The sequence below is a fragment of the Primulina tabacum genome, chromosome 7 (genome assembly GCF_025594145.1).
Source record: "Primulina tabacum isolate GXHZ01 chromosome 7, ASM2559414v2, whole genome shotgun sequence".
NCBI classification, from domain to species: Eukaryota; Viridiplantae; Streptophyta; class Magnoliopsida; order Lamiales; family Gesneriaceae; genus Primulina; species Primulina tabacum.
In genome coordinates this window covers 25346138-25418226 of record NC_134556.1, presented here as the reverse complement: position 1 = coordinate 25418226, position 72089 = coordinate 25346138, and the positions used below count along the sequence as shown (strand labels likewise).

General features: G+C 36.4%; 1 protein-coding gene across 2 annotated transcripts; it reads right to left on the bottom strand.

Moving 5' to 3' along the window:
- Positions 1–16225: 16225 nt before the first annotated feature.
- On the bottom strand, positions 16226–58699 carry LOC142551193 (putative acyl-activating enzyme 16, chloroplastic). 2 transcript variants are annotated; one of them, XM_075660282.1, is made up of 18 exons: positions 58497–58699; positions 56691–56882; positions 36741–36855; positions 35325–35412; positions 22458–22669; positions 21857–21975; positions 20396–20545; positions 20177–20244; positions 19251–19356; positions 18859–19017; positions 18588–18641; positions 18426–18506; positions 17896–18033; positions 17410–17569; positions 17100–17179; positions 16848–16990; positions 16543–16600; positions 16226–16456 (listed from the first exon to the last, which is right to left on the bottom strand). In XM_075660282.1, the coding sequence occupies exons 1-18, from the start codon at positions 58659–58661 to the stop codon at positions 16364–16366; spliced, it is 2181 nt and encodes a 726-aa protein (XP_075516397.1). In that variant the 5' UTR covers positions 58662–58699; the 3' UTR covers positions 16226–16363. The 2 variants fall into 2 exon arrangements, with proteins under 2 accessions (XP_075516397.1, XP_075516398.1); XM_075660283.1 differs by lacking the exon at positions 58497–58699 and having other exon boundaries at positions 35377–35412; positions 56691–57124.
- Positions 58700–72089: the final 13390 nt, after the last annotated feature.

The window sequence follows — 72089 nt, the reverse complement described above, 5'->3', positions numbered from 1 at the left end:
CAGCTCAGCTACTTGCTGAAAGTCAAAGGGTTGGTGGGTGATGATTCTGAAAGATCATCCAAGCTAAAAATATTCAATTCAAAGAATGTTAAGCCGCCTAAGCCCAAACTAGACATGTCTCCTGAGCAATTTTTTAAGATGAAGAAGGAAATCGGGACGCAGGATGCCCCCAAATCTACTCAGAAAGCCAAGAAGAAAGTTCAGAAGAGGACAATCAAGCGAAAACTGATTGTCAGCGAGTCTGATTCTGAGAAGACTCCTTCACCCAAAATCACCAAGAAACCTCGCACTTTGAAGACTAAGCCAGCAGTTGCTGTCAGCACCATTCCTACTGAACGGCTGACACCATCAGGAGCCCAAAAACATATTCAGGCTGTACCTCTGCAAGCCATTCCAACTGAATCTTCAGCTGAAGTTCAGTTACCTCAATCTGCTGCTCAACTAAAGGAGAAGATCACCAAATCTATCGATGAGAAGAAATCAGATCGAATCAAGGCTCCATTGATCATCATTACTGGCCACGCTTCTCTACCGATTTCAAGACCAAAAGGAGTAATGATCGTGGAGAGAATTGATGCAACAACTTTAGGGCTAGGCATCCATCATGCCCTAATTGATTCAAAAGGCAAAGGTAAAATTCAAGAAGATCCTAGGCCAACAAATCCAATCCAAACTCACATTGATCTGATATGGAAAGAGATCAATGAGTTTTCATTGACAAAGTTGAAAGCCTACGATGAATGGCTTAAATTCAGAACTCAAGTTTTTGCTACGCAGCTTCTAAAGAAATCAGTTCTGGAGAGATTCATAAAACTAGAGAAGGTTGTGCTCAAAATGGTCAAAGCTTCTTCAATTGTTCAAGCTTTGGAGCGGAAGAAATATTTCTTTGACCAGGTGCGTGAGAAGAAGTTACAGAAAATTCTCGCTCAGTTGCGACTCAATTTTGATCCTACCAGTCCAACCGCATTCAATGATAAAGATGTCTATGACCAACCGGACTCGGATATTCTCTCGCTCCAATTGGAAATCAAACAATGGGAAATGGATCGAGAGCTGACTCTACTAGCAGATTCCCAAAATCTCTCAACTCAAGAGCCAGATGAACAATCAACACAACATCAGGAGCAGTCCAAAGAACCAGTTGCTGAGTCTTCCAAGCAAGCAATTGCTTCTACTTCCAAGCATGTACAACCATCTTCCTCCGCTACTCCATCCTCAAATGCTGAACTACAACTCTATTCAGATGTTGAATTATCACTAGCAAATGTTGATGAAGTGATAAAATCAGTTGCCATTGACATTCAACTACAATCAACAAGAGCAGTTGAGGAGATTTTTGGAGCAGAAGAACCAGCCGAACAGACTGAAGAACCAACTGTACAGACTTTCTCTCAATCTGAAGAGCCAGTTCAGTCAGTTGCCTGACTGAACAAGCAGTTTTTGAAGAAACTGAAAAGGCTCAGCTGGACTCGGCACAAACTGAAGAAGTGCCAGCTGAAGAGCCAGTTAATATTTCAGTTGTTCAACCAACTGAAGAACAAGCTTCTCAACTAACTGATTCTCAAACAAGAGAGCCAACTGTTACATCTGTTGATCCAAATCTTTCCTCTCCTCAACAGCTTCAATAGGAAGCCTTACCAGAACATGATTCAGAAATGGTGACACTTGAAACAGATACAACTGACGGGGCACTTATCATCTTTGATCAACAAAACAAAGAACATGAACCAAAAACTTTTGAAGCCATGTCTCCTGGCATCTCGTTAGCAACTGAATCCTTGTTCGAAGAAATTCAGGCGATCCAGACCAATCTCGTCGGTATAGTGTCTTCCATTTCAGATATCAAGTCAACTCAATTCTTGCACACTATGAGGTTTGATTTTATAAAGGACAATACCATGGGAAAATTGCAACAAATTCAAAAGGAAGTCACTTCTTTATTCCTTAAAATGGATGAACCTCGGAAAAACAGAGTGTCGGCTGAAGCTCATTTCCAGACTCAAGCATTGGTTACAAGACGCCTTGACTTTCTGGAAAGCACTATGTCCAAAAGAATGGATTTACTGCAAGATATTCTAGTAAATGCAATGTCTAATCTCAACTCAGATGGGCGGACTTTATCGAAAAAGGTTGATGAGTTTGAAAAAAAAGGGGAAGAACAAGAACAAGGAGGAAATGATCAGCCAGAAAAATCTTCAAAGATCATCAAGAAGAAATAGAAGATTATTTTATTATTTATTGAAGATTATTTTTTTTTTCATTCTTTGTACGAATCTGTACATTGAAAGGATTATTTTATCTACAAAGAATTCGAAGATTATTTTTGTGAGTTCAGTTGATTAGTTCATGTATTCCAACTTTTGTCAAACACCAAAAAGGGGTAAATTGTTGGAAACTAAATTTCGGTTGTTTGACAAACCAAATGCTTAAATCGATTAGATTAACTGATCAAGAAGTTTGAAAGTAACTGAACAAATAATAAAACTGACAGTTGCCTATAACTGAAGATTAATGCGCAGATTTTTAAAGGCAACTGAACCACCTGAACTGAACTTACGCAGACAACTGACTGATCAGTTGAAAACTGATTAGTTGCTACATTCAGTTGTGAGCTTATCAGCTGATCCTTCAGCTGTACACGTCATCAGTTAATGAAAAGGACATTCAACCGACAACAGTACAAAGCAGACTGCAAAAAATAGTGGGAACGTTGCAAAGCTGCAGTGTACGAATGTCAGAAAGATATTTACGTGGCAAACAACAGATATAAAGATTCAAATTACATTTATTGTTACCGTTGAAGAAAAGCCTATAAATAGCAGAGCAGGGCAATTGAAAAACATCCTAACAATCAACGATTCACTATTCTATCAATCTTTCTGTTACTCTGCTAAAATTCTCGCTCATATTCAAAAGAATTAGAAGTTCACACTTATCAGATATACTTGTAACATTCTAGGCTACTTTTTGAGCTCACTAGTACAAATTATCTTGTTGTAAATTCGATCTTAAAAGAGATCAGTTGTACTAAGTCCAGTTGATTACTGTGAAACATATTGTAAACTAAGAGTTTCAGTTTCGGCATTGTTAAATCCAAACTGAAGTGGGTCTTTACAAGTGTTTGCATCGATCAAAGTCTTTTAGTGGATATCATATCCTTGTGATAGAAGGGGTGACGTAGGAGTGATTGAAATCTCCGAACATCCATAAAATCTCGTGTATTCTCATTTCAGTTTTTATTCTATCTATCAGTCAGTTTATTTCCGCACTTTATTGTTAACTGATTGATATCGACTGACAAGATTCCGAGTTTCAGTTTGTCACTAAACTGACTCAACTTTCGAAAAGATTGTGAAAATCGTGATTGTTTATTCAACCCCCCCTTCCAAATAATATTTCAACAGTTAATCAATCCTATCATGCCGCCCAGAAGTTGAGTCATTTCATGGATGGCTTCAGACCCATCTTGCGCCGGATGTTTTGCTGATGAGACCGATGAGCTATGATGAGGCCACCGCTTGTGATTTTCAGCAGGCCCTGAGGGAAATTGATATGGAGATGCAGCGGAAGAGGCATCAGGCCCAGCAGAGCTCGCAGCCACAGAAGAAGCAGTTCACAGGGCCACCGAGGCATCAGGGATAGCAGAAGCCTCGGGTTCAGTTCAAGAAGCTCGGATAGCAACGGCCACCACAGACACCAGAGGCTCCTAACACTAGCCTATAGAGTGGCGTTACCACCAATTCTAGCCGGAGTACACAATTTGTTCCATATCTCGATGCTGGGAAATTACATGTCAAACCCATCTCATGTACTAAATTACTAACCACGTAAATTGACTCCAAACATGTGATACGAGGAAAGACCTATAAAAATTGTGGATAGGAAAGAAAGAAGACTCTGAAACAAAGTTATTCAAATGGTCTAAGTCAAGTGGCTAAACCACTCGGAGGAGGAAGCTTGTAATATCCAAGCTTGGTGAACGGTATGGTTAAAGATTTCTTATGTTTATGGACTATTTGGTCAAGTTTAAGTATAGTTTTTATGTTAAGATTTCGATTTATGATTTATAGTATTGTTGATTTTAGATGATGTGTAGTTATATTGTAGCGGCGTTACGATTAAATTCATGATAATTTGTATGTTGAGCCAATTGGTATGAGGCCAATCGGAGTGGTTAGATAAGACATAGAGGTGCAACTTTCATGTTGAGAGTGTTGCCAAAATATGAGGAGAAGCGACGTTGCGATTCGATTCTAGTTGCAAAAGATATTGTTGGCTTCAGGGGACACTGCACCCGCGCCATGAAAGCTACCGCACCAGCGGTGATTGGACAGAAGGGCTATCGCACCCGCGGTCGAACACTCAGCGCACCCGCGGTCGTTTCTTTCGGATTTTTGGATGTGGTTCAACCTACGTAGTGCACCCGCGGTAAAGAGACTAGCGCACCTGCGGTGCGTGAACAGTGAAGTCGTGTTTTGTAGTTTTAAGTCATTAAATACAAGTGTTTCCTCATTTTTCCCTCATTCTACTCCACTCTTCTCGGTTCTTCAGCTCAAGGAAGAGCTAGGGTTCTCATTTCTTTCTTTTATTCCTTTGATTCAAGCTTCTAGTTAGGTTATTGAAGTGAGAGCAAGATTATTTTGGAGTTAAGGAGCTAAGGTAATCTCGTGGTTTTAGTTATTTTTGGGATTATGGTGTTGGGGAAAATTATGGAATTTATGATTGTGTTGGTTTTATGGGTTTTATGGTATGGTTATTTGATTATTAAGTTGTTGATGGTTCAAAACATGGTTTATTGTTGTAGGATTTGTACCAAGAGATTAGAATCAAGCTTTCCATTGGTTGTAAGTGGAATTCATTTCTTGTGCTCACATGAAGTATATGTATTGTTTCTCAATTGTTTTAACATGCTATTCCCTTCCACTTGATTCATGTTATGTATGGATACACTTTGTTGTATATAGAGGCTTTTATATGTCTCAATTATATAAAAGGAAATGCAAATGAATAGAGTATTCAAAGTGTTTGTTTTAATGTCCAAAAGAGAGTTCAAATGATTTATTGGATTGATAAATAGATAGTCAGAGATTGCATGCAATTAGTTGATCAACGACCATAAGCTTATATCCAAACAGAGTAATCGATTTATATCGATGGGATATAGGTACAGAGACAGATATACTATTTAGATATCAATCCACCAGAGAAAAGAGAAATACCATCGTTATGGTCATGTTATACTATGCTATTCATGTTTTAAGAGTTAGATGGTATTTAATGATCTCAAAGTCATGTTTTACAGAGTATGATATGTATAGATTGTTATGTAAGAGTTCCACTTGCTGAGTTTTATACTCATTCCAGTTATTTCATGTGATGCAGATAATAGTGACGAGCCGGGACGTTGATTGGAGCCGAGGTCATATGTACAAAAAGATGGAAGGAAGAAAGATATTTTGTTAGCATTTTGACATGATATAAAATTATATTTTGTATTTTGATACAACACTTTGCTGATCCCGTATATACTTTTGATTGTATATATATTGAAAATGTATTCATGTCAAGGAATTTTTAAATCCTTCTTTCCTCTAGGTAAATTTTTAAAATTCCGTTATTATTTTATGAAATCAGTCAAGGACATTACAAAGCTACTTGGGAAACCGAGAGGGACATGAGGAGTCGCTACCCGAAGTTATGCGGTAAGTTTTAATTTCGAGTACGAAATTTCTTAAGGGAGGGAGGAATTTTAAGGTCCAAAATACGACAACGTAATCCAACTTCATGCAAATCTAGGGAAAATGGAAAATGACTAATTAAATGGTTTTAATGGCATTAATTTATTATGATGCGCCTGATCACATGTTCAAAATTATGATTTTCTGTCAGTATGGATAAAACTTTGTTTTAAAGGTTATTAGAGACGCGATAGAGGAACGGAGACCGGAGACCATATAAGGGAAAATATTTTAATTAAATAATTATTTTTGATTTTTTAATGTATTTTAAATGGAATTTTCGAAAATGAGGTGTTTTATACGACGAGTCGTATTTTAAATCGGTATTCAATTTTCCATGAAAATAGGGACTTTTTGATAACTCGGCTAATATTTTCACAAACTTTCCTTAACAAAATATTTTAAAAATTTAATAACGGTCTTAATGGGCCTATTATACTAGGTTAATGAGCTCAAGCTTGGACCTTGTGTTATATATCAAATATTATGCCCTAAAACCCTAAACCTAAAATACATACCACATGTCCCAACCCCTCTAAACACAAGGAATCTCCATCAGTCACACAACACGGCACACACCACATGTTTTCAAGGGAAAATTACGTTAAGTTGAAGGAAATTCAGCAAGGTCCTCCCTATGTCAACGTTCTTCGCATCTGAACTAGTTTTTCGTGAGTAATATACGCAAAAGCACGCCTTAATCTCCATTCAAACATCTTTCACACTATATTATGTAAATTTGATTATCGTTGCATGAAGAATATGATGCACTCCTTATATTTTCGTTTTTATGGTTATACATGCATAAAACTAGTGTTTTCATCTTGTAAAACTCTTGGGTATGATGCACAAAGGGGCTACCATGGTAGGGATATGTGAAAGAATGAATTTTAATGTGTTTAAGGGTCCGTAGATGCATATGTAAGGGATGGACAAGGTGGAGAAGCATGCCGAATGAAATTTGGAGTTTTTTCAGGGTTAGGGTTTCGGAAAAGGCTTCCTAGAGGGGCACTGCACTCCGCTATTGCAGGGCCATGTTCAAGGGTCCTAAGAGAGGCTAACCAAAGTCCTAGGTTGATCACAAGAGGGCTAGAATGAAGGCTAGGCACGAGCCGCGCCATGGGAGTCGTGCATGGTTTCTTAGGGCACGGGTGAAGGGCTGGTCAGCTGGGGGTGTTAGATTTGGTCCAGTAGCTTGTTGTGGGTTCGGTTAAGGTCCTAGGGTCAATGTTTATGGGCTTTACAGGATGGTTAGGCTTAGGCGTGAAGAGGCTCAAGGTTGGTTAACTAGGGTTTTTCGAACATGCACCAAAGAAATTTAGTAGGTGTCCTAGGCTGGTCCAAGGATTTAATTGGCTTGGGTTGGGACGTAAAAGGGTTAATATGGTGTTAATAATCTTTGTTTCAAGTTTGGTAATGTTTGGTGAAGTTTCAAGTCAATACGAGTCAAAACCGGATTGTACGTCTAAGTTTAAAAACAAATTAGGAAATTATTCGAGAAGCTTAAGTTTACGTCTAAGAATTATTTATGGGTGTTTTTTAAGATCATATGTTAAGTTTGGATGGATTTGGGTTGTCGTTTCAAGATCTAAAGATAAATTGAGAAAGTTAGAGTTTTAGGGGCAAAATGGTCATTTTACACCTGAAAAATGTTAGACGCCCTAGCAGTGCCATGAATGCTGTAATATATGTTAAAATGTGTATTTTAAATGTTTATGAAATTTTATGATGAAACATTAATGCTTAAAGAATGTTGCATGCTTTGTTTAAAAGAAAAATGATTTATACGTGCATGGATCTTTATAAGTGATGGAAATATGAAAAGTTGAAGGAGGTGAATTCATTGCGACTTATATGATGATACGATGATATGTAAAGCCAAGGAGGTGAGAGTGTCGCTGATTCCCCGTCGTCCGGTACCGTGGTAATACGTAGATGGATCCATCGACCTACAGCTAATACGAAAGTCACAATTGATGATCTAAATTAAATAAAAAAGGAAACATATACGTATATGATGAAAGGAAATATTATATGATATGGTGAAAGGAAAACGTTAAAGTGTATGTTCGTGAAAAGCTATTTTAAATAAAAGTATTTTCACTGTTGCTTGTGAATATATATGTATTATTTGTTATCATGATTAAGGTTTGCTGAGCCAATAGACTCAGTAGGTGTGATCGTTGCAGGTGAGCATGAAATTGATGTTAATGGAGGTCTTGATGGTTGATCTTGCTGGACTGAAGGTGCACACAACCCAAGGACCGTCGCTAATTTTCCGCAAATAAAACAAGTTTATGATTTATGATCACTTAAAAATTTGTATGACTCATGATGCTTTTGAGAGATTTTTTAGAGGATGTTAGAGTTAAATTTATTTTTGAAATAATGTTAGTTTAGGTTGGTTGACGTCTACAAGTTTAAGTGTGTCCAGAGACGTTTGCTGAATTTTGAGATGGCCTTACAGGAGAAATCCAATGTTCAAAATTGAATGGCTATAAATTTGTACTATTATCGGGATTAAAATTGAACAAGATTTTATGTGTCATTCGTTGTTATCCAAAATTAGTAAGTAACAATTAATGCTTGTGACATGGAGTGTAAAATGGTTAGAATTATTTTTCTCAATTGATATTGAAAAGACCCTTACTTTTACTTTGAAATTCTACTAATTTTTTTTATACCCATTAATTTGAAATCCACAACTAAAATAACTTAACATTTTCTTAAATCAAAATCATTTAAAAATTTAAACCTCAAGTGTATAAAATCCTTAAAATCGTCAATTAGCAAAATTTGACTTCTACCTTTAACATAATTAAAATTAAATTCAAAATAAAGCATAAAATCTCTAATAAAATCATTAACAAAATCTTTTAAACTTTGCCTATCAATCTAGTGCGAAAATAAATGTCCCTCGGGAGTGTACTGTCGTACTCGATCCACTCAAGCGTCAGCGCCTCCCTCAATATCATCATCGCCTGCAGCATTCAAACCTAGTGAGTCCAATGACTCAGCACGTTCTAAACATGAGTAGCAAATAATATATATACAAATGCATGCAATGAAATCATACTTTTATTCAAAATAACTTTTAAGCATAAATAAATCATATATCATAAAATCATAAAATCGTAAAGTTTTGCATCATTTATCATTTTGGGTGAAGTTTGATCCTTGAAAGTGACTAGCCTTTTATCTTCTGTTCGACTGATCAGTCTTAGCTCCCATTGCGCAAGGGGACGGGCATTAGGCACCGCCATGGAAATACGACCATCAAGCTCCCTCTGGGGCCTTGACCTGTAAACGGGCTCCCTCTAGTGTTTTTTCCCTCACGACATTCCCATAAAATTGTAAGTTCACCGTTATTTCTTAAAACGGATCCCCCACATATCTCTATCCGTTTGTCACAGTCAATTCATATCCCTCAAAACATTTTTCCTTTTTAAAGCGTAGAATATCATGACTTTCCAAAAATAACATTTTAACAGTAAAAATTGCACAACTTTACCACAAATCATAAAATATCAAATGTTCATCAAAATCATCATTTTATATCGTTTATCATGCGTTATGATCCTTTGGGATGCTGCCAGCCCTTTTCGTACTACCAGGTGTAAAATGATCGTTTTTCCCCTGTACGTAAAATTTCTCTTTTTTTATTTTTTCTTACTTTTATTGACTCTAGGCGATCCCAGATAATTATTTGAGCTTAGATTTAATTTTTAATATTTTTATTTGACTTTAATTCAAGGATTTCTATTTAATTCTTTAATTTCCAATTCGTGAAGCGTTTAATTTTCAAATTAATTCAAACTTTAGTATTTTCTTCTCATATTTTAAACATAGACTTTTTATTACCTAAGCTACCCTCGTGAGCCATGAACCACCCCCATGGGCCCACGATTCAAGCCCTTTTCTATTAAACTCAATTTTCAAACCCATGCTCAAATACGCCGAGCCATCACTCAAATTTCTCGAACTACGCCCAAGCCACCTCAAAGCCAAACCCTGACCAGCCCCCTTATGGACCCTACTGACCAGCCTAGACCCAAGGAATCAGCCCCTACACGTCGCACAAACTCTGAACACATGACCTGAGTTGCACGTGAGCTTCCTTCATTTACAGGATTCCTAATCGGTTTAGGACTCTTGTTACTTCTTAGCCATCGACTCTACACCCTCCTAACAGTGCTTGGACCAGCCTAAGAGTCTCCCTAGCCCAGACCGCACTCTCTAATCACGTTGCGAACCCCCGTATCAGCAACAAGAGCCACGCGTGTCTCCTTATGCGCATAGGATTCTCCTTCTCGCATGGGACTATTTACCCGAGCCACTACCAAGCTCAAGCCTTCTTGACCCTAATTGGGCCTCCCTGAGACACAACGCCTAGACCACATAGCCAAGCCCTTAGCCCCTCTGTTGCAGCAGCCCTCGGTCGTGCCTTAAACACGCATGGGAAGAGTCCATGCGATCATGGACTCTTCCCTATCACGAGCCACGGATAGGACCCTACCAGAACCTAGAACACAACCCTGCTCGAGCCCCAACCAGCCCTGGCCGAGCCCCAAAGCACCACGCACACCAGCCGCTCCCATGAAGTTGCATGCGATCAAGTACCTCCTAAAAACCCTAGGTGCTTTGTTCCCTTGCCATGCTTGATTTAGACCTCGACTCTACCTTAAATCATTCGTATTCTACCCATAAATCAACCCAAGTTGGTAGCCTTGCCCTTAAAATTCATAACGTTAAATAAACAAGCGTAAAATCATCAAAACTTTGAAAATAATCGTTCTATCGTAAAGATAATCGAACACACGTATTTTCCATGCAAAAGCAATAAAAACAAGCATATTATGGTTCGAATGATGCGTCAAAAAGGTTTAGTAGCATGCATGTGGTTTTAAAATGCTCGAACATTCAATTGTTGGCGAGGGGCGCGAAGAAGAACAAACGGCGACGAAGAATCATAATTCTTTCCTCTGCTCCAATTTTCAAAATTTTGTGTGAAATGTGTGTAAAAATCGGCTAATATGATGTTTAGATGCATAGGTTTCTATTTTATAGTTTTAAATTTGCATGATAATAGGCTTTGGTTTTGGACCTTTAAGTTTAGGAGTAATTGGGCATACTTAATATATTTAAATTGGGCCAATAACATTTAATGAATTGAAAAATAAAAGTTTATAAAAATTTGTAATGCCCGAGATTTTGATTATTGTAATCTGAAATGATTTGTTGATAAATTGATGTGATTATAGACGGAACGAATCAGACCGGAAAAGACGAATGAAGAATTGAAGTATGTGCGAGGAATGAGCCTCGCGCATATGCGCGACCAAGCCGGGCGCATATGCACGGAGTAGGCAGAGAACCTCGCGCATATGTGCGACCAGGACCCGCGCATATGCGCGAATATGGCAAAGAACCTCGCGCATATGCGTCGCGAGAGGGCGCACATATGCGCGAGATGCCGTGAAGATACGCGCCGTGACATAGTGTCTCGCGCATATGCGCCGGCGGAAGTCGCGCATATGCGCGAGACGTGCTGCACAAACATGAAGCCACTTGCCCTTAACATGCATTGATATATATAGAAGCTTAAAATCCTTCAGAAAAAGATAGGAAAAGAGAAATCGAGGAGCTCTGGAAGAATTATTCCTGGAATCAGAGATTTGTGATTTACGCAAAATCCGGTCGTCTGATTTTTAATCCGACTTCAGTACCGTGTTCCTATCGATAAGAGTTTCAACTGGACGTAAGTTTTCTTATGTTCTGATATGATTTGAAATTATGATATTGAAGGAATTTTATATGATTCATATATGGTGTTCTTGACATAGTATACATCGTATAATCGAAACTGAATTGAGGAACAGATACCATATTATATTGTTATGATTTTCAGAATATTGATTGAGATTTGATATCAGATTTGTATTGTTATCGATTATGAGTTGTGGGAATTGATATCTGTGGATTTGTATTGCTGGGTATATTGAGATTGTGCAGTTATGCCGCCGAAACAGAAGTAGATTGAGTTATGATTATATCCAGTATTGATTTGAGATTATATATTGATATTATGCCTATTGGGAATGTCATTTCAGATTGATATTGACAGCTTCAGAAGCGATAGCAGATAGATCAGAGTTGCCAAGCTTTTGGTACTACGAAAAGAAAGGTATAAATCAATGTTGATCCGGGATTGCACAACTCGAGTTAGATTTAACTTGAGTTTTCCAAAATCACATACTTGATTGTCATTGCGTTGATATGTTGCAATGTCTGAGATTGATTTGCTTATTCTATTGATTTATAGTTAAGCATATGTTATGTGAAGAGTCATGGGCGGATGTGCCTAGTCATTGGCGGAAGTGCCAAGGCGGATGTGCCTAGTATTTGGCGGAGATGCCAATTTGGCGGAGATGCCAATTTGGCGGAGATGCCAAGTCTTCGGCTGAGTCGCCAAGACACCGGACATTTGGTGATATCGATGTTGCGTAGAAGTAGATTGCCTTCTATTGCGGAGATTCGATTGACAGGACCAAAGTCCGGGAATGGGAACGTACCGCCACCTCGATCGGGAGAGTAGGTGGGAGATTTGTTACGTTCTTATTCAGATCGGGATCCCTAGATTAAAGATGAGTCGAGTATGAGATGACGAGTCCAGAGTTTATTTACAGCTTTATATCGAGTCATGTCTTTCAGATTTTGATACATGTTATTGATATATGTTTCATGCTTTTATATTTGTTATATGATTGCATGTACACGTTGTTTATACTGAGAATGTATTTCTCACCGGAGTTATCCGGCTGTTGTTGTGTTTGTATGTGTGCATGACAACAGGTGAGACAGGATCAGGGTCAAGAAGAGGATGAGAGATTACAGTTAGCGTGGAGATTCGGACCCAGAAGTAGAATATGCTTCAACACTTGACATATAGTAGTTGAACCCTAGTTTGATTTTAATGTAATGGTATCAGACTTGTACTTTTATTTCGATGCTTATTTTAGATGGATTATCATGTGTTGCTCATTTAATTAATACATGTTCCGCATTTTAAAAGAAAAATTTTAGACCAAGTTTAATTAGATTGATCCAATTATTCTCAAGAACGATTAAGAAATGAATTAGCGTCCGGGTCCCCACAAAATTAGTTTTCAAAAATAATGCATTTGATATTTAAAAGTCCATCGTTTGCCCAAAACTGGCTTCCCAAATAAAATCGAGTTCGTCTAGTAAAATAATTTGAATTTTATCATTTTTAGAAAAAAATAATCATTTTTATTCATTTAAGAAGCCTTGAAAATATTTATTTATTTTGTCTCGTTCGCGCCGGTCTCCTTTCCCCAGCCTATTATCGAATATTCGAGTAAAATCCTTCAATTTCATGAAGGCATGCCATATAATCCTTTAATCATGCAATCATACCTTTAATCATATAACATGTATCAAGTAAGTATTTAAAATCAATTAAATAAAACAATCATGCAATTTAATTTTTTTGCATACATGTGGTTTACTTAGGTTGGTTTTTTCGGGCGTTACAGATATATTGAACATTATCTGAATGTTTGATTTGTTGAATCCATTCTTCTTTTATTAAGGAATTAAGTCTAAGCTCATAAATGATTGTTGACAAAATCAGTAAAGTGTAATCAATCAGTTAGGGGTTGTCCATTCGATTCGGTAGACCTCAGATAGCCTTGGATACTTAAACTAGAAGTCTTCTTAATTGAGTGGCTGTTGAATTTGCTTGGAATACTTATTTTCAGTGATTATGATGTTAATCACGTACTTAGAGCACATCATTTTTTAGTGTTTTTGATGTTAATCACGTACTTAGAGTGCACCACCACGTACTTAGAGTACACCACCAAAACTTTTAATTTCTTAACATAATATATATGAATACCAAAGTTCAAGAGAAATCCTCTTTCATACCACTTATTGTGATCGAAATAGAGTTTAAAGGGGATAAATAAAATATTTTAAAATATTTTTCAAAACTTTAGGGACTTTAGCAGTAAATAGTTGTTAAATTTCTTTCTTGAATAGCTAGATTTAATTGGGTCACTAATAATATAGTTTAAGTGCAGAAACACTGAGGTTAGACTAGTGATGTGTATAAAATATGTTAAATGCAAGCAATCAATCAACACATGAGATTAGATAAATGAATAATGAAGTAAATGCACAATTTAAATGGACAAGATATCATGGATGTTAGGAGAAAACAATTCTTATATCATTTTCCTTCAATTTAAGAAGGAATTCACTAAAAAAATTTTATTTATACAATCCTTGTATATATCAACTTTGACTAGGACTTATCGCACTTCCTAAGACGAAACTCTTAGTAATATCTCATCACAAGAAGTTCTAGATTGTTTAAGAATCATCGGTTCACCAGAAACAACAATTGTTTCGATTATCTTTGAACGGCCGGAGTTGGTTGGCTAACACAAGTTGATTCTTGGTGATCTGATATTAACACATAGACGTGTGTTAGGTGAAAAACTTGATATTTTAGAAATAAAAAATGTGCTTGAGATCTTGTATAATCCAGATTATGAAAGCTTGAAACTTGTTGATTTGTTCGTAGTTGTGAAGTTCTGAATCTACATATTTATACCTAAAGTCTTCCAAAGATTGAAATTTTTTTCAACGATAATTTGTATTATCTACGACGGATTGATATTGTCAACCTCTCTTTGTCTTACATTGCATTAAATTGTATAATCCAGATTATGAAAGCTTGAAACTTGTTGATTTGTTCGTAGTTGTGAAGTTCTGAATCTACATAATTATACATGACGTCTTCCAAAGATTGAAATTTTTTTCAACGATAATTTGTATTATCTACGACGGATTGATATTGTCAACCTCTCTTTGTCGTACATTGCATTAAATACTAATTTAATGTTTGCTTGATTTTTATGGCTTCGGCTCTTTTAGATCCTAAAAATATGATTGACTCTTCAAATTTTAGGAAACAATAATGTTAACCGGGAGTTAGTAGGATATTGTGCTTGATACTTTATTTGATAGTCATTGAACAACTAGATTTGTATCCATCTTATTCTATTAATTTCTGACCGGTTAGAGTTGAACTATCAGATTCTGAGCATTTGTTCAATAAAGCGAACATATACAATTGACGATCATCTGATGATGTTTGCACTTTGAGATTTTGATAGAATATGAACGGCTTGACTTGTCCATCGATTAGAATCCTATAATTACATGAGAATAACAGTTGCATCTAAAACAGGTCGATATTGTTTTTGTTATTGCCAAAACTCAGGGTATTTTAAATTTAACAATTGACTTGAGTGTCGGATTAACTTCGTTTACAGGCGGATTCATCTCATCCTTTTTCTTAGATACACGGTCACATTTTGGAGTCGATTGGTTCAGATTTTTTAAGAGAATTGTTTCGTCGATTACCGATTCAAGGTATTTTAATGGGTGCGATATTTTTTATCGCATCAAATTATTAAACATTTTAATATCTATATCAATTAAATACAAAATTTAACAATATAGAATCAATTTGTGGTCAAAATAATTTTCAAAAGATTAGAAAATTTTGAAAACAATCTATTGACCTCACATCTAGACCACATTTATTTTTTAATCGATTTTAACAACAGGAGTATCACATTTACAACAACCAACATTTATTCAAGCTTACATCATCCACTGGAACAAAATCGTCTGCTCTTTCTAAATCGTGCTACTCTTTACTTTAACAAGTTTTCGTTCGTACGAATTATTGAAAATTAAATGCACTAAACCCCATGTTTAGATGAAATATAAAAAATAAAAAAACAAAAAATTTAATTAATATGTTTTTTGAAAAATAAAATCAAAAATTAATTTTATCTCAAGCACGATAAATAAGTAAAACATTTATTGTTCTTTTTTTCCTAAAAGAGATTAATCAATTATTGTTAATAATTTTTTGTGTTTATCTATTACATAGAGTTTAGTGCATTACATTTTCAATAATTTGTGCAAACAGAGTTGTTTAAACAAAATGTAGTACGATTTAGAGCACAAAATGGATCTATGAACAAAGAAATAAAGTATTCGTTATATTCCGAAGTGGTTAAACTTAACAGTATAGTTATTACTAGATCTAATGTCTTACGTTGTTTTGTCTGTGAGGTCCATAAAAAATTGTGGCTTATTTAGCATAAACTGATTATTTTATTCATATTAGAACGATTTTGCCATCTTTTAGTGTGGCTTGTATTTGCTATAATACTTCAATAACTCCATTATTTAAGTGCTCAAAGAACAAACACCAGGTAAGTACTGATTAGATTATGAACAGCTAACACAATGAGACCAAGGATTCAGCACGTTACTATAATTAAATTTATTTTTAGCCAAATCTGATATTTGATTATGGTACATTACTAAAATTAAATTTTTTCAAAATAATTTAAAAATAATGGTATTACGAAATATGCATCACAAATATTAGCAAATATACTAGACCATACAAGAATGTTCTTGTTTGCAATCTTTCACAAAGCCAGTTGTAAAATTTTCTGACATAGCAAAGTATTCCAAAGCATTTTACAATAAAATACAAGAATGCAGTCAAGTCACTTGTACAAATCATTTATTTGCTTTTTGTACAGAGACACAACCTTGTCTCGTCTAATTTTCATGGTTGGAGACATTAAACCATTATCGATCTGCAAGTGGATCGAAAATGAACGCCGATACTTTTACATAAAACGTAGTCGATAAAGCGTTGATGACAATGTTGGAGTAACCTTACCGTGAAAGGCTCGTCAATCACCAGTATTGGTCCGATTTTGAATGAACAGTCTGCAGTCCTGCAATGTTACCAATTTGAAAGAAACAAGAATCGTGGGGGATGAGCTGAAATTACTTCATTACAAAATATTACAGAAGATTTAAACCTCGGAGGCAATTTTGCTCAAAGGAACATCCATATGATCATTAGCCTTGAATGATATATAATCTCAAGAAAATGAACATTGTTCTCTCATTGTAGAAGCCATTATTTCTAGCTGGTTAAAGTATTCTTAAAGATGATTTATTTTCTCAAGGTGCTCTTACCATTTTTTCAATTCCCTGTGCATAAGGTTGGTTACTTGTCCCCTGCTAAGTTCTGAGGTATCAGAATCCACCGACAAACTTTTAGCTTCTAATGGAATCTCGTCTTTGTTTGGGACAATCAGAGCTCCAAGGCGTCGTTCATCCTATGCATCTCAGTCATATGTTATATCATAGAAGATAAATAACACTGTCGCATTCTTTCGGTAAGTTATATTGACAGGGACGAAAAGTTCAGGTTACAGAAGATTTTACCTGGCCAAAGACTACAATCTGTTGAATAAGGGTACTTCTCAAGGCAGCTTCTTCGATCTCCGATGGCTCGACATTTTCACCTATTTTAGCAATTTGGTATGAGCCACGACGTCAAGAAACTTACTGATTTTGTTTTCCTTGAAATGGAAATTTCCAAGAAAGGTTTTGAGAATATTTATATACTTTATGCTAAAGCGAACTGAATGGTGATGTTTTTAGACAAATTTTTATTAAACCATTAATTTAATCTTGAAAACAAACGTGTCCTCTTGGAAATCACACATACTAAGTCAGAAATATTTCAATATACCTGATGAAAGTACTATTGTATCTTTCGCACGTCCTGTTAGAACAATCGCACCTGCAGCTTTCCGACTTCTTCCCCTAGAATGAGGAGGACATATCCAACCAATATCACCTGTATCAAGCCATCCATTCTCATCTATAGCTTGTTTTGTTGCCAATGGGTTCTGAAATAGCAAGTCCAATTCAAAAAGAACACCCAATTAGAATTTTGTCTAGCAGACGTATCATTTCCGAGTTCATCACCATTCTGTTTCTTGAAGAATATTTTTCACAATTACATAATTTTTGCAGGCCATTTAACCCATCAAACAAATCTATTTAGAGTTATATACTCCAGGAACATCAAATATTGAAGTATTAAACAATGGAAACATAAGACTGTGAGGTCGGTATATGTGTATTTTGGTTTTATGTTTCTATACCAAATGCTATATCTATCATGGTAGAGCAAAATTTGCTATTTATAGGAAGAGGAGATTTGAAAACGAACCTTGTAGTAACCTTTCATCACTTGCGGACCCCTAACTTTAACAATGCCTTTCGAACCACAAGGAAGGATAGCATCTGTTTCAGTATCTACAACTTTTACTTCCGTATTCGGAATAGGATGTCCAACTGAACCAAGAACCTTCATGAATTCCGTTTGTGAAATTGTTAAGATGCATAACATAAGCCAACAAACAATGCATCATATGACATCATCCTTTAACAGCTAAAGAACCAAGAAAGAAAATAATGTAGTCATTTTAAAACCGCTTCACAAGATGATTTTAATTTTTTGTATGTTTGAAATAATTTCATGGTTGTTGTCTAAGAAAAAAGTGGTGAATGGGTGGAATTCCCCAGGAATGACCAATTTAGATGGTAGTGTTGGTCGTCCTGCAGCATTGTGTTTTCACTAAGTACCCATTGTACATCATTAAAAAATCTCAGAAATTTCCTTGTTTCAGAATCTGCTACTAATTTCAAACTACATAAAATTGCATTAATACAAGTGTTTGTGTCGAATATTTTTCTTACATTACAATTGTGCCTTCGACCCGTAATGACAGGGGATGATTCTGTTAGGCCATATCCATTTTGAACTGTTATGCCAATTGCCTGCGTTATTAGGATAGAGTAAGACAAACAATACATCTCAATCCCCTAAATTTCCAATTACAAGATCAAAATATTTTTAACCTCAAAGAACATGTCTATTTGTGCAGGCAAGCTGCCACCTCCACTAATACCAGCCTGCAAAATGTCAAAGGTAAAATTCGCCTTTATTTTTCTCACAGGATGATTTTCTGCTACGTAATTGGCAAGAATATTAGTTTTCTATCATTTATTTTGCATCTTTCCCACACAAATGCAATGGGGCACAGATAAAAGTAACAATTGTTATGACCCGTGTAATGTTGTCCTATCACAGATGCAGTGGAGTAAAATCACAACAGACAATATGGTTAACCTTTAAAATGCCAATCGAACTATGAATTTTACTGTAGACAATTTGTTTTGCCATCATATGCAATGGCAACAATATTGCAGCGACTATCCTTGCCGACAACCAGTCAAAAATAGAAACAAGGTAAGAAGGTTGCTCCATATTTGTGGTCAGGCATTTCCCCTATGACAAGAAAAACAAGGAAGAGAATGATAAACCGTAAAAATTAATATGGTAATAAACTTTTAAATACCGATCAACTATGCTATTATGGGAATATGTCACCAGAGTATATAATATAAATCTTCAAAAACACATGCGCCGCATCGCTTAAGGAAGAATGTTGTTAAGATAAAAAAACACATGTGTCGCATCCAAAGCCAACCCCAACATAAAGGAAAATGATTAAGTTCAACCTCATATATTCGTTTGGCCTCCATGTACGCAAAACTGATCCTTAAGAATAGCAGAACAACATATTTACGAATGGCAGAACTTGAACTGATTTGCTTTTGAATCCCCCTGCAATCCATGAAACCAGACAACAATCATGAAATATGATAGGCTTAAAAGGCCAAATATGCTGTAAATCTATGCACATGAAACAAGTATTTATGCATACATAAAATTATTAATGGCTACAAAAAGTGGTACCCGCTGTTGATGAAGAAATGAGTAGAAGTAAATCCATTACCTTTAGACAAGAACTGAAGGGAGAACATAGTTGAAGTTCAGACAATAAGTAGTGTAAACAATCTACTAATTTAGAAGTAGAAACTGCATGTACTTGAATCTATCCTAAGATAAATAAATAACTGTAATACTACATCCCTCATTTGATTTTGAGAGGTGTGTGAATATAGATTTTAATGACAACACAATATACTCTTCCACTGATCTATGAATCAGGTTCTTAAAGCATGCTTGGATATAAATTAGATAGAACCGTCATGTGCCGTCGCTTATGCGGACCCTATAACAACAAATCTGAAACAACATTAAAGATAAAAGTATAGCTTAATGAACCCGAAAGTGTAATGATATGAAATTTAATCTTCAGAAATAAAATTTGACAATGTTACACAGACAAAACTAACTGCACATTTTATTGTAAACAAGGCAATATGCTAGGGAAAAATTAGGATACAAGCTTATTACACTATTCGTTATCTTATTATTTATTCTATTCCTATCCCAGAGTTATGATAAATTGTTTAAAGAACTAATGCATAATTGACATTGCATAACATTTCTCGATATTCATTGGCTAATGATCCATTAGTTTGATCATGCAACCTTGATTAGCGTATATAATATATGAATTTGAAGCAAGAGGATTTACCTGTATAATGTCTCGTATACTAACGGAACAGATACAATATAATGAGGTCGATAACAACGCAAGTCATCCTGCAATCAAAGCAAAAGGCTGATGCTACTTTTACAATAGAAATCTATGAAAATAATCCAGACAAAAGCTAAAATCTTCTAACCCAAAAATTGAGGAATTAGGTAAAGCTGATAAAAGCAACTCTAGTCCAGTCAGGAAGAAAACATGTACCTTTAAATTTTTCACCGTTGTGTATGCATTCTCGATTCCACAGGTATGTGTGCAATACTCGCTCGCTCGCTCATAAGCATGCCAAGGTGGAAGCATGCTGAGAAACCTGTCCCCAGGAACAACAGGCAGAAATTCCCCTAAATTTGCAATCTTGGCCAAGAAAAAAGATAATATTGTCAGATAATCTTCAATGATTGTTCTTGTGCCAGAAAATGATCCACTACTTCATTAAAAAATGAGAATATAAATTAGAAACTTCAATAATATCTTCTCACACGTACGTATGCTCCTAATTCAAATGCACTCACTTCAAACTCATGTAATACCAAACTCTACCATTCTTATAACTATTAAATCCCAGCCTCACTTTTTCCTCATCCGATTTCAGCCACCAATCTAACTACATTAGCAAAAGTGAATAAAAGGGACAACCAATTTCAAACGTCTATATGTTGTGTATGACCTCTATCATTATTCCATATTTTTCCATAAATCCCAGCCTCACTTTCGCCATGAATCTTGACTATATACACTCTGTGCAGGCATAGTCTGGGATCAACATTTATAACAATTGTACTGAAATGAAGTGTTGGGAAAAGTTTTTACTGTCTAAGACTTATCAACCTATTGTGCATATTTTAATTTTAAATAAACTGATATAATATGTTACCTGCAAATGATTAGGAATATTTGGGAACTTGGAAAGTGAGGTGAGGAAACTAAGAAGTCAGGAGTTCGACGAGCCAATAAAATAAACTAACAAGAATTCAAGAGTCGTTATTCGGAAGTTGACCAAGACTTAGAAAAATCATTAGTTGAAGTAGGTTTGTATTTATTTACAAGACGTAATAAAACTCAGAAACTTGAGAGTTTTTTTTCCCTCTGTTCCAGACATGTTATCTGATTCGACTCCTCGACCTGAGGGTACTCAGTACTTAGTAATGACTATTTTATTTTTTCATTTTAGCATTTTGTTCTTAAAGATAAGAACAACACTGTAACAATATATTATGGATTACTAGAAATGAGAAGATCCCAATATAAACTTCCTCTTGGGTACTAGATTTAAGTAAGATAAGAGCCTGGTGATCTAAACCGGCCACGACAAACGACCCAATCCCTCAGTTTTGGGATTTTGGTGGACTGGGGCATCACATATACGAAATCGCACAACGAAATTTGGCATATAGATAATTTTGCAAGTATATATGAATATCGTTTGGATAGATAGGCCATATGGTGTGGTATTGAACAGAAGTTACATGATATATCTAATCAATCTATCTAATATTTGTTTAAGTCATCACTTTTATAAATGGTGACTTCTACAAAAATAAACAAGAAAGTGTTCGGCGATACTTTCACAGCCATCCGTGTTGACTGTGGACTCGTATCCGAATCCTAGTGACTAAAATAATACAGATAGATTAGTTTACCAGACAATACAAAGACACTACCAACCTGGTGCAGTAAATTCTTGTGCGTAAGCATAACTCCTTTAGGATTCCCTGTTGTACCACTTGTATACATAAGTGTTGCAACATCATCAGAGCTGATTGATTTATAAGTATATTGTTTTCCTGAAATTAGTATCATTAATCAGTAATATCATCTTGTATGAAGTTCGTTAGTTATACCTTGAAGTATACATAGATGCTAAGTATTCTGATGTAAAAGTGAACGCATCCCAACAACTTAGAATGGGATATTGAATTTCTTTATAGTTTCAAAATATTGTAACTGGCACATATCCAGTTCAAGAGCTGCTACTCTTAGAATTTAGTCTCAATCAACACCTTCAGCTCCATATAGCATCACATGTGTATAGAAGACATGCAACATCATAGTATGACGTTTAAGAACGAAAGCCGACTTTAGAAAGTTCAAACAAATAAAGGGTACTATTTTTCTCTTGAAATCGAAGGGAGGCTACGTCAAATGTTAATTATAAGTACAATGTCCATTCAAATTAATTTTCTTATATTAGGAATTAGGAAATGACACTGGGAAATCAGTAACCTACTAACCTACACAATTGACTAGAAACAGAAGAAAGACTTACGATCGTCTTCAGAACGAGGCAAGGCCTTACGACTCTCAAGACCCAAATCTATTATCTCCTTGTAACAATAAATAGGCATTTCTAATGCTTTTGCATTTTTTATGCTTGATTTGTCTCCCCATAGCACAATCACAAACCTTATGGTGACTTGAGAAGGAAAGATTCCGGAAACCTTGTTTAGCATAGCAGGATCATCCACAACAAGTGCAATGCTTCAATAATAACAACAAAATATATATTTATTTCAAGAAACGATTCAAGCAAAAATAACAAAAAAAAGTCACTTATTATTTCAAAGAATTTCTACTATGTACTACTAGAGTAATGTCCAGCAAACCAATTTATGGCTTGAATTTTATTTATTAATGTAAAACAATCTTTATTTTAATAATATTTTACGATTTTATTCAATTATGATATTATGCTTTATCTGTATACTCATGCAAGCTACATAGATAAAGTCCTTGAATATACACAGTAGGCATCATGAGGTTAGTCTCTCAACGTAAGATCATGAAACTCATTAGAAAGTATATCTTATATTCTAAACATGTTTCTAATTGAATCAGCGGCCTAAGAAAAGGATAAAAGTCGCTTGATGTTGAGACTAGCATATATGATGTACCGCGATTATAGTTGTAAATCATTAGTCCTTTGACCCAGGCTATATGTACTAGCATGTATTTTAATTCATTTACCGACCCATTGAGGGTCATCAAGTGGTGACGTTCGGTGTAGTTTCGAAATACGTAAGAACAAATCCATTGTAGTCAGGGATTCACCATTTGCCTATAGTTGAAGATATCTTATGTGATTTAATGAGTTAATAGTGCAAGAACTCTTTGGCCAAAGCAAGAAACTGTGCTTTAGGAAAAGGTGTTTTTTAGTTGCACAAACCATGCCACTTTTAGTACTCAAAGATAAATCACATCGTTATCAAATTCATATGTAACTCTCGATATATCAATGGTTGCAGATTCAATCGGGATATATGTGTTGAAGGGACCATACTGTACACTAACTATAACTTAAGGTTCTTGCAGGCACAATCAGCGATACCTAGGGATCATGGGGCGATGCTATTAGACGCTCTTAGTATGATCTAATGGATTCAATCAAAAATTCAACAAAATCCTTTCCAATCTTCCAAAAAATTTCGGCCATCACCATATTTTGGCGAAGAAATTTTGGCCAAGCCCTGTCTTTCACGGCCACGCCATGCGCTGCTACACCCCAATTGAATGATGTGTCAAAACAACGTAATTGAATATTGATGGTTATGGTTTGATCTATGATAGGATTCGTTGAATTGCCGCCATCTCTTTGCGAATTTGCACTTGAAACTGTGGCAATGTTGTTGAACAAAGTCTATACAAAGACAATGGATTAAACTACATATGATATTCGAATGAGAAAGGCCACCCAAATATTCTGTTAGAATCAGAATTTCGGAGTTTGACAATTAAAACCTTTTAAAACTTTGCAGAACTGATCGGTTCAACTGAATTAATTCGAACTGAAACACTCAAAGTGAAGTTGCCCAAACTGATAATTAATGAGTTAAATAATCGGAGGCAATCGCACTGATCAAAGCAAACTGAATCCGTAAAGATAACTGAACCATGAGTTGGAACTGATCAGGTCATACAGTCTGTTCAACTGATCGATTATATAGTCAACTAAAAATCAGTTTGACACGTCATCAGTTAAAGCGCAGCTACCAACCGACAAATCATATGCAGCAGACTGAAACTATCAGAAGAGCGCAGCTTAGCAGAATGCCATAGTGTACTATTTTCAGAAGAATGTTGACATAATCAAAAAGGAAAAAATCAACGGATAAGTATTAATTAATGCATTCAATGTTACCAGTTGGCAAGCAAAGCCTGTAAATAGCCAAGGAGTTCAGCTGAGACAATAACTTTTCGCACAATTATTCTGCGTGATTTTGAATTCAAACATATAAGTTCAGTTACGATATTCATATAGAAAAGCTCACACTTAACAGAGATATTTCATAGCTTTCAGGCGATCATCCGAGCTAAAGTATTAACACATTACATTGTTGTATTCGATCTTCTAAGATCAGTTGTGCTAAGAAAAGAAAATCAGTTGTATAATGATAAATTGTTAAGGGAACTAAGAGTTTCAGTTTGGCAGTGTCTAAGTCCAAACTGAAGTGGCTTATTACAGCTTTTGTAATTAATCAAAGTCTTTTAGTGGAAAACATATCCTTGTGATAGAAGAGATGACATAGGAGCATTTGAAGCCTCCGAACATCCATAAAATCTTTGTGTTCTTTATTTCAGTTATTCGTTAAGTATTCAATCTATCAGTTGGTTTATTTCCGCATTTATATTAGTTAACTGACTGATAGCGACAACAAGTTCATTAAAATTAGCAAACTGATTCACCATTATAAAAAAAGTCAAAAATATTAAAGTGTTTATTCAACTCCCATTCTAAACACTTTGACCCTTTAAACTGATTCTAACAAGTGATATCAGAGTGGTTTTCAATCTTGTTCCTAAATACTCTCTATTCATACACCTGATTACCATGTCTTCTTTCAATAAAATTCATATGTTCTCAAAAGAAGAATTCGATGATTGGAAAATCAAAATGCACGCTCATTTAGCTGCACAACATGACGATATGTGGTACGTTATAACTGATGGACCAATGAAGATAATGAAAGCAAATACAACCCATAACTAATGGAGCACCTCATCGTATTGAAAAACCACTGAGAATAATGGACTGCTGAAGACAAGAGAAAAGCAAATCTAGACAATCTAGCAAAGGATATTCTATACAAAAAATTGGATAAGATCACATTTAGCAAAATCAAGATGTGCAAAACAGCCAAAGAGATTTGAGAAAAGTTGATTCAGTTTTGTGAAGGCAACGAGCAAACAAAGGGAAAAAACTCTCAGTTGTTCTACAAATGTTTGACATTATCAAAATGAAGACTGTAGAGTCAATAACGAGTTCGATGAACGAGTTGTAGAGTAGATGTCCTGTAAGCTAACTTTTGGCTAGGGAATTTATTGACTCAGTTGTAATAAGCAATCTTTATTTTAATATAATTCATTATTTCATGATTTGTTATTTCTTTATCTGTATACACATGTGATCAATATAGATAAAGATATTGATTATACTTTAAATGAATCGTAATTCGATGTTGAAACTCATCTGTAAACATTGTATAATATAAATTTGTTCCTAGTTGATTCAGCAGCCTAAAACATGGATAAATGTCCCTTGAGCTCGAGACTAGCATCTGTGATGTTGTGTACCGCGTTTCTTGGTAAGGACATAGAGATGTCCAAACATGCATATGGGTAGTCATATGATGATTATACCGAACTACCCTCCCTAGGATTTTTCAAGTGGTTATCATTCATCGAGAGGATAAGTCCGTGGTTATGATTGTACACTATTATTCCTTACAACCTGGGACAACACTAAGGCTCTAAATGTTAGGGCTATGCTTTGACTCGTTTATCGACTCCAGGAGAGTCATGAGGTGGCGAGATTGGGTATAGTTGCAACACATGTATGAGCCAGTGCATTGTAGTCGAGAATTCACCGCTCACCTACGGGTGTGGATATCCTGTGTGATCTGATGAAATAATAGTGCATGAAATCTCTGGCCAGAGTATGAGATGTACATTAGGGAAGGAGTTCTCCAATTTGTACGTGAAATACCATTATTTATTCTCAAATATGTGTCACACAGTTATCGAATTCATATGCAACCATCGATGAACCAATGGTTGATTCGATCGGGATATATGAGATGAAGAGACCGTACTGTACGTTAATCATAACTGACTTGTTGTTGCAGGCATTATTAGTCATACATAAGGAATCATGGGGCGATGCTACTACACGCTCTTACCATGATTCAATGGGTTTAATAAGAAATATGATTTCTGACATTCTCATGATCAATTGTTGATACATAGAATGAGGCAAATTATGGTAAGCCCGAATAAAGGATTATGTCTTGAATCACAAAGAGTTGTGAACCCACGGCTAGATGTAACCCTGAACCATCGAGGGTCATACAAGCATTGGATCATTTGTTCCCGTTGAGAGAATAAATTCAAGAAGTTGAATTTATATAAAATTATGATATAATAAATTCAATGAGTTGAATTTATGATAATTAAATTTTGAGAAAAATAATTTAAGGAGTTGAATTTATAGATAGTAAATTGAAGAAGTTGAATTTATAAATTTATAAAATTTGAAGATAATAAATTCAATGAGTTGAATTTATAAAATTTGAGAATTTAAATTATTAAACTCAACACTTGAGTTTATTAAATATTAAATTAAATATAGAGAGAAGTATGTATAATGAGCTTGTAGGAATACAAGTCCAACATACTAAATATTTAAAATTCTTAATGGACTTTGATTAATTAATTAAACTAGTTATAATAGTCCAATTAATTAATCAAGCCCATTAATGTTAATTATGGAAATTAGGTCATGACTTGCACTATAAAAGATAGTAGAGAGGCCACAAACCCTAGCCTTCACCACTTGAAAATTTCGAAAATCCTCCTCCAAAAGGTCCTCTCAATTTCGGCCACCTTAAATAATTTTCTAGGTCTTCAGCCGTCTCCTAATTTCTTCTCCAACATTAAAATATCTTTAAATTTTCTAGTGCAAGTTAGAAGAGGAACAAGTAATCCAGTCGTGGACCTGATTCAAAGATTGAAAAAAGGAGATTTGAAAAACGTATGTGGGATTTACAACAAGAGCTACGTTCGCTTATACCGGCATAGTTGGAGCCAAGTGAAAATTCACTATAGATAAACATTCAAACATCATATATATGTTTATTCAATCCAAACCATACGAGTGTCCAAATATTTTGACTGCCAAAATAAAATAAAAAATTTAAAACTTTCGCTGCGTTTGGGCATGAGAGAACATGAATCACAACACGAGTTATCAGAATCATCAATGAAACTAAACACACTTGGAAGAGTGTATTCAAATAAAGAAATTGCATTGAAGGTTATTCGTGGTCTTCCCAAAGAATAGGATGTTAAGACAATGGCCATGAGAGAAGCCAAAGATCTAAACAAGGTGGAACTGCAAGATTTATTTGCAGATTTCAAAGCCTACGATTTTAAACTACAGACTAGAGAGGGAGAACCATCAACTCCACCAGTCACAAATGCCCTCAGCGCAATGAAAATTGAACAAACTGGTTTAGCTGAAAAGTCTGTAGAACAGCTGAGAAATGATACCATGTCATTGTTCGTCAAGAAGTTTGGGAGATTCATGAGAAGGAATCAAGGTTCATTTCAGAGACATTATCAAAAGAACATCTCTAAGGAAGGTTCACATAAATCGAAACATCCTTCAAACACCAGAACCTGAAATAGGGGATCAAACAGTTTAGTAGGAAGATGTTCCTAACAATCAGTTGGTGGAACAACGCGATGATATTCAAATACCAACTGAAACTGCTGCAACTGAAATTGAAAGAAATGTTCAGTTACAAACTGAACAGTTGCTGAAATTGATCCAACTAGTTCCAACTACAGATGGAATAAATCATATCCACAAGATTTGGTGATAAGTAATCCATCTGATCCGGTAAGAACTAGAAATCAAATGTTCAATTTATTTGTACACTTAGCATTTGTTTCTCAATTTGAACCAAAGAAAACTGATGAAACTCTAACTGATCCTAGCTGAATAATGTTATGCAAGAGGAGCTGAATCAGTTTACCCATAACAATGCCTGGACTTTTAGTTTCAAACCAACTGCTTCTGGAGTCATTCCAGCTGATAGACCGATGCCTACTGGGGCTGAGGCACCCATAAATGCTATACCAATTCAGTCAGTTGATCTAGTTGCACCATCAGCTGAAGAAACTCAACTGAAGAAGCAAGATGATCATTCAATGAAGCTTGTCACCGAATCTTGTGAAAAGTTAAAGATTGTTGGATTCCGCGCACTTCCTATCTCTGTCACTAGACCAACTATACCACCAATTACTCGACCGAAAGGTGTGGTGATTAGAGAAAAGGTAAATTCAATCACTACAAGGCTAACCATTTCTCACACCTTAACTGACACAAAAGGAAAGGGCAAGATGATTGAAGAGCCCAGTCCTACCAACCCAGTTCAGACTCACATCGATCTCATTTGGAGTGAGATAAATGAGTTTGCTGATTCTGAGTTGGAAGAATTTGATGAATGAGTCAAGTTTTGAACTGTAGTGTATGCTAGACGACTAAAGAAGAAATCAGTTTTAGGGAAATTCATTGCCCTCGAAACAACGGTTTTGAAGACAGTCCAGGCCGTCACTATTGCTCAAGCAATGGAAAAGGATGACTTATTTCTTTGATCGTATGTGCTTGAAGAAGCTGACTAAAGTAACAGATCAGTTGAAACTGAACTACAATCCAATTAGTCCGACTGCTTATAATGACAGAGCTGTCTTTCAGAAGCTAGACTCAGATATAATATCTTTGCAAATGAGGATCAAAGTTTGGGAAATGGATCAACAATTATACATATCAATTGATTCCCAAAGTCCAACATAAGAAGAGCAAGCTTAGCCAACTGATGTTCAGTCAAAGCCATCCAAAGAGACAGTTACTAAATAAGTTTCTAAACAAGCAACTGAATCTGGTCCTAAGTTGATTCAACCATCTTCACTCTCTGAAGCCTCATCATCTCCACCATCTAGACAACCTCTATGCTACGGATGTTGAGTTATCATTGGCTAACGTTGACGAAGTCATCCAATCAGTTGCCACTGACATCCAGCTGAACTTCGAGCCAGCTGAAAAATATGTATGTCAAAGCTTAACAGAACAACTAGCCTTGGAGGCTATGGTGAAAGAAGTTGAAGATATGGTTCAGTCAATTGCTATGAATGAACATCAACAACAAACTGATGTGGCTCAGTTACACTCTGAACAAATAGCTGATTTGAAAGTGCCATCTAGCTCAACTGCTGCTCAGCCTACTACTTCAGTTCCAGACACTCAGAAGGAGCAGTTGAAGAAGTTGTTACAGAATTAGAACAACAAACTTATACTGAATCACAATGTCTAGCCATGGTAATTTTCAGTGAGAAGGACAAGGGTAAAGCACCTGCCGCATCTTAAATCTTGTCTCCTGAAATACCTATATCTTCTGATATCATGATTGAAGAAATTCAGTCCAGTTTGCACAACTTAATCTCAATTGTCTCTGACATGAGGTCAACTCAGCTGATTCACACGTTTAAATTTGATTCTATGAAGGAGAATAGCATGAAGAACCTGAAGCAGGTTACCAAGGATATCACCTCATTATTTCTCCTTGTAGATCAGCTGAAGAAGGACCGAGTGACAGTTCCAGCTCTCTTCCAGACTCAAGACATGCTTATCAACCGAATTGACTTCGTGCACACAAGTATGTCAAAGCGGATGGATTTGATGCAGGAACAGATGTTGAATGCTATATCTCAAGTCAGCTCAAAAGTCTGCCTTCTTTCTAACCTTACTAGTGTTGACAAAAGGGGGAAGAAGAGCAATCAGATAAAGCAAAGAAAAGACCTAGTCAATCAACTGTTCTAGGACCTGCTGGCAAAAGAGTTAAGAAATGAAGAGCATTCAGTTCAGTTTGGTTTTATTGTATTTGTACGAATCTGTACATTTGAAAATTATTTTATCTACAATGAGGTTTATCAGTTCTTGAATTCTATGTTTTGTCAAACACCAAAAAGGGGGAATTGTTAGAATCAGAATTTCGGAGTTTGATAATTAAAATTTTGAAGTTAGCAGAACTGATTGGTTCAACTAAATTAATCCGAACTGAAACTATTCAAACTGAAGTTGCCTGAACTAATAATTAATGAGTTAAATAATTGGAGGCAATCAAACTGATCGAAGCTAACTGAATCTGTAAAGATAACTGAACCATCAGTTGGAAGTGATCGGTCATACAATCATTTCAAATGATTGGCTATATAGTCAACTGACAATCAGTTTGACACGTAATCAGTTAAAGCGACATCATCGTATGCAGCAGACTGCAACTATCAGAAGGTGTGCCACTTAGAAGAATGCTACAAGTGTACTATGTCAGAAGAATGTTGACATATTCAGAAAGGACAAATTAAAGGATAAGTATTAATTAATGCATTCAATGTTACCGTTGGAAGAAAAACCTATAAATAGCCGAGGTGTTCAGCTGAGACAAGAACTTTTTGCACAATTATTTTGAGTGATTTTGAATTCAAACATACAAGTTCAGTTACAATATTCATACAGAAAAGCTCACACTTAACAGAGATATTTCATAGTTTTCAGGCTATCATCTGCGCTAAAGCACTAGTACATTACATTGATGTATTCGATCTTCTAAGATCAGCTGTGTTAAGAAAAGAAAATCGGTTATATCTTGATAAATTGTAATGGGAACTAAGAGTTTCAGTTTGACAGTGTCTAAGTCCAAACTGAAGTGGGTTATTATAGCTTTTATAATTAATCAAAGTCTTTTAGTGGAAAACATATCCTTGTGATAGAAAGGGTGGCGTATGAGCATTTGAAGCCTACGAACATTCATAAAATCTTTTTGTTCTTTGTTTCAATTATTCGTCAAGTATTTAATCTATCAGTTGATTTATTTCTGCACTTATATTAGTTAACTGACTGATATCGACATAAGAACATTGAAATCAATTTGTCACCATTATAAAAAAAATTTAAAAATCTTAACGTATTTATTCAACCTCCCTTCTAAATACTTTGATTCTTTAAACCAATCCTAACATATTCTTTCCTAAGAATATGTGGATTTCTTGCTTATGTGAAGTAGGCAGTGGGAGACAAATTGGATAATATGACCAATTTGTGATACTTTGTAGGATATATAAAGAATTGTGCTGGATACTATTTCTATGATCCCAATGAAACAAAAGTGTTCATTTCAAGGAATGTCAGCTTCTTGAAAAATGAGTTTTTATTATATAGAAAAGACGGAATGATGGAACTCAAAGAGATTCAGGAACCATCCACTTCCGAATAGAAGAACCACACCCCAAAAGCCAGTCAAAGAAACACAAACTCCTAGGATATCCGAAAGGGTCTCAAGGCCATCTAAGAGGATGAGTCTTGTTCTTGATGAATGCCAAGATGAACTCATTTTTTAAGTGATCCAAGAAATTTTAAAGAAGCATTGTCTGATTCAGATTCATCCAAATGACTTGAAGTTATGTAATCCAAGATGGACTCCATGTATTTGAACCAAGTATGGCCTTTAATAAATCTACCTGAAAAAATTGTTCGCATGGGAACAAATGGATTTATTAAAAGAAACTTAAGGCGGATGAAAAGGTAATGACCTACAAAACAAGATTGGTAACAAAAAGATATACTCAAAGGCAAGGTATTGATTATGTGGAAACCTTTTCTCCAGTCGCAATGTTCAATTCCATTAGGATATTGCTAGCTATAACAGCAGGGTATGATTATGAAATATGACAAATATATATAAAGACAATGTTCCTTAATGGTGACATAAAGGAAGAGATTTACATGTTTCAACTTGAACGATGCACATCAGTAATAAGTGAGAATAAAGTACGAAAACTCCAAAGATCAATCTATGGATTCAAACAGGCATCAAGGATCTGAAACCTAATATTTGGCAACACTTTGAAAGAGTTTGATTTTGTTAAAAACCTTGAAGAACCATGTGTATACCCGAAGGTTATTGGGAGTGCATTGACATTTCTCATACTTTATGTTGATGACAAACTGTTTGAGAATGACGTAGTGATGTTGCAGTCAAATAAAATATGGTTAGCTAATTAATTCTCCATGAAGGATATGAGTGAAACATCCTGTATATTAGGAAAACAGATCTATAGAAATAGATCAAAGAAGATGTTAGGGCTCACCCAGTCAACTTATATTGATACCGTACTGAGGAGATTCTCTATGGAGGAGTCTAAGGGAGGATATCTCCCAATGTTTCATGGTTTGACTTTATTTAAATCTATGTGCCCCAAGAATGACAATGAGATAGAAACCATGAGCCGCATCACATATGTGTAAGCTATAGGCAATATAATATATGGTCTGATATCTACTCGACCTGATATTTCATTTGCAGTGAGTGATGCAAGCATATATAAGTCGAATCTCGGTCTAATGCATTGGAAGGCCGTGCAAGATTCATAGATAAAGTCCTTGAATATACTATAAGTACCATGTGGTCTGTCTCACAATGTAAGATCATGAAACTCATTCGGAAGTATACCGTATATTTTTAACATGTTCTTAGTCGAATCAGCCACCTAAAATAAGGATAAAGACTGCTTGAGCTTGATACTAGATTCAGTTATGTAAACGTCATGTTTCATTAGCAAGGGAGTGTTGATGTCCATCCATATAGATGAGTGACTATATGATGATGCACTGAATAACCTCCAGACTATCCAAGTGTTTATCACTTATCGCGTGCAATATTCTGCAGTTGTAATTGCACACCATTAGTCATTTGATCAGGGACTACGTATAATCTCTACGTACTAGCATGCTCTTTGATCTGTTTACGGACTCCATTGAAGATCATCAGGTGGCGAGATTGGGTGTAGTTTCGAAATACATATGAGCCAATATATTGTAGTCAATGATTCACCATTTCCCTAAGGGTAAAGATATCCTATGTGATATGATTATTTAATAATGCAAGGATTCTTTGGTCAGAGCAAGACATGTGTTTTACGAATATGTCCTTTCCTATTTTACCATATCATGTCATTGTTATTACTCATAGATACGTCACAATGTTATTGAATTCATTTGCAACTATCGATATACCTATAATTGCATATTCGATAGGGATATATGAGTTGAAGGGGCCGTACTATACGCTAAAAATAACTTAAGGTTCTTGTCAGAACTCTCAGTGGTACTAGAGGATCATGGAGCGATGCTACTAGACGTTCTTAGCATTGATCTAATGGGTGCAATCAGACTTGAGTTCTAACACTCTTGATTAAGGGGTTGATGGAAAGAATGAGGCTAATTAGAGTAAGTCTGAACAAGAATAAATGTTATTTTGAATCAAATGATGTTATGAACCCACAACTAACTGTATCTTTGAACAATTGAAGGCCACACAAGTGTTGGATTATGTGTTCACATTGAGATAGTCAAATTTAAAGAGTTTAATTTTGCGAATATAGTTTGATGGAGATCAAACAAAATGCTTATAAAAGAGTTTTGTATGTTGGTTCCATGTGATGAAAATTGTGGAAGTTTTCTTAATGATAATTAAGTGAAAAGAATGAAACTGCATGTTTTAGTGAAAGAGTTCACAAAATTGATAGTTGCAAAAAATTGGATCAGCAGAAAATTTTGTCTTTTAAAATATTTAATTTTCATTATGTGAACGAGATTTTTACCCTTGATATATTGGTGATGTCTGATTATCGACCGAGATTATCATAAATTCTTAATTATTTATTTAGTAAATTTAGAATATACTAATTAAATATCAAATTAGTAGTGGCTACTAAATGAAAATTCTCATGGAACATTATAGAAGATTCTAGAATAGATTAAGAAATCAATAATTAATTGAGAAATTAAATAAAATTCATTTAATTTAAAGCATAAATAAATATATATGTGCATATATGCGTGTATATATTTTGTATCATCAAAAAGTTGATAATAATTTAATTATGAATGGTATTTTCAAGAGTGTTCAATACATATATGAGAGTTTTTGAATAATGAAAATAAAGTATTCTTATTCAGAAAGAGTCCTCATTAGATCAGAAATTAAAATTTATAAATATTTCATTAATGATTATATGAAATAACATAATTTTTACTTACAATTTTTTGTTCACAATTTTTGAATTTTTACTCACAATTTTTGTCCACCAAAAATTTGACAACACAAAAATCTCTTTCACTCTCCACTCAAAAATCGGCCACTATCTTCGTGGAAGCGCACAGCTGCGACACCACAACGCCGTCGCTTCCACAATTTCACTGGATTTTTGAAATTTCAGCTATCCAATATCGACGCAAATTTCGTGTGGATTTCTAGCACAATCCACACAAGGAAAAAGTTTCTGATTGTGAACATGATTAGGAGACCGAAAAATGTTCGTTGGGATTTACAAAAAAAGCCATTAGCGTCTAAACATCGGGAACCAACGTTAAATATGCAAAGATAAATCAGATCTAAACACTATATGAATAATTTAAATCATACAATGCCCAAAGGAGTTGATTGTCAAAACACAAAAATGTTAAACTTATGTTGCTCCTTAGGTCAAGAAAACGGTACACCAACAGTCTAAAGGTGCTTCTAGTGAAGCTGGAAAAATCAAGACAATGTGGGGAAATGATAAATGGATGTCTTAGATTTTGTTGATGATAAAAAGATCAGTGGAGGAGATTGAAGAACGCAATCAATAACTGGTCATGAATATAGTTGTTAATGGCATGCATCTAACAAATACAAGAGTCAAGTACTAGAAAAATCGGTGTGTATTACCTTCTTGTTGGAATTAAGTTCTGATTTTTCCATCCAATATTATGATCATCTTGGGTTGATTCTTTCCTCCTAAATTACATTTGTTCTTTTTCATTTGATTTGAATTCATTCAGCGATTTCTGGATTTTGACAGCTCTAGTAGCATGTCTAGTGGATATTGCCTTCTTAACCAAGCCATACTAATCCTATCATATTCCTATCATTTTAAATTCCACATAAACATTTTTTAATTCCACTCACGTTAAAGAAAACTAATATACCTCGGATTCAAATAAGAAAAACAAAAACTAAACTGGAAAATCTCATCTAACCTATCAGAGTGCTTATAAATCTGAAACAGCTCTTCGGTAGATGACCTTGTACCTCTCACAACGTCGATTGCTCCAGTGGCCATAATTCCTGAGGACAAGTTACCAAATTACTGTGAGATCATGCAGTCACTTGTAAGAACCAAAAAATAGTTATTCAATAAGCTTAATTGTGTTGCACAAAAACGATTATGCTTTGCAATAGCAGACATGTAAAAGATCATCGAAATATCAAGAAAGTTAATTAATGTTCCACTATAAAGTACTAATCGTAGTCAACTAATATCTTAAGAAATGAAATGGAACAGATGATGAACCTTTTAGAAGAATGATTCCAGAACCCTTCACTACGTCCGAAGTTTGACAAAATTTGTCATTGAGTTAGATGTCTTACGTCAGTTCATTCTTTCAAGTTGGAATCAAAGTTAAATTTTCTATAGTTCCAGCTACCACCCGCAATCAGATGCGCAAACGGAGGACGTCAACAAAGTTCTTGAAATTTACTTGTGATGTTTTACTGAAGAGAACCCTAAGAAGTGTCTTGAGCACTTATTCTGGGCGAAATATTGCTACAACACAAGTTTCCACTCTTTGTCACCCATTCTCATTTAAAATTATCTATAGGTGTTCCTGTTAGTGTCTAGCGAGACAAATTGTAACTTGAGCTTTGTTGACTCTTATGTAAAATCAATCTTTATTTTGATAATAATTTATGGTTTTGTCCAATTATGATATTTAGTTTATCTACGTATAAATGCAAACTGCATAGATAAAGCTTTTGAATATACTTGAGCTAAATATACTTGTATGCTAATGGGTCTGCCACCGTTTTTGTGTTGTTAGACTGGTGCATAATGTTTAACACACTACTAGGATGTTCGAACAAAGATTCAATCGCTGAGTCGCACTCTCAGAGCAATGCATGCTGACCCAGCGCACAAGCTGTTTTTCACATTGCTCATGCCGAGCTAGAGATTGGTTGATTTCTCCTAGGTATAACCATGTAATTGTACCAAACTATATTTACCCTTTAATGGAATTTTTTCATTAAAAATATACATTTATGACACATATATTATTAAATCTCTCTAATAAAAAGTAAGAGAACTGTTGGCAATTGAGGAAAATATTTTGACAATAAAATATTGAGAGACAATACAAAGAATAAAGAACTTTGTCAATTCACTTCACTTATTATAATGTCAAGTACAACCACATATTTAAGTAGTACTAGAATAGCAATAAATGCTATAAACAAGGGCCATACACCATGACTAGATACTGTAACAGAAACTATTTGACCATAAACTTATTGACTTGTTCTATATGAGAACTCTAGACTAACAAACAAAAATAAACAAGCTCCTGAAAATCAGCAATCATTATTTGAATCATTCAATCAACAAGAACTACCAGTACCTTGGTCCGCAATAAGCCACCTGCATGAATTATCAGCAAACAGGGCAATCTTTTCATCTGGCTTTAATCCTATAACTCTTGCACCTTCACAGAAATTCAAAATTTCTTGCTCTACCTGAAATTTTGGAGGTAAAAATTTTCTGATTAAAGTGGTTAAGATCATAAAGAGAGAAGAGAGGAAAAACAATTCTACGGAAAAAATTACTTTTCTAAAACTTCCATCCTAATGAAGCATGATTTTTTCATAAATTTATGTAAAGGTTCCATGTTCCACCATGAATTTTATGAAAATATAAAAAAAACAATAAAAAAATATAATAATGATATAATAAACAATAAAGCAAATATATTTGGTCGGATTGTCCATGTCCCACCATGACTTTTTGTTTCGTCTGTTGCGGAATTTCGATGCTACATTTTCTTAAAACCGTCAATTTTTTTATCGATGGGTGCATCTGTTACTTCAATTTGTAGACCATGTCTATTAGGTTTAGGAGCATGGATCACCATGTCACATGAAAAGTATTAAAGATAAGCTTCACTGATTCTTTTCCAAATTGATGGCTCATACTCTTATGCTTTGGAATAATTTGTTAGTTCCTATTTTTTCTTTTTCTTTTTATAACGTGAAAACATTAGCAGCTATTATTCGGTGCACATCAGGTAAACCTCAAGATTAACACAATAGTCTGCAAATCATGTTAGCCAAATAAACAACAGTGGCTAAATCATGTCTGCAAGCTAGCCCAATAAGATGTTGGTAGGAGGAATCATGCATCGTGTGATGTTTACTGTGATCAAATATATGATATACAATATGCTAATGATGCAACGAATGCCATGTTACCACCTACGTGCTAACTAATTGCCACCAGTGGATGCATCTATAACAAAAATTGTGGCATATTAATTAACATGAGATCTTAAAATCATCACCTATCAGTAATATATATCCAACCCCTTCGGTTCCATATCACATAAATATGGTATTGATTATTGATTGATCGTCAGCATGGATGCTTGACGCACCTAGGGTGGTAATAAACAAAACCCGGGTACCAAACATCGCCTAGAACGTGGGGGCCTTCATCACATCTGAGGATGAGGGGCATTGCCATAATAACATTGTCCTCTATAAGCATGTTATATGAATTAGAAGCCCAGCCAGAGATCATTTTACTTAGTCAACACACTATGTGGCATGCAGGTGATTTACTTCATTTTAACCCAATTGATGATGATGTTGCACATTGTTATGTTCTCCATTTATCCAAATAGAAACACTTGTCTTTTTTTTTTAAAATCAATTTGCTGTGTAAAAGTTCATTTCAACTTGTGCACATTGATGTATGGGATCTTTGTCAGAGTAGATGTCATGTAAGCCAATGGTTGACAAAGAAATTTATCAACTAAGTTGTAATAAACACTATTTATTTTAATATAATTTACATTTCATAGTTCCGTTTTACTTTATCTGTATACTCGTGCACACAACATAGATAAAGGCTTTTATTATACTTTAATACAAATGAATCGTACTTCGATCTTGAAACTCATTTGTAAACACTGTATATTCTAAATTCGTTACTAGTCGATTTAGCCGCTTAAAAACAAGGATAAAGGCCGCTTGAGCTTGTGACTAACATATGTGATGTTGTGTACCATGTTTCATGGTAAGGGCATAGAGATGTCTAATCATGCAGATGGGTAATGTTAGGATCAGTTTGAAGGGTCAAAGTGTTTAGAAGGGGGGTTGAATGAACACTTAAATATTTTTGGCTCTTTTTGAAATGATGAATCAGTTTAGTGATAAACTGAATTCAAGAATCTTGTTGTCGATATCAGTCAGTTAACTGGTAGTACAGAAATAAACTAATTGATAGATTGAATACTTGATGAATAAATAAAATGCTGAACACAAAAAGTTTTATGGATGTTCAGAGACTTCAATTGCTCATACGTTAGCCGTTCTATCACAAGGATAGGTTTTCACTAAAAAAATTTGATTGATTACAAAATTTGTAATAACCCACTTCAATTTGGACTTATACACTGTCATACTCGAACTCTTAGTTTCTTACAATTTATCAGTGCACAAACTGATTTTTCTACATAGCACAACTGATCTCAAAAAGATCGAATACAATGATTTAATGTGCTAGTATCTTAGCTCGAATGATAGCCTGAATGCTATGAATATATCTGTGAAGTGTGAGTTTTTCTGTATGAATATCGCAACTGATCGTGTATAACCGAATCTTTCAATGTTCTCAAATTTGAAAATCAACAACTTGCTTCTCACTGAACTTCTCAACTATTTATAGGCTTTACTTTCAACGGTAACATTAAATGTATTATTTAATACTTATCCGTTGATTTGTCCTTTCTGAATGTGTCAACATTCTTCTGAAAATAATACGATGTTGCAGTCTACTAATTCGGCGCTCCTTCGGTAAGTTTCAGTTTGCTGTATACAATTTGTCGGCTGATAGCTAAACTAACTGACGATGTGTCAAACTGATCATCAATTCGACTATTTGACTGATCAGTTGAAATGACTTTACGATTGATTAGTTGAATTGACTATATCACTAATCAGTTAAACTGACTTAGGGCGTCTTGTTCAGTTCAAATTGATAGTTCAATTGACTTTGTTTAGTTCGATTGTATCAGATCATTTAACTTATTAATCTTTAGTTAGGATGACCTCAGTTCGAACAACTCCAGTTTGAATAATTTCAGTTTAGTGGTTTCAGTTGAGCTAATCGATTCTGCAAACTTCGGTACTCTATTTGTCATACTCCGAAACCTTTAATTCTAACATTAATCATATCATGATTATACTGAACAACCCTTCCTCGGAGTTTTCAATTGGTTATCATTCATCGAGAGGAAAAGTTTGTGGATGTGATTGTACATCATTAGTCCTTACGACCCAGGACAACACTGAGACTCTACATACAAATTATGTACTTTGACTCATTTACTAACTCCACGAGGGTCACAAGTTGGCAAGGTTGGGTGCAATTGCGACATTTATAGGAGCCAGTGCATTGTAGTCGGATATTCATCGCTCACCTATGGGTGACAATATCCTATGTGATCCAACGAAATAGTAGTATATGAAATATGTGGTCAGATGTAACATGTACATTAGGGACAAGGGTTATCTAGTTGTGCATGCGATGACAATATGAATATTTCATGATTGTATCACATAGATATCAAATGTAACATATGCAACCTTTGATGAACCAATGGTTGCAGATTTGATCGAGAAATATGATATGAAGGGACCGTATTGACGTTAATCATAACATATTAGTTCTTGCAGGCACTATCAGTGATACCTAGGGAATCATGGGGCGATGCTACTAGATGTTCTTACCATGATTCGATGGGTTTAATCGGAAATATGATTTCTGACATTCTAATGATCAATTGTTGGTACATAGAATATGGCAAATTAGGGTAAGCTCGAATAAACGATTATGTTCTGAATCAGAAAGAGTTGTGAACTCACGGCTAGCTATATCCCTGAACCACTGAGGGTCATACAAGTACTGGATCATTTGTTTCCGTTGAGAGAATAAATTCAAGAAGTTGAATTTATATAAAATATGATATAGTAAATTCAAGAAGTTGAATTTATGATAATTAAAATTTTGAAAGAATAAATTCAATGAGTTGAATTTATGAAAATTTGAGAATTTAAAATATTGAACTCAAAAGTTGAGTTTGTAAAAGAATAAATTAAATGTAGTGGGAAGTATGTATAATGGGCTCGTGGCAATACAAGTCCTACATGCTAAATAATTAAAGTTCTTAATGGACTTTAATTTAATAATTAATTGAACTAGTTAGACTAGTCAAATTAATTATTTAAGCCTATTAAGTTTAATTCGGGAACCCTTAACCCATAATTAAGGTAATTAGGTCCCTGATTCCTATTTTAGTAAGGGAGTCCACAACCCTAGCCACCATTCACTAAAATTTTCGAAAATTCTCTCCTGACACGCTCTCAAAATTTCAGTCACCCTTAGAATTTTTAGGTTTTGAGCCGCCTTTCGTTATTTGATCTCAACATTAAAATACTTCTAATTTCTAGTGCAATTTGGAAGATAAACAAGTGATCGAGCCATGTATCGGATTAGGAGGATTGAAGAAAGGAGTTCAAGAAGATTGTTCGTAGGGAATACTACAAGAGTTATATCCGCTAACCTCAGTATAGTTGATATTAAGTGATTAATTCACTAAAAATATAATTACTAATACCCTATGAATGTTTCTATTGTTTAAATTATACAAGTGTCCAAATGCATTATTTGATTGTCAAATAAAAATTTTTAAATCTTCTTTTACGTTTTGGACACGAGAAAGCCGATCACCCCAACAGTCCTTTTGTTCTTGTTTCAATAAAGTATCATCTTTTTTACTATTGTTGATTACCATACTATATATCCGAAGTTTCTTCTGTTTTCCCAGTTTTTTGTAGAATGGTTCAAACTCAGTTTGCGAAACATGTTAAATTAGTTTGTAGTGATAATTCCCCTTAATTGAACCTTGCTGACTTCTTTATACATTAGAGAATTTTTCACTTTCATTCTTGTGTGGATAGACCTCAAGAAAAATTCTATTGTTGAGCTCAAACACCAACATATATTTAATGTAGCTAGAGCTCTTTATTCTAGTCAAATCTTCCACTTGTTTATTGGAGTGTGTGTTGACATATCTTTATTTGATATATTGCACACCCTCACCTTTGTTTTCCCGTAAGACTCCCTTTGATTCGTTACATCATAAGCACCCAAAATGTTCATACTTTTTTTTTTTTATTTTTTTTTTTTTATGTTCATACTTGAAGACATATGGATGCTTGTGTTATGCTTCTACCCTTGCCTCTTCTCGAAATAAATTTTTTCCTCTATGTTCATACTTGAAGACATATGGATGCTTGTGTTATGCTTCTACCCTTGCCTCTTCTCGAAATAAATTTTTTCCTCGTGCAAAAAATCTGTATTCACTAGGGTATCCACCTGGGTATAAAGGTTACAAGTTGGTGAATCTTGAAACCAATGAGTCATTTATCTCTGGAGATGTGATGTTTCATGAACACATTTTTCCTTTCAAAGAAACTCCCTCATCTTCTTCAACTAAGTCAAAAGATTTATTTGCTAAAAGTGTCATCCCTGTGCATATTCTTCCTAATCCCCTATCTATGTTTCCAAATGGCACTTCACATTATTCCACTTGGGTTCAACGTGTTCCTAATAATCAGTGGTATTCATTTTTCACACACTTCATCCACTACTCATCCTTTGAATTAGGTCCTTGGTTCGCACAATATTTCAGCTTCATACTTTGCCTATGTGAACCAAGTTTCCACTGTCATTGAACATAAACACTTTTCTCAAGTTGTTGCTATTACGGAATGGAGACAAGCAATGAACAAGGAGCTTAAGGATTTAGAAGACAATGACACTTACTCTATTGTTTATTTGATTCATAAAAAATGGCAGTTGGATGTAGGTGGGTGAAATTTTCAGTAGACGGTTCTTTGGATCATTATAAAGTGAGATTAAGTCACAAAAGGGTACAAACAACAAGAAGGGATTGACTAGCTTGAAATTTTTCTCTTCTTGATAAACTTACTTCAGTCAAATATTTACTTGGTCTTGCTGTTGTCCGTGATGGTTACTCATTCAACTTGATGTAAATAATGAATTTCTTCAAGGTGATTTTTCCGAAGAAGTTTACATGTCTCTGCTACCAAGAGTATTGCAGAGATGGGTAGCCTTTACCATCGAATGCAGTGTGTAGATTACACAAATCCCTCTATGGACTTAAGCAAGCATCTCGCCAATGGTTTGCCAAATTCTCATCGACTTTGTTGAATATTGGTTTCATAAAATCCCAGGCAGATAATACATTGTTTAATAGAACACGAGAGAATGTTTTTGTGGCATTATTGGTGTATTTTGATGACATAGTGATAGCAACAAATAGGAAATAAGAGGCCGCGGATCTGAAGATATCTCTTGACAGCAAGTTTCGGTTAAAAGTGGGAATATTGCACTCAAGCTACTTACTGAAACAGGTCTGCTGGGCTGTAAGTCACGGACAACTCCAATGGATGCTGGCATTAAACTTAGTCAACAAGATGGAGAATTGGTTCCTGATCCCTCTATATATCGAAGATTGATTTGTCGATTATGTACCTCACAATTACACAACCTGATTTATCTTATGCAGTGAATAGGCTAAGTCGGTATGTTTCAAGTCCTCGAGTTCCTCAAATGAATGCAACATTCAACATGCTCAAGTACGTCAAATGAACAATTGGCAAGGGATTGTTTTATAAGTATGCATCGGATCTTAAAGTCAGATATTTTCTGATGCAGATTGGGGAGGTTGTTTAGACAATCGAAGATCTGTTACGGGCTTTTGTTTTTTTCTCATAGAATATGTGATATCATGGAAATCAAAGAAGCAACAATCTCAAAATCATTAGTCGGAGCAGAATACAGGGCTCGGGCATCGTCTACGTGTGAGATATTGTGGATAATTTATTTGTTCAAGATTTATTGAAGTGCTATCACGTTCTTCATTTCTTCGAACTCCCTAGGACTATATACCAACAACATTGATTGGGCATACGTTTTAAAATACATTTATTCTATCAAATCGAAGTGCATATGCTTATATTTTTCTGATCGAAAAGCATGATTTGATGAAAAATTAATGCTAGTTACTATTTTTGCAGCAGATGATAATGAATTGAATGGTAAGAATATGTATTCTGAACAATACGAATTAATTATTACTGATTATTGGTATCACCCCTTGGATGGGTAATATATAGAGAACTGATATCAGTTTAGCCACAAAAAACATAATTACTCAGGTTTTCTTGAAATATATGATTACTTAGTTCCTTATTACTGCTATACCCAAAACCATTTTATTTTCTGTCCAAATTAATTATTATTTATATTTTTTTCAAAACTAGGAGCAGTCTTACCCCTGCTTGCTTGGTGATGTTCATATCATTCACCCATTAGCCCCTTTCCAGTTATGAACGGGAATATATGATGGAGGACGAGAATGAGGCAATGGTTGATAGAAGGATCAGACCAAATTTTGGAGATGGTAGATGAAGTATTCTATTGTTGTTTCGAATTTTATTTATTACTTGTTTGATCCTATTTTTGTAGTTATGATTTTGTGGATTTTATTAGGTTATTTCAAGTTTTAAAGACAATGTTTTGATTTTATGGTGTGAAGGACCAATTTTCACTTTAGTACCAAGTAGGGATGTAATCGAGTCGAGTCGAGCCGAGCTCTTGAATGTTTGAGCTTGGCTTGTTTATAATCGAGGCAAGATCGAGCTTTATTTAACAAATATATTCATGGTTCACGAGCTTATTCAAGCTTTTATCGAACCTAAACGAGCTCATTAAATATGAATTGTACATTTAAATATTTATTAAATTCATTAAAAGATAAATCATACATTTAGAAAAAAATATAATATTCTTATTAAAATTTGTCAATTTATTATAATAAATAAATTTAATATATTTTTCTATATATTTCATAATTAATGTGTTAAATCAATAAATTAAATATCAAAATTATTATTTTTCATCTAAGATATTACTTATGAATTTACTAGCGAACATGTTCACGAGCTAACGAGCCGAATATTGTAGAGTTTGAACTTGATTTGTTTATCTTAACGAGCCTCATTAAACGAGCTCAAACGAGCTTTTATCTAATCGAGCTTTGAATAGCTCACAAACGATTTGGTTCATTTACATCCCTAGTACCAAAGCTTGTTGAATTAAAATTATTAAATTTGGATATAGACTCCGGGCATGGTTAATAACATTGAAGTTGTATTAGAGATAAGATACATAATCCAGATGAGATGATATGGGAATAAGATTGATAGAAAATTTCAGATGTGAAAAGATATATTATAGGGAATAGACAAGCGAAAGGAAAATCATCATTGACAACCAAAAGGATCATTTCAGTAGAAAGGTTGATTTTGAAAAGAGGTCAATTCAGGTAGAAAGATAGATTTAGTAAAATTAAAGGATCGGTTCAGTAAAGAGTAGATCTCTTGTGAGACGATCTCACGAATCTTTATGTGTGAGACGTGTCAATCCTACTGATATTCACAATAAAAAGTAATATTCTTAGCAAAAAAATAATATTTTTTCATGGATGACCCAAATAAGATATATGTCTCACAAAATACGACCCACAAGTTTTTGTCTTCAGTAAATGGATTGATTGAGCAAAATAATCTATTTAGTAGAGGGATTGCTTAGTTGAAGGATCGGTTTAGCAAATGGATCAATTAAAGTAGTAGGATTGACTCAGCAAATTATGATTCATTAGAAAGATCAGTTCTGTGAAGGAATCTATTCATCAAAAGGACTGATACCCCATGGATGGGCCCATTACCCTTGGCCCATCCCTAGCTCAAAAGGAAGACAAGCCCATCAAGGGCCCATGTATTCTCCTATAAATACCAGGTTTGAGTGTTCAGTTATTGGATTCACTATATTGTTTTCAGCAGCGCCCTTAGCTGCTCCCCCCATATATCCTCAGTCTCTAACTTGAGCGTCGGAGGGGCTACGCCAGGATACTCTCCTGGCCCCCTCCTAACGGTCTTATTTGTGATTTCAGGCCCAGGGTAATTTTGAAGCCCGTGTCTGGATTAGTGACGCTTGCGTGGATCGGACCCTAAATCTCCCGTGAGTATCACTTGGCGCCGTCTGTGGGAACACTTGAGTTGAGACGTAGAGATGGTAGGCAAGAAAGGAAGTAGAAGAGTTACCTCGGCATCATCGCGTCCTCAGAGGGGACCCGAACAATCTCATGTTGAGACAAGACAAGAACAACCGCATCTTGAGACGAGACATGAACAACCTCGTCAAGAGGCCAGAACTGAGCAGCCCATCCACGAGACGAGGGTCGAGCAAACCCATCCCAATGAGAATGTGGGAAACTTGACCCTGGAACAGCTGGGCCAATTTATCACTCGAACAGTGGATGAGGCCATGAAGAGGAATCAAGAGTCTATGTTTGCAGAAGAGCAGGCCGCTCGCCAGGAGCGAGAGGAGAATGTGAAGGGCAGTCAGAGTAGGGTGGAGGAGACGCGACCCCTCCCAAGTGAGGAGAATCCGGAGATGGAGGAGATGTGGAGGGAGATACAGATGTTGAGGCAGCAGTTGGGAAGCAGAGCACCGGCACCCAAGAGAGGAAGTCCCTTTTCACTAGCCATTTTAGAAGAAGAACTTCCTCCAACTTTTCGACAGTCGAATGTGGGAGAGTACGATGGACATACTGACCCCGAGGAACACTTGGGGAGATTTGAGAATGCGGCCATGTTACATCAATATTCAGATGGAGTCAGGTGCAGGGTGTTCCTGGGCACGTTGGTGAGGTCAGCCCAGCAATGGTTTAATACCCTGCAGCCCAACTCCATACAGTCTTTTGACGATTTTGCTACAGCTTTCTTGCACAGATTTGCCAGCAGCAAGAGGCACCAGAAAAATTATTTGACCCTGTTCGTGATGAAACAGCAAGAGAATGAAACTTTGCGAGAATTTGTCCAGCGTTTCAACAGTGCAGCGCTGGAAATACCAGCGGCTACCCCTGACATCATGATAAGTGCCTTCACACAAGGACTGAGGGGAGGGGAGTTTTTCAAGTCGTTGGTCAAGAAGCCTCCGTTGAGCTATGATGATCTGTTGGCTCGAGCTGAGAAATATGTAAACTTGGAAGATGCCCAACGGTACAGAAGGATGGAGAGCCGGCCCGGAGGAAGTAGAGTTGAGGGAGCGGAGAAAGGAGGAAGGAAGAGGGGTGCGGGGGAAAGAGAGGAAGACAGAACTAGTAGTAGAAGACAATTCTCATCCCATGTTCCCCTAGATAGGAGTCGGGACGAGGTGATGGAGGTGAGGGAGCCCGCGGGGAGGTGGGAGAAGTCGCGAAGGGTTGGGTACAGTGCTAGATTATCTTCATGGGATAGACGAGAAGGATCCTCATTAAGGAGTCGACAAAGGTCTCGCTCGCCCCCTAGGCGTGGTCAAGGCCCTCCATGGATAAATCAGAGGATGAGTGAGCAGAGAGGGGAAGGTGGATGTCAAGATGTCCCTCAGGAGCTCGTGGAACCGAGGAGGGGAATGAATGAGGATAACCACCCTACGAGAGGAATGATTCATATGATCTCGGGGGGTGCTACTGATGGAGACTCTGGGCGAGCTCGGAAAGCACATGGGAGAAAATTGGAGAACTTTGAGATATATAGTGGTGCAGACTTACCACAAGACCCCGTCATCAGCTTTGGGCCGGAAGACCTCCGGGGCGTTGTGACTCCACATAACGATGCCTTGGTGGTGACGGCCACCATTGCCAATTATGATGTGGCAAGGATATTTATTGATAATGGAAGCTCCGTGAACGTCTTGTTCAAGAGCACGTTGGATCAAATGAAGATGAGAGGATTTGAGTTTGAGCCGGTATCCACCCCGCTGTATGGGTTTGCAGAACACGTCATCTTGCCTTTGGGTCAGATTGTTCTTCCCCTATCCTTGGGGACTGATCCTCGGCGGGTAACAAAGGTGATAGCCTTCACTGTAGTAGATACCCAGTCAGCGTATAGTGGAATTCTAGGACGACCAGCCCTGAAGGATTTTAGAGCAGTAGCTTCCAGTTATCATCAGAAGCTTAAGTTTCCTGTGGGAAGAGGAGTTGGAGTCCTGTGCGGGGACCAAAAAGTCGCACGTCGTTGTTATGAAAGAATCGTGAAGGAAGAAGAAAAGAGAAGTCACGAGCATTCGCATGGAAGCTTGAGCTCAGTCTTGCAGTTGTAGAGTCATTCGGAGAAGCTTCAAAATGGGTAACTTTGTCCTGTGGAGGTACAAGAAGAGCTGAGAGGAAAGTTGGAGAATGCGCTGGGTAAGGCTCTAAAGAGGCATGGGAACGCTTACCACCTTAGAGAACATCTTTACTTCATTTTTGATGTATTTCGTTCCTGAATTTGTCTTACGTTATCAGTTGATATTTAATAAAGCCAAGTTCTTATATTAAGTTCGTGGTTGTTCTTGTATTATGAGGATTATATGAATTTTATTTTACCTGCTTAGGCTGCGCCTAGTAGAGGAGAAGAGTGGGGGGGAGAAAAGTTAAATTTTTCCTGCTAAGGCATCGCCTAGCAGAGGAGTAGAGGCTGAGGTGGAGAATATTTATTTTCCTGCTAAGGCATCGCCTAGCAGAGGAGCAGAGTCGGCGATGAGAGGAGCAGAGTGGAAGAGAATAATTTTTATTTTCCTGCTAAGGTATCTCCTAGCAGAGGAGTTAGAGGGTGGGGGCGTTGAATTTTATTTTACTGCTAAGGCCCGGCTTAGCAGAGGAGTTAAAGGGTGGAGGTGTTGATTCTATTTTCCTGCTAAGGCCCGGCTTAGCAGAGGAGTTAGAGGGTGGAGGTGTTGACTTTATTTTCCTGCTAAGGCATCGCCTAGCAGAGGAGTTAGAGGGTGGAGGTGTTGATTTTATTTTCCTGCTAAGGCCCGGCTTAGCAGAGGAGTTATGAGATGATGAGGTGAGAGTTTGATTTTTCTTGCTAAGGCCCGACTTAGCAGAGGAGTTAGATGGTGGAAATGTTGATTTTATTTTCCTGCTAAGGCATCGCCTAGCAGAGGAGTTAGAGGGTGGAGGTGTTGATTTTATTTTCCTACTAAGGCCCGGCTTAGCAGAGGAGTTAGGAGATGATGAGGTGAGAGTTTGATTTTTCCTGCTAAGGCCCGGCTTAGCAGAGGAGTTATAGGGTGGAGGTGTTGACTTTATTTTCCTGCTAAGGCATCGCCTAGCAGAGGAGTTAGAGGGTGGAGGTGTTGATTTTATTTTCCTGCTAAGGCCCGGCTTAGCAGAGGAGTTAGGAGATGATGAGGTGAGAGTTTGATTTTTCCTGCTAAGGCCCGGCTTAGCAGAGGAGTTAGAGGGTGGAGGTGTTGACTTTATTTTCCTGCTAAGGCATCGCCTAGCAGAGGAGTTAGAGGGTGGAGGTGTTGATTTTATTTTCCTGCTAAGGCCCGGCTTAGCAGAGGAGTTATGAGATGATGAGGTGAGAGTTTGATTTTTCCTTCTAAGGCCCGGCTTAGCAGAGGAGTTAGAGGGTGGAGGTGTTGACTTTATTTTTCTGCTAAGGCATCGCCTAGCAGAGGAGTTAGAGGATGGAGGTGTTGATTTTATTTTCCTGCTAGGGCCCGGCCTAGCAGAGGAGTTAGAGGGTGGATGTGTTGAATTTAAATTTTCCTGCTAAGGTATCACCTAGCAGAGGAGTTAGATGGAGGAGTTGAATTTTATTTTCCTGCTAAGACCCGGCTTAGCAGAGAAGCTAGAGGGTGGGGGTAGTGAATTTTTATTTTCCTGCTAAGGCATCACCTAGCAGAGGAGCGGAGTTTGAGAGGAGAAAAATGTTATTTTCCTGCTAAGGCATCGCCTAGCAGAGGAGAAGAGTGGATGAGGAGAATTAAATTTATTTTTCCTGCTAAGGTGTCACCTAGCAGAGGAGTTAGAGGGTGGAGATGTTGAGTTTTTATTTTCCTGCTAAGACATCGCCTAGCAGAGGAGCAAAGTTTGGGAAGAGAAAAATTTATTTGGTTAGTTGATAACAAAAGATGTTTACGGGGAGCAGAATTTACGGGGATCGACCTGCCCGGTCAGGTCGTGGGGGTGTGGGGGCAACGCCCCCATAATTTTTTCAGAAATCACACAACCATTCGCAAGGGAATATATCAAAATTCTCAACGTACTGGACAAGCGCTCGATGCGTTGGGCGAGCGTGAAGAGGCGAGCGAGTGGCTGCGGGCTGAGCGGGTGTTCGAGGCGAGATGGGGGGCGCTGGACGAGCAGGCGCACTTGGGCGAGGGTGGAGCGGCGTGAGGCGTGCTAGGGGCGCCGGGCGAGCGCTTGGCTGGGCGAGCGTGGCGCTCTGCGGGGGCGAGCGTGGCGCTCGGAGGGGACGAGCGCTTGGCTGGGTGAGCAGGCGTGCTGGGGGCGCCGGGCGAGAGCTTGGCTGGGCGAGCAGGCATGCTGGGGGCGCCGGGCGAGAGCTTGGCTGGGCGAGCGTGGCGCTCGACGAGGGCGAGTGCTTGGCGAGGCGAGCGTGGGCGCTCGGCTGGGCGAGCTTAGGCGAGGGGGCGAGGTGGCGAGGGCGAAGCTTGGGCGAGGTGCTGGCAGGCGAGGGGGCGAGGGGCGAGCGTGGCGAGGAGCTGGCGCGTGGGCTTGGGCGAGCTCGGCTGGGCAGGGAGACGGCGAGGCAGGCGAGGCGGGCGTGTGGGCCTGGGCGAGGGGCGAGCGTGGCACCCAGCAGGGCGAGCGGGAGGATGGCGAGGCGCGACGCGCGGGGCTGGGTGCCTGGGCGAGCGAGGGGCTCGGATGGGCGCTCGGCAGGAGACGAGGGGCAGGGGGCTCGGCTGGGCGAGCTCGGCAGGGCGAGCGGGAGGATGGCGAAGCGCGGCGCACGGGGCTGGGCGCTTGGATGCGTGGGGCTGGGCGAGCTTGAATGGGGTTTCGGCGAGGGTAGCGAGGCGAGGACTCGGGCATGGGGGGGGAGAGCTGGTGAACGAATTGAAGAGAAAACTATAACAAGATTGCGATATGATTTAATTTGTTTCCAAATCTTTGGAGACTGGCAAACGACCGGAAGAAAATACACAACTCGTACCCGGTGACCCGAGGACAACACATCTAATCGAACTTTGAACCTACGATTCAGTTCGACTCGGGAGGGGAGACTGGTGATACCCCATGGATGGGCCCATTACCCTTGGCCCATCCCTAGCTCAAAAGGAAGACAAGCCCATCAAGGGCCCATGTATTCTCCTATAAGTACCAGGTTTGAGTGTTCAGTTATTGAATTCACTATATTGTTTTCAGCAGCGCCCTTAGCTGCTCCCCCCATATATCCTCAGTCTCTGACTTGAGCGTCGGAGGGGCTACGCCAGGATACTCTCCTGGCCCCCTCCTAACGGTCTTATTTGTGATTTCAGGCCCAGGGTAATTTTGAAGCCCGTGTCTGGATTAGTGACGCTTGCGTGGATCGGACCCTAAATCTCCCGTGAGTATCAAGGACCAATCCACTAAATGGATCTCTTTAATAGAGGATCGGTTTAGTGAAGGGATCCGATCTATTTTGTATGGGGTCAGTTTACTAGATGAATTAGTTCTTTAAAGAGATTAGTTCAGTAGAGAGATTAGTTCTGTAGATGATTGATGCAATCGAGGGGTCAATTTAGTGTAGAGATCAACATGTACATTTCATTCTTATTTCAATTTTTTCTCTACCATATCTCGAACGTTGTGATTGATTTATAAGTTCCCACTTTCTTATTATTTTGAACATTTGAACCCATAATCTAAGACTTTCCTTTTTATATTTTTGGGTGTAGGAAATGACGACCCATGATAGCACCATTACGAAACTAGAGCGAGAAATTGAATAGCTAAAAAGGACATTGGAATGTGTGCATCAAGACAAGGCTGGCTGAATTGTTTGAGTTGAGAGATCAATTACGAGCAAAAGTGCATCAATATTATTTTGACCAGTGCTTTCTGTAGAAAAAACTCAAAGGTGTGAAAGAAGAGTTTCAAGAAGCATAGACAATCAACAAGAATTAATGGATACAACAATTGTAGCTCAACGATGATCCCCCTAATCGATTCTGTCACAGTTGTAATACTCAAGTTCTTGTAAACTAACCATTTTATTTGTTCAATGGCACATCATATTCGACATCATATGTTCATACATCTTAAAAGAAATGGTGTGGCCGCTAAATAAAAGGAATATTCTAGATATAGCTCGTCCAATTATTCACATGTGAGTTTTAAAATACCTTTGTCTGATGGTGTTGTGTGTATATATATGTCACTTAATAAATGCAATGTAATATATACTGTATATCATGAAGATACATCCTTCATGTTTAAATCTTGATTGGAAAACTTTACCACTAACTCCCAGAGTTTGGGTGTGTCTGCTTGCAAAAGATCTACGTCCCAATCGTAACAAATTGTTTCCCCATCGTATCAAGTATTTATTTATTTTATCTTATCATATTAAAAAGGGAAACAACTTGTCCTTATTTTCATTCCCTTGGATGCATGAAATTAGTCTCCTAATTCCACTTCCTCGACCTATTGACCCTCTCTCTTAGGATCTATCTATCTGTGAATCGCATTATTGTATTTTTCCTCACAATTTTCAAGTTAGAATAAGGGCAGCACACCCAAAAGTCTGTTAGGATCCTAACTTTAGTGGATATGATTAGTCAAGGATCAAGTGTTGTCATGGGCCTAACGAAGAAAGTTCTAGAATTACTGACTTGGGGAAGAGAAAAGGAGAATCATATAAAAAAAATTGGAGGTGGCTAGAGTTAGTAAGAGAATCAATTATTCTATATTTAGACTGTTGAACAAGTTTTTGCTAGGAGAGGGGATTTAACCCATGTACAGAGGCAACTTTGGGAAATATTTTCTATATATGCATTTATATTTTAACTTCTATCTTAAATCTTCTATTTACCATTCTTGTTGATTTTTGTGGTTTTAACAAGTCGGATGTCAGAAAATTTTATGAAGCATTATGATGTTGATTTGAAAGTAGGGATAGCTTCTTGCATAAGTGGGACCACAAGAATTATTGCACCAGTTGCTCCATGTGGTGACGAGAAAATGAAGGAGGATTTTCAGATGAGTATAATGTTGCGTTGGTGAAGAGGCAAATGGTTGACGGTGTGCACACCACGTGGTTTGGGTTTTTTGTGGGAGCATATGGATTTGGCTTTGGGAGGAAACAAGACACACACACTGAGTGGATAGGGGTTTTGTTGGAGCAGATGGATTGGACTGGGCAACAACAGAAAAAAATTATACCCTCCTTTTGTTTATAATTCAATCAAAGGGTCTCAGCTATTTTATTCTAGTCAAATAGTCTTCCTTGAAGGAAATATGGACTTAAGGTTGAGGATTATTTTCGAGAAAAACAACTCCCTTGAGGATACTTTTGAAGCCTCGGTGCCTTGCCTCTGCACAAGGGGTAGGGATGTAAATGAACCAAACGGTTTGTGAGCTATTCGAAGCTCGATTCGATAAAAACTCGTTTGAGCTCGTTTAATGAGGCTCGTTAAGATAAACAAACCAAGATCAAGCTCTACAGTATTCGGCTCGTTAGCTTGTGAACATGTTCGTTAGTAATTTCATAAGTAATATCTTAGATGAAAAATAATAATTTTGATATTTAATTTATTGATTTAACACATTAATTATGAAATATATAGAAAAATCTATTAAATTTATTTATTATAATAAATTTACAAATTTTAATAAGAATATTATATTTTTTCTAAATGTATAATCAATGAATATTTAAATGTATAATTCATATTTATTGAGCTCGTTTAGGTTCGATAAAAGCTTGAATAAGCTCGTGAGCCATGATTATATTCGTTAAATAAAGCTCGAGCTCGGCTCGATTATAAACAAGTCAAGCTCAAACATTCAAGTGTTCGGCTCGACTCGACTCGATTGCATCCCTAACAAGATGCGATGGAGCGCCTGACCTGTTATCTACGATTTCGTAGGTCGAGCGCCACTTTTAGGCGCCCCAACTTCTCCCTTGATGCCTGAAAATTTCCTAGGAAGCTTTTGAAGCATATGTTTCTTTCCCTTTTTTCGTTCGAGCTTTGTTTTTCTTTTCCTTTGCTTAATTTCTATTTATTAAGCTTAAAACATTGTAACAAAATTCTGATAATTTTTTTAAGGAAATGCTCACGTGACACTAATATATATGTGGTTGTATCAACATTAAGGGCTAAGTGCCAAATAAACAACTAAAATTGTAAAGATATTGTAACGTCCGGAAAATTTGAAGGTCCATGTAACCACATGCAAGCAAGTTATCAAATTTCTTATGTATTTTTATTAAATTGTTTTAATTGCATAAATTGATTATGATAGGCATGTCTACATGTTTAAAATATAGTTTCTACTAGAATGCATAAAAACTGTGTTTTAAAGGTTATTCGAGATGCGATCGAGGAACGGAGACCGTGGATCTTATGAGAAAAAATATTTTATTAAATATTTATTTTTAATTGTCTAATGTGTAGTGAATTTTATTAGCTATTTTTGAAAATAAGGTATTTTGAGGCGTTTTTACGCGCCGAGTCGTATTTTTTAACCGGTATTCGATTTTCATTGAAAATATGAACTTTTCGAGAAATCGACTAATATTTTTACAAACTTTCCTAAACAAAATATTTTAAATATTTACTAATGAGCTTAATGGACCTATTATACTAGGTTAATGGCATATGCTTATACCATGTTTTATATATCAAGTATTAAGCCAAAAACCCTCCTCAAAACTCATCATAAACCCACGCCCTCTCACCCTAGAGTGCAAGGACTCTTCTTCAGCAAAACCACCACACACCACACGAAATTTCGAGAGTAAGTCATGGAAATTTTGAAGAAAATTCAGCAAGCTTATTCCCATGTCCCTCCACCAACGTTCCTCACAGGACAAGTCGTTTTTCGTGCGTAATAAACGCAAAGCACACCTTAATATTTCTTCACTCAACTTTCACACCATATTATATGTTTTGATACATGATTTCATGAAAATCATGATACACTTATTTTATTTTCGTTTTTATGGCTATACATGCACAAAACTAGTGTTTTCATTTTCTAAAAATCTTCCTAGTAATGCTGCCATGGTAGGGGTACGTACTAGAAGGGATGTTTTTCAACATGTTTAAGGGTCCTTAGGAGCATGTTTAAAGGCTGGAAAGGAGAGGGCGAGAAGATGAACGAAAATTTTGGATTCCAGATTCCTAGGGTTTGGGTTTGGCTTCCTAGGAAGGCGCGGCCACCAGCTGCTGTTGGGGCACATCCCGGAGTCTTAAGAGGGTGGTCTTGTGCCCCTAGGTGAGAGGAAGTAGGCTTAGTGTGGTACAGGAAGGAGGGCCGCTCGATTTGGGGGATCATAGGGCTAGGGCATACATTTTTTTGGAAAAAATGGAAGGGGCTGCGCGGAGTACTTTCCTGGATAGGGGCAAGGCTCATGAGGGTCCCTAGCATCGAGCCATGGTGGTCCACGCAAGGCTAGAGGGGCTAGGAGTAGAAGGCACACACCTAGGACACAACCTAGTCGTGGCCGCGGGTCATAGGGACATCCATGCACATCCTCGTGCATGGCTCACTAGGGCTGGTCTAGGAAGGTCTAAGGGGCTCGGTCATGGTCTTAGGAAGGTGGCATATGGACTGGTTGGGTTGGCCAAGGGCTAGGGACGAAGGGATTAATGTTTGGGTCAAATTAGGGTTTAGGTTATTATTAGGTGTTGTTAAGCTATGGTTTGAGTGTGGTTAAGTTTCGAGTCCGTTCGTGTAAAAACTAGGATGCACGTCTAAGTTTTAAAAACGAATTGAAAAATTAGTCGAGGAGCTTAAGTTTACGTCTAAAAAATATTTATGGGTGCGATTTTAGGTGTTATTTTAAGTTTGGAATGATTTGGTCGTCGTTTTAAGGTCTGAGGATAAATTGGGAAAGTTAGGGTTTCAGAGAAAAAAGGGTCATTTTACACCTGAAAAATGTTAGACGTCCTGGCAGTGCCCTGAATACTGTAATAAATGTTAATATGCTTATTTTGGGAAGTTTATGGATTTTATGATTTATGTTAAAGCCGTACGATTTTTCCATTAAAATGTTATTTTACGAAATTGGAAATGACACGATATTTTATAAATAAAAAGGATAGGAAAATATTTTTGAAGGATGTGAATTGACTGTGACAAACATGATATGATATGATATGATTGATAATATCGTGAGGGAAAAGGCCTCAGAGGGAGCCTGTGTATGAGAGAAGGCCCCAAAGGGAGCTCAGATGCAGGAAAAAGCCCCAAAAGGAGAGCATTTACAGGAAAAGGCTACAAAGAGAGCCTGACGATCGTATTTTTATTTTACGTCGGTGCCTATTGCCTGTCCCCATGTGCAATGGTGAGCTAAGACTGATCCGTCGACCAGATGATACGATTACAGCTAGTCAGTTTCAAGGTCAAACTTCACCAAAAATGATATACGATGATGAAAAGTTATACGATTTTAATGAATTATGATATGATGAAAGGAAATGCTTTTGATGAAAGGAAAAATATTTAAAGTTTATGCATATTCATGAAAAAATATTTTGATTTAAAGTATTTTCACTGTTGCATGTGAATGTATATGTATTAGTTGCTATCATGGTTAATGTTTGCCGAGTCAATAGACTCACTAAGTGTGAGCGATGTAAATGAGCATGATTTTTAAGGGAGGACTTGATGGTTGAACTTGCTGGACTGAAAGTGTACACAATCTGAGAACCGTCGCTAGTTTTTCGCAAATAAAACTATGTTTATGATTTATGATTTACTTAAAGATTTTTATGACTTATGATACTTTGGAGAGGCTTTTGAGAGAATGTTAGAGTTAAGTTTATTTTTGAAATAGTGTTAGTTAGGGTGGTTGATGTCTACGATTTTATACTTTGAATTACTTTCTTTTGGATTTTCAAATAATTAGTTGGTTAGTTTATTTTAAAAAAAGTGCAGAAGTATTTTAAAATATATATGTATCTATGTATATTAATTTTCGGCCTAAAGAAAGTTTGAAAAGAAAAAAAAAATTTGAGTATAGTTTAAAGAAAAACGAGTAGTAACATTTCAGATATAGAATGAAAAAACAAGAATTAACGATATAGATGACTAAAATCGTCAGGATACAAACATATTTGATGAATGTTTCGATTTTTCATGATTATAATAATCCTCTAAAATGTAGGTCTAGATATAATATGAAAATAAGAAATATTAGAAATTGACCTGTTTATAAGTCATATTTGTTGGCGGGTCGTGGTATGGATCAACTAATGCTACACGATCACCAAATTTTTCCGCTGAAGTGCTCCAAATATCAGGAACTGCAGTCCATTCTTTAGAAGGTAAGACCTCATTTCCGGATATCAACGCACTTTCTAAAAGGGGAGAGAACTTTCTAATTTGCAATTCTTTTGTCTGAAAAAATAAAATAGAAAACGAGTTTTAACTTTTTTTTTACGCCTTTCATCGCTATTTCTACATTACAAGATAATCTATAACAAAAATTAAGCAAGAGAAGGAGAAATAAAAAGACGAAGGCATTTATTGTTCTTCAACTAATGTCTATTTAAGAATTGAGGGGGGAAAAGGTATTTGATTAAGGTCTATTTTTACTTTTTTTTCTTTCGGGGAAAATTGTAATTTTGATTCTATAATTTGACATTTTTCAATTTTAATCATGTAAGTCAAGAAATGTTGTATCATTCCAATAAACTGTTTTTAATCATTTTTCACAACAATATTGATACGGCGTCAGGCATGTCAGCAATGTATGGTGTTATGTAAGAAATTTTTATCATGTCACGTCAACAAATTTCGATACGAAATCAGATTAGAACTTTGTTGAAAAGAACTAAAATAAAATTAATGACCAACTTAGTGAACCGAGCCTGTAATTCGACGGCTTACAAGACTAAAAATAGAAAATACCTAGGTATAGAGATTAATTTGAAATTTTCTCCTTTTTTTCCCAATTTCCACACTACATAATTCATCAAAGGAGTAAAAAAAAACATGGTTAAACAACAACGTGTTTAACTAATCTCCATCCAAACATAAAATTACTAACCTCAATAATCAATTAATAAATAAATTGATGAGAATTTTTACTAAAATTAAGAATTCTTTTTTTTATATAAGATTTTATAACTTTTTTAGAATAAATTTTTGAGCAAATTTTTTTTAAATATATTTTAGTGTATGATTAATAATTTAAAATTTATCATAAAATAAAATAATTGTTGTGGTACGGGTATTTTAAAACTCTAATATTTTTGTCAATAAAAGTGTAGTTATTATATGAGTTGTCATTAGATAAAATCATTGTAGAAGTAGAACTGGTCATGTTATCACCTAAAGTTAAGCAACTAGGGATGTAATCGAGTCGAGCCGAGCCGAACTCTTGAATGTTTGAGCTTGGTTCGTTTATAATCGAGCCGATCTCGAGCTTTATTTAACGAATATATGCATGGCTCACGAGCTTATTCAATCCTTTATCGAGCCTAAACAAACTTAATAAATATGAATTATACATTTAAATTTTTATTAAATTAATTAAAAATTAAATTATATATTTAAATAAAAATATATTATCCTTATTAAAATTTGTAAATAAATTTAATAGATTTTTCTATATATTTCATAAATAATATGCAAAATCAATAAATCAAATATCAAAACTATTATTTTTTCATCTAAAAGATTACTCATGAACTTATCAACGAACATGTTCACGAGCTAACGAAGCCGAATACTGTAAAGCTTGAGTTTGGTTTGTTTATCTTAATGAGCCTCACTAAATGAGCTCAAACGAGCTTTTATCGAATCGAGCTTCGAATATCTCACAAACGGTTTGGTTCGTTTACATCCCTATAAGCAACCATTCAAGAACAAGACCAAACATCAAAATGCAAAAACAGTAAATTCACAAGCGATGATGCTGTTGAGTCACCGAAGGGTACTTCATAAATGGAATGTCTGAACCAAAAAACACATAATAAAACAGAAAAAGGTGTACTGAAGATTAATGACCTCGGTTTCGCAGTAAACTCTGAAGTTTCGATTTCTTGGACGAAGACACGAACTTCTACTACTTCGGAGTAACTCGGAGTTGATCAAGCTGTTATGTTCAACCAACAAAGGGCGATCACAAGGTCTCCAAATTAAACTTGAACTCAGATGCATCATCGTCATCATTGTGAGAACTGAGAAGGTAGATTTCAACTACGGGATAGTTTGAAATCTATATTTCCTCCGAATTAAACGATAATTCACGATAGAATATTTTAACAAATTTTAGGCAGAACAAATATTTTATATATATATATATAGATACATATATAAATGTGCGTGATCGTCTAATTTTCGTAGGTGGGGGATTGAAACATAGAAATCTCCGGAGACTTTGAATGGGTTCCGAACTTTAGTTAAAAACGGCAAACGGCAACGGATTATATCCGTTATCGTTGGTAATTTACAGTTGTTGTAATTGATCGTGTTGTTGAAAGTGCGTTCAACGACAATGGATTTTTGCGACTGTTTATCTAATTAGCGACGGACTTTACCCTCGCTAAACTTAGCGACAAACATCATAATAAACTGTCGCTAATTAGCGACAATTTCTCATAAAGCCCGTCGCAAATTTTAGGGGCGATTTCTCATGATGTCCGTCGCTAAGTTTTTCAGTAAAATAAAAAAAATTACTTTTAATAATTTAATAAATCTAAAAAAAACTTACAATATGACTATGCTAACAATATTCATGATCTTAACTAACACTTAAAAATTTACCAAAAATTGAAGCGAAAAAATTTACTCTAAATCGAAACTAAAATCGTATAAGAGAGAAAAATTTTAAGTGTTGTGAAGTGGTTTGGAAGAAAATGGAGTGAAAACGCGGATATTTATAAAAAATTTACGACGATTTTTGGTGAAATAGCGACGGTAATTTCATAGACCGTCGTTACTTTAAAAATCGCGACAGTTTTGCTTACAATCATCGCTATATTTAGCGACGATTTTTGAAATCGTCGCTAAATTTAGCGATAGTTTCAGTAAAATCGTCGCAAATTCTAAAATTACGACGGTTTTGCTTAAAACCGTCGCTATATTTAGCGACGAAATATAGACCGTCGCTAAATTTAACGGTGGTTTTAAGCAAAACCTTCGCAATTTTTAAATTAGCGACGGTTTTACTGAAACTATCGCTAAATTTACCAACAGTTTTGAAAAACCGTCGCTAAATTAAAAAAGTTTTTGTTTGTCCAAAAAACACGCTAATCGACTACGATTTTCTAAAACCGTTGGCTATTGTCCAAAAAAACTTGCTAAAAGACAACAGTTCATAGCATCTTGTTTTTGACCCCCCAAAAAATGCAAAAGACAACGATTTTTAGCTTAAAAAAACGAACATATGACCACGGTTTTCACTAAAATCGTTGTTAAAAAGCATACGTCAACGGTATTAGTGAAAAACCGTTGTCGTATGTGCGTTGTTGAAAGACAATTTTCTTGTAGTGTTAGTGCTGTAATTCGGAGAGTGCCTAACATGGTGAATCGAATTTAGTTAACCAATTTGAATGCACATGACTCAAAGAAATTGTTTGGTAGATTATTAACTAACATTAGTGGTCATACACACCCATTGTGTGTATAAACTCGTTTTTTTTAGTATTATAGTATTTTTTTGGAACTAAATCAGTTAATATATGTACGTATTTGTTTATTATCTTATTCGAAAATTGTATTAAAATTAAGAATTTTTATTAGGGAAAATAGTTTTTTCCCCATTAAGTTTAAATTTCTATTTTGGTGCATTAAATTATTAAAGTTTAGTTTTAGTATATTAATTCGACTTTTTTGTTCGATTGCTGATGTGGCGATGAGAAATACTGATATGACATCGAAAATTTCAGGTTTAGCCCATTATCTTTTTTTTTTTTTCAATTTTAGTCATTTTTCGGCACGGTGCTGATGTGTGTGTTGTCATATCATCACTCCGAGTGAAAAGATAATAAAATTTTCAAAAATCAGAATACGCAAAACTAAAACTGAAATTCTATACATAGATGACCAAAAGCACAAAGTAAAAAAATTATAATACCAAACATAAGTTTTCCCTGTTAATTATTCAAAACTTGTATGACAATTAAGAATTTTTATTTGTGATTTTGCAAAATATTTATAAAATTAGAATGACTTTTCAAATAAACTTATTTTGGTTATTTTATTGTATAAGTATTCTATAAATCCATAGGACGCGTGGAATTGTAAAAACTTGATATTTTGATAATTTATTGCGTACTTATAGTTTTGTCAATCGTCTTTAGATGGAATAACTGCAGCAATGGTGGTATCAAAATTAATTAATTAATCTAGAGCCTCAACCTTAACTATATTATATTGGTGCATTATCTTATGAGGCCGAAATTATTTAAGGAGCTTGTGGCTACCTACTGTTTAGGTATGATCATAATTAATTAAACCATCGCATATATCACAGCTTGAGTTCACTTTACTCACCGAATCTTTGTACATATTCAAATTTGAATAAACATGTAGAGAATGTCGGCAAGTCAACAAAGGTGAGCAGCTGAATTTTAAACGTGGTGATTGGCAATTGATTTGTCAAAGTTGGTGCAGCAGAAGGAAATGGTAATTGGCAATTGATTTGTCAAAGTTGGTGCAGCAGAAGGAAATTCAGACTGAAATATAAATAGAGCTCCCCTTTCATTCTGAAATCATCTCTTCTTCGAGTTTTCTCTCATCTTATAAGCATTTGATTGCTTAGTTCTATAATATTTGTGAGGTGTTTTGTTCTCCTGTATTAATAGAATATGTGTTCTCTTTGGAAACACAGTGAGTGAGTTGTACACCACAAAATATTATAGTGGAATTCTTTTCATCTTGCCCGTGGTTTTTACCCTAATAATTTTTAGGGGTTTTCCACGTAAATCTCGATGTCCAGTTTATTCTTTATTTTCGGGTTTTATTGTCTCAAATTCCGCACGTGGGACCAACAAGTGGTATCAGAGCCTTGGTTTAAAATTTCTTTAAATTCTGAGTATGCTCTGTGGTTGCAGCCTAGACTGATCTTCCACATCAGAAAAGATTTTTTGAGATTTTTTATTTAAGGAGGGATTATTTTGTCCAGTCTACTAAATTGTTGTAGACATAATGGCGGGAAGGTACGAGATAGCAAAGTTCAATGGAAGCAATTTTATGCTGTGGAAAATAAAGATACAAGCAGTTTTAAGAAAGGAGAATTGCTTGACGGCTATTGGAGATAGACCCGTGGAAATTGCGGATGATGGAAAGTGGAATGAGATGAATGACAATGCTGTTGCCAATTTACATTTGGCTATAGCTGACGAAGTATTGTCAAGTATCTCTGAGATAAAAATAGCAAAAGTTATCTGGAATACGCTGACAAAGATGTACGAGGTCAAGTAGCTATACAACATGATTTTCCTAAGAGAAGGCTTTATACTCTTCGGATGGCGGAATCCTCATCGATGACCGACCATATCAACATACTAAATACTCTATTTGCCCAACTCACTTCCATGGGGTATAAAATAGGGGAAAATGAACGTGCGGAGCTTCTACTTCAAAGTCTACCAGATTCTTACGATCAACTTATCATCAACATTACCAACAATATTCTTATGGGCTTTCTAAAATTCGACGATGTCTTAACTGCGGTTCTCGGATAAAAAAGCCGGCGCAAAAATAAGGAAGATAGATTGGTAACCTCGAAGCAGACAGAGGCTTTAACGATGATAAGAGAAAGATTTATGGACCGTGACTCCAGTGGGAGCCAAAGACGAGGTAGATCAAAGTCGAGAAGTAAGAAGAAAAATATTTACTGCTTTAAATGTGGCGGTAAAGGGCACTTCAAGAAAGAGTATACGAGTATCGATAAAGCTCTCAAGGAAATGTGACCAGTACTTCAGGCAGTGGTGAAATATTATTCAGCGAAGCAGCAACTGTTGCAGAAGGCAGACACAAATTTTGTGACACATGGATTATGGATTCAGGAGCGACGTGGCATATGACGTCTCGGAGAGAATGGTTATGCTGATGGAGTAAAGGGGTTTCGCTTGTGGGATCCTACTGTTCACAAGCTTGTCATCAGCATGGATGTTATCTTCGAGGAAGATAAAGTAAAGAGAGACAAAGGCACACTGAATTCAGAAACTACTATATTTCAGGTGGAGAATAAGACAGACGAAGGTCAAGTTTCTTGTGAAGCAGTACCAGAGCACGAAGAACAAGAACATGTTGAGTCTGAAGTTTCCAATGTGAGGCAGTCAACTCGAGACAGAAGACCACCAGTTTGGCTTTCAGATTATGTCACTGAAAGCAACATTGCATATTGTCTATTATCAGAGGATGGTGAGCCATCAAGTTTCCACGAGGCTACTCAAAACTCGGATGTATCCCTGTGGATGATAGCAATACAAGAAGAGTTGGAGGCATTGGACATGAATAAAACTTGGGAAATTGTTACACTACCACGAGGGAGGAAAGCCATTGGAAATAGATGGGTCTATAAGATCATGTGTGATGGCAATAACCAAGTGGAGCGGTATCGTGCTAGGTTGGTGGTAAAAGGGTATGCTCAGAAAGAAGGCATTGACTTCAATGAGATATTTTCTCTTGTGGTTCGGCTTACAACAGTCAGAGTGGTGCTGGCATTGTATGCGGTGTTTGGCCTACATCTAGAACAGGTAGATGTAAAAATGACATTTCTTCATTGAGATCTTGAGGAAGAAATCTATATGCTCCAGCCAGAAGGTTTTGCGAAAAAAGGCAAAAAGAACTTGGTTTGCAGCTTGAACAAATTTCTGTACGGTCCCAAACAGGCGCCGATGTGTTGGTACAAGAGATTTGATTCCTATATCACGAGCCTTGGATACAACAGACTAAGTGCAGACCCTTGTACATATTTCAAGAGGTCCAGTGATATTATATCATTTTGCTGTTGTATGTGTACGACATGTTGGTAGCAGGCCCCAACAAAGATCAGGTCCAAGGATTGAAGACACAGTTGGCTAGGGAATTTGATATGAAGAACTTGGGACCAGCAAACAAGATTTTAGGGATACAAGTTCACCGAGATAGAAGTAACAGAAAGATTTGGCTTTCCCAGAAAAATTATTTAAAGAAAGTCTAGCAATGATTCAACATGCAAGATAGTAAGCCAATATCGACCCCTCTTCCTGTTAACTTCATGTTATCCTCCGAGATGTGTCCTAGCAGTGAAGCAAAGAGGATGAAGATGTCTCGAGTACCGTATGCATCAACAGTGGGAAGTTTGATGTTCGCCATGATCTGTACAAGACCGGACATTGCTCAAGCAGTGGGAGCAGTTAGTCGGTATATGGAGAATCCTAGAAGAGAGCATTGGAGCACTGTTAAGATGATCCTTAGATACATTAAGGGTACCTCGAATGCTGCATTATGTTAAGGAGGATCGGATATTACACTTAGGGGCTATGATGATTCAGATTATGCAGGTGATACTGATAAAATGAAATCTACTACTGGTTATGTGTTTACACTTGCGAGGGGAGCAGTAAGCTGGGTTTCAAAACTGCAGATAGTTGTGGCGTTATTTACAACAGAAGCAGAATATATGGCAGCTACTCAAGCTTGCAAGGAGGCAATATGGATTAAAATGTTATTGGAGGAGATCAGACACAAACAAGAGAATGTTCCTTTGTTTTGTGATGGTCAGAGTGCCATGCACATCGCAAGAAATCCAACCTTTCATTCCAGGACTAAACACATTAGAGTACAATTTCACTTTGTGCGGGAAGTAGTAGAAGAAGGAAGTGTGGATATGCAAAAGATTCATACAAAAGATAACATAGCTGATTTTCTGACCAAGCCAGTGAACATTGAAAAGTTTGAGTGGTGTAGATCCTCAAGTGGTCTAGCAGAAATGTAAACAGCAGGTAATGACAAGATTGAAAGGATGTGTGAAGATGTGCTTGATTCTCAATCAAATCTTCAAGTGGGCAGCTGAATTTTAAACGTGGTGATTGGCAATTGATTTGTCAAAGTTGGTGCAGCAGAAGGAAATTCAGACTGTAATATGAATACGCGTTTTTTAACGCGTATTCACACTGACAAGGGGCTTTATAAATAGTGCTCCCCCCTTCATTCTTAAATCATCCCTTCTTCGAGAGCTTCTTCGAGTTTTCTCTCGTCTCATAAGCATTTGAGTGCTTAGTTCTATAATATTTGTGAGGTGTTTTGTTATCCTGTATTAAGAGAGTATGTGTTCTCTTTGGAAACACAGTGAGTGAGTTGTACACCACAAAATATTATAGTGGAATTCTTTTCATCTTGCCCGTGGTTTTTACCCTAATAATTTTTAGGGTTTTCCACGTAAATCTCGGTGTCCAGTTTATTCTTTATTTTCGAGTTTTATTGTCTCAAATTCCACACGTGGGACCAACAAAGTAAGGTAGAGCGGGTTGGCAATGGGCGAAAAAATGAAAATTATATTTTTGTCCTACAATTTGTATTTTCTATTTTTTGTTCTTATTTTCATGTTTATTCATTTAAATTGAATTTGTTTTCATTTTTTGTCCTTTCTTGACTTGAGTGCAGCATATCGGGTGAAGCACGATGGACTAGAGTAAAAAAAATACCAAAATAAACAAATTACATGACTAAAAATACAATCTAACGTGAAAGGAATAAATTATTCCTTAATTAGATTTTCTATTTTTAATAATATCGTGCTTTAAAATATAGTGTTTTGCTTTTCTAGACCATTGATATTTATGATAAGAACTATACTAAGTCTAGATATGATATTTCTATTTAAAAGAGTTTAATTTCTAATCAAACTCTTGTTTTCATACTTTGTAGGTATTTATCTTTTCAAATAAGAAGATTTAGGGCAAAGAGAGCTTATAAATAAGAGTAAATAGATTATGCAATTGATTGATTAACATCGACGCCGCAGGAGAGCAAGTACGGGAGTTTGTGATTTACTTCGAAGAGATCAATTGCTCAAGCCAAAGCGTATTATTGTGGTACCGTGGAGTGTCGAAGAAAAGTAGACACAACACTTAATCTCAATGTGGATTAGAGCGTTTTTCACCAAACAGAATTTCGGCTTCACATAAGTTGCATCTATTGTTATTTGATTATCATCGTGATAAGAGTTTTAAATGTATTTTGCTCCCTCACTTTGTTAAGGGAGTTATATTTTATTTATTCACTAGTATTTTTTTTGTGTAAAATGATAATATTTTCTAGTGAATCTTTTGCCCTAAGACACTGCACACTATACACTTGTGCATGTTTAATTTTGTCTTATTTAATTCATCAAGAATAATCGTGTGTTAAATTAAATTATACCATTTCATGTTGTCTTAATGTATTAGAACACTGTATACAACACTTATATCTGATTGGTACAATTTCCACTTATTTAGTATTTTTATATTAAAAATCCTTTCAATTGGTATAAAGAACTACTGATATGAATCTGGCCGGACATGACGTGCTAAATCTTAGGAGGAGAGCCAGACAGCTATGTTGTCAAGATCGTACAAAGCAAGATTCGAAAATTGAAAGAATTCGGCATGCATAGCAATGAAGTTGAAAGATATTTCAATGTTATTCAAGTTTTAAATTATAAAGAGAATGCCAAATCAATACTCGGACTTGAGAGCCCCGCGCTAGGGCGGCCAAATATTACCGCCTCAGCGCTCCAAACATTGTCCAAGACTGAAGATTCCAGAACCCTCCGCCCTAGGGCGGTCAAACTATACGCCCCAGCGCGCCGTCTGCGTGAATAAATTATCTTTACCTAATTTAGAATCCTAAATAAGTTGGTAACTAGATTTCGTATCTTTTAGATTTTGTAAACAATATATGGACGAATTTTATTCATTGTAAACAATGATATTGAGTTATTTAAAGTTTTTGTGAGTTTTCCCTCAAAAAATTTCAAAGCTTTGGCTTTGTTCATCAAAATCGAACTTATCAAAGCTTTCATCTTTGTGGCGTATGTCAATTGTTTTTGCACGAATTGTCAAAGACGAGTCCTTTGAAGGTTCGTTTCAAATTCAATTTTTTCATACCGTGAATATTTGTTGCTAAGTTTTCGTCATTTAGAGATGAATATCACAAATCGTTGCTTGATTCAAAAGATTGAGACAACCGAACGTTCTTTGTTTCATCGAATCGAGAGCGTGACTCTATTTTTGAGCATGTTTGCTTTTCGTGAATGAAGAATCACATCAGGGACACTTGATGTTTACTAAGTGAGATTCTGATTATTTTGATTTGATCAAAAAAAAGTACAATGAACGTGTCAATTGTCAACACTGCATTACAACCACCAATCCGGATGGATACAACTATGCTCTTTGAAAAGTTAAGATGAGGTTCTATATCAAATTCATTGAAGAAAGCCATGGACGACTGAAGAAGTCTGTGAGGCCCGGGGCCGAAGAGGGCGGGGTGTGATCGCTTGTGTCATTAGGTTGCACGAACAACGAGCTGCTCCTGACAGACTTCTAGGCAGAGGGAACATGAATGAACCGATCTTACACTGGAAGGAAAGGGATTCCAGAAACTATTCAGGTATGGGACTGTGCAGTTGAGGAGGGCTTAAAAAGTGAAAGGATCGGTTAGAAGATGATAAGTGTTTAGAAGGGGGGTCGAATAAAAACTCACGGATTATATATATTTTTCGAATATTGAGTTCAGTTTAGTGAAAAACTGATACTCGGTATCTCGTCAGTCGATAACAATCAGTTTAACTGAAAAATACAGTTGCAGAAGTAAACTGACTGAGAGATAGAATAACTGACTGAAAATAATAACTGAAGTAAAATGCACACGGTTTGTTTCTGGATGTTCGGAGAATAGAATAACTCTTACGTCACCTATTCTATCACAAAGATAGGATATCCACTAAAAGACTTTGATCAAATACAAGAGTTGTACTGACCCACTTCAGTTTGGACTTAGCATTGCCAAAACTGAAACTCTTAGTTCACAAAAACTTTTACAGTGCGCGACTGAATTTAACACAACTGAATGAATCTATCAAAGATTTCAAAGTGTTGTTAAGCTCGTAAATGTAGCGTTGATTGCTACTGATATATCTGATAAGAGTGAGCTTTTGATATTTGAATACGAGTAGTGATTTTAGCAGCGTAACAACAAGCTTGAATAGAATAGTTGTTCGTTCTTTGTTGTTGTTTTTCTCGACTGCTCTTCTCGCCTATTTATAGGCTTCTCTTCCAACGGTAACAATGAATATAACTTGAATTTTATATCCATTGATTGCCACGTCAATATTCTCTGACATTCGTACACTGTAGATTCTGAAACGCGGCGTTCCACTCTGAGTTGCAGTCTGCCTTGTACTATTGTTGGTTGGTGTCCTTTTCAACTGATGACGTGTTGCAATAGCTTGTGTGATTTCGACTGAATATATCTACTGATCGGTTTACGACTGATCAGTCAGTTGACTTGAAAATTCAGTTATGCTGGTATCAGTTGCCTTTAATATTATGCACATTAATCTTCAGTTAGGCAACTGATAGTTGATTTGCGAAGCCTGGTTACTTGATCAGTTAGTCCAATAAATACGATGCTTAGTTTGTAAAATCACTAAAATTTAATTTCCAACAATTTCCCCCATTTTGGTGATTGACAAAACTTGGAACTTAATAAACTGATCAGCAGAAGTAGAGAGAATACTTTAAAACCTTGTAGATAAAATAATTTTTCTAGTGTACAGATTCGTGCAAAGAAAACAAATATCCTTCAACTAATAACTGACAACAGTTGTCTCTTCAGTTCTGATCCTCTCTTATTCCTTCATCAATCTAGCTGCTTCCCCCTTTTTGTCAAGCACATTGACTTTTCGAGATAAAATTCGAATATCAGCTGCAATATCTTTGACAGCTGACAATACAGTGGTTTGCAGCAAGTCGATTTTATTTGAAACAGATATCTCCATAGATTCAACTCGTTTGCTGATTGAGTCTTGAGTTAGGGAGAGACTCTCAGCTAAGCCTCTGTGCTTTTTAAGTTCATCGATCGTAAAGGAGATAGAGGTCACAGTAGTTTGAATTGACTTCAGTTTCTCTGAATTGAATTCACTTGAGGAATTCAGCTTCAGAGATTGAGCAAGTTGAGTGAGTTGAATTTCCTTAATTTCTTTCATTATCTTTGACATGTTGTTTTGAATGTCCTGAATCTCTTCAAGTACTAAGTCCATTTCTGAGGACGAATGAGGAGATACAGGTCCAGATGGCACTGGTTCTTGTTCGTTGGTAGTTTGATCAAAGACCACCAAAGTCCTGTCAGAAACTTTCGTTTCAGCATGTATCAGCTCTTGTAGATTCTGGGGAGGAGAAGAGATAATAGGAGGATCCAATGAAGAAGATGGTTCTTCAGTTTGTTGAACTATTGGTATATCAGTTTGCATATTTTCAGTTGAAACTGAGTTCAATTGAGCCTCTTCTGTAGAACTAAGAACTGCCTGTTCAGTCACATCCACCGACTAAACTGGTTCATAAAGTACTTCAAAATTAGCCATTTTGGCTCGTTCTTTAGTTGCTTCAGTTTAAACATCTGCTGGTTTTTCAGTTGATGCAACATCTTCAGCTGTTCTTACTGTTTCAAGTTGAATGTCATTCGTAACTGACTCGATGACCTCTTCTAGATTTGCCAATGTCAATTCAGCTTCAGAGTAAAGCTGTGGATTATCAGTAGGAGGTGCAGAAATTGGTGATGTTGGAGCAACTGAAGTTGAAGGAACAATTGCTTTTTCAGAAGAATTAGCAACGTCCTTAGGAGACTCTTGAACTGAATCTTCAGTTGAGAAGTCTTGAGTGGCTGCTGGGATGATTAACTCTTGATTCATTTCCCAATGTTTGATTTCTATTTGTAGACTGATAAGATCCGTTTCCAGTTGAGCATACACTGCTTTATCATTGAATGCGATTGGACTGGTTGGATCAAAGTTTTGCTGCAGCGTAGCAATTATCTTCTGTAGTCTCTGTACTCTCATAAGATCGAAGAAATACTTCTTCCTTTCAAGAACTTGAGTAATGGTCGATGCCTTTACTATCTTCATCACCACTTTTTCAAGATCAATAAACCTCCTTAGTTTGGATTTCTTCTGAAGTTTTTTGGCAAAGACATGAGTCCTGAATCTGACCCATTCATCAAAAATTTTGAGCTTTTCTGCTGAAAATTAATTAATCTCCTGCCAAACGAGATCAATGTGTGTCTGTATAGCATTTGTAGGTTTGGGCTCTTCTTGCATCTTTTCTTTGCCCTTTGGATCAGTCAGGATATGTGGAATGCTTATTCCGGAAGTAGTTGAATCGATACCTTCTCTGATCACTACACCTTTTGGTTTGGCAAAAGATAAAGGACTATATCCGAAGATTTTGTTCAGTGGAGCCGTAACTCCAACAAGCTTCTTCTTGTCACTAGATTCAGTGACTTTATTCTGTAGCAGAATCTTGGATAGAGGTAACTGATCCTCAGTTGAGGGTTCAGTTGGGATTGCTTTCAAAGGGACAACCTGGATGGGCTGTTGAGTTTCTGATATAGTCACCCTATCAGTTGGGATAGTTCCAACTATTGCAGCAGTCTTGGTCTTCAAAGTCCGTGGTTTTTTGATGATCTTTGGAGATGGAGTCTTCTCATATTCAGATTCAGTTATAATCAACTTGCGTTTGATTGTCTTTTTCTGAACATGTTTCTTCTTTTGGACTGATTTGGGAGCTTGTTCAGTCCCAATCTCCTTCTTGATCTTCAGAAATTGTTCAGAAGACATTTCCAACTTTGATTTTGGTGGCTGAACGTTTCTGACATTGAAGATTTTCAGTTTTGATGATCTCTCTGAATCATCAGCCACCAGTCCTATGACTTTCATCAAATAACTCAGCTGCACTGCGAATCCTTTGGACTGCTTGGTTGATTGAAACATATTCCTCAAGATATTGAAGACAAGATGCTTACAGTTCAGTCTTCGACCAGCCATAATAACAGTAATGGCCTGAAATTTCTCCAAGGTTAGTGCAACAAATGATCCCGCCTTTGCTAATAGCCTCTTGGCTACAATATCAGCCAGCAACTGAACTTCTGGCTTCAGTTCCTTCTTTGGATCGAAAAGTTTGATTTTCCGTCCATCAGCAGAAAGTAGAGTTTGCATCTCTTCGACATCAGATGCCTTAACTTCAGCAAGGTTTGCTAGCCCATCAAATGCAGCTGGAATGAGTCGCAGAAGAACTGTTCCTCGATAGTCAGCAACTGCCCATTCACAGTGGTGGTGATATGTCCGTTCTGATCGACGAAGCCATTAGCATAGTAAAACGTCTGCTCTTTTTATTGCTTTAAAAGTGCTAGAAATTTTTTTTTTAAACACTCGATTTTTCCGTCACGTACCTTTACCTCATGAAAATATTTTTATAAAATATTTTACCCCATTAAAAAATAAAACATCATCCATCTAACATTTTAAAATCAAGTGCACTAGTCATAAAATGAAATCGTCTACTGTTTTACCAAACCTAGAAAAGCAATAATTTGAAAAGTATAGCCCATACTAAACTTCTCCAAAATCTCTCAAAGCATAAATAAGCAGTCTTAAAAATCTTTAACATAAATCATGAGTCATAAATCATAATGCGGAAAAAGTAGAAGCGCTGGTCCTCGGGTTGTGTGCGCCTTCAGTCCAGTCAAATCATCCGTCAAGCTCACCCTCAACCTCACCTGCATCCATCACACCTAGTGAGTCTAAAGACTCAACACACCATCATCTTTATAGCAAGTAATACGTAATACAGTCAACATATAATAGTGAAAAATATTTGTACTTAAAATATCGTTTTCATGAAGATGCATAAACTTCAAACATGAACATTTTCGTAAATCTTTTATGATGCATGAACTTTAAATAGAAACATTTTCATAATGATGTATCAATCCTAAGCATAAATATTTTCATGACATGTATAACATAAACCTTAACCTTTTCCTTTTTCCTCAACATGACATGACATAAAACCTTTTTAACATGATCATAAATATTTTTCCTTTTCCTTTTCTTTTTTCTTTGTTGAATTCAGATCGTTAATTGTGACTTTCCTCAACATGACATGAAAATCGATGGATCCATCTACATGAAACCACAGTACTGGGCGGCGGGGACATCAGCGACGCTCTCACCGGTCAACTGAGCCTTGGCCTAACATGATCGAATAGAAATACGATTGTCGGGGCTCCCTCTGGGGCCTTCTCCCATAAATGGGCTACCTCTGGGGCCTTCTCCCCTCACAATATTCCCATTCTTCCTCAAACCTCATAACCTCATATTCGTAATAATGGAAACACGATCGTCGGGCTCCCACTGGGACCATCACCCTCACGACGTCGCCATTATTAACGAATTAGTCACAATCACTTCACTTCCTCCAACATTTTCATTCACATCACTTTATAAAAATCATGAATAACATAACATTTTTCATTTTTGAAACCAAGCATGCAACATACATTTTAAATGTCTTCCGTAAATCATAAAAATTCCTTAAACACTTAAAAATCATATTTTTATCATGA

Bases quoted from the DNA above. Each gene is read 5' to 3' on its own strand.
- LOC142551193 (XM_075660282.1), bottom strand. From the start codon at position 58,661: ATGATGACGATGATGCATCTGAGTTCAAGTTTAATTTGGAGACCTTGT. The intron at 21,976-22,457 runs GTAAGTCTTTCT...TACTAATTTCAG, and splicing joins GCCTCGTTCTGAAGACGATC to GAAAACAATATACTTATAAA. The intron at 18,507-18,587 runs GTTAAAAATATT...CTAATAACGCAG, and splicing joins AAATAGACATGTTCTTTGAG to GCAATTGGCATAACAGTTCA.